This window comes from Polyodon spathula, chromosome 4 (genome assembly GCF_017654505.1).
Source record: "Polyodon spathula isolate WHYD16114869_AA chromosome 4, ASM1765450v1, whole genome shotgun sequence".
Taxonomy (NCBI): Eukaryota; Metazoa; Chordata; class Actinopteri; order Acipenseriformes; family Polyodontidae; genus Polyodon; species Polyodon spathula.
Window position 1 is genome coordinate 28,736,156 of NC_054537.1, and position 72,089 is coordinate 28,808,244.

The following is a 72,089-nucleotide window of genomic DNA, read 5'->3' on the forward strand; positions in this document are numbered from 1 at the left end:
ACTTATCCTCAGGCCTGCTAACAATGCTGTGTTATCTCCAGTGCCCAATGTGGAGTTCATCCCAGATCATCTGGGTTAGAGCCAGGGTCTGTGAGAGCCGCTGAGCTTCTCTGCTGAGCAAATTGAAAATAAGCCCAAATTTGTGACACTCTGCTTGCTAGTTTGGCGGGCAGATCTTCATTTGGCTTTCTGCAAGCCTGTCCCTAGTTGTCATTGACTTCTGCATTACCCAATAAGCAGGATAGACAGTGACGAAGGAAAATCAGTAACGTATAATGGAGTCCATTTTGTGACACTGACCTTACAAACACAATGTATTCATTTTATTTGAAAATAGTGACTGACATATTTTTCTACAGTAATTTCGCAATAACTTAATTGTGTCACCTAGAAATCTAATTGAACACCTGTCATATAAATCTAAATAAATAACCTATGGTTGTTTTTCTCTTGAAGATAATTGGTTATTTCGGACCCAAGTCTGCTCACCATTTAAATAATTACAAAGAAAATGACAAATAACACTCTAAATTTGACAAAAGAATGAAATTAATTTTAATGTATGCTCTTTTGTCTGAAAATCTGTTATTTTATTAATATTAGTTACACCCCAACAATGTACTAATAGAAAAAAAAATGTATATATCTTCCAGTTAAGAAAACCAAAGGGCAAACATAAACACAAAACTGGACATAACTGCTAGAAGATCTGGAATGGAAAATGTAAGAGAAACCAGATTCTGTTCCAGTGAAAAACGGAACAATAAATAGAATTCAGCAATACCATCATAGTGGTTATATGATTTCAAATTCAATTAGACTCCTAGAACACTGAGTTTTGCAGCTGTAAGGCATAGTTTTATTACAATGTAAGCATCTATTTTTAAGTTGCCTAGCAATAGCACACAATATCCAAAACAGAAAACTGGATACACTTGATGCTGTCAATTTTAGATATTACATATTAAGTGCTGGAATATCCCTAAAAACACTGTTAAGTCCTGTATCTTTATCAAGGCTAAAATGATTAACTTGTAGACCAGGCCATCTGTTGTAGAGAGCAGCTCATAATGAATCCTTGATTCTAAAGTAAGATATAACTGAGTGACAGCGGCTAAACTAAACAATCTGTGTCATCCCATCTGTATTTAACAGGTGGAAGCTTTTCTCAAATATAATCTTGCTGTTAGAATTAACTGGATGCTATTGTAAAAAAGCATTCTTGTCTATATAGTACATAATTTTAAAAAAAGATGCACAAAATAGATGATATAATCTGTACTAAACTGCTGTGATGTATAAAGACACAATGGATCAGTCACAGTTTCCCCAGAGAGTAGATAATCCTTTTGGCCTGCTGAGCCTGCCCGGGTGTAAACAGTTTGCTTGTTTTGCTTGTTTTTTTTTTTTTTATTTTGTAATTTGATTTCATTATTAGTTGCTATTTTCCAATTCAATTGACACAATATTAGAAAGTGCAGAGTTTTGTGGTCTATGATTTCCAGATTTCCAGAAGACCAGTGCTTGTTTCTTAGCTGGAAAGCTTGACTTATTCTCTTGGTAAACACTACCACTTCCCCTTAATGTGGAGGCGTCTCTGGATTCAGCTTCAAGCCTGGCGATACACTGAAGGTTACCAGGCAACAGAAAGCTATGACAATGAAAATGAACCAAACAACAGAGAAGAACTGCTGTTTTTCAAGGTATGAGCAAGAAGGCGGATGCATTCCCATCTATTCAGGTAAAATACAAGTGCTTTGATGAATGGTCACCCACTCCAGTGTTGTTATTACGATTACCTTGCTTTACCATTAGAAAGATCTAGAACATCTGGCTAAATCAACATTTCTTATACCTGAAACCACAAAACATAAATATGTCATGTATTTGTACCATCTGTTTTCTCCACATTGTTTATTGCCCTGTTATTTGTAGCTTTGGTTTGTTTACTTCTACTTGTGCAGATATTCACATCTCCATAACATCTATATTATAAATACATGGAATACCTTTTCACCATAGTTTGTATATGAGACTAATAAGGTAGTAAGATTTATAATTTCCTTACCTGTCATTGGCACAATAACATTCTCATGCTTTTGTTTTTAGTTATAGTCTCTTACCCATCACACTTACTGCAGTTTTTTTTTTTTGCACAGCATAAAATGAGAGTATGATGGTCATTTGATTGGGAGCTATTATCTTTTACACAGAAAGTGGATTATGGCAAAAACAAAAACACTTAAGTGAATTTAGGGAATTTATATGCTGAAAAACTATGGTAACAAGGTGTACTTCTACAGAGTGTTCAAGATACTCATGTCTAAAGTTAGGTCCACAATTTTTTTTTTTGTTTGTTTTAAATACAGTTTTTCTTGGTCAATAGAAAATGAAAAACAAACAAACAAACAAAACATTTTATAAATAATCTATGCATAAAGCCTACTGTCTCCTTTATTGTGCCAGTAATAGCGTTTAACATGACAGTGTTGTATCTGGTGATGCATAAACGCCATTTACCATCATAAAACATCTCATCACCACGTTAAATAGCCTGCCTTTGGACACCAGTTTAGCATATTAGGAGACTGTGTGGTCCAGTGGTTAAAGAAACAGGCTTGTAACCAAGAAATACACAGTTCAAATCCCAGCTCAGCTGTGCCGTGAGCCTGAGCCAGTCACTTAACCTCCTTGTGCTCTGTCTTTTGGGTGAGAGTCTTTTGTATGTGACTGCAGATGATGCATAGTTCACACACCCTAGTCTGGCATCTTGTAAAGCGCTTTGTGATGGTGGTCCACTAAAAAAGGTGCAATTTAAAAATAAAGATTATTATGATTCATAAATCTGTATTCTGCTGTTAACTGACACTTACCACCATCATAATTATTACGTGCCTCAGACCAGGCAGAGAATGAGATGTGTCTTAACAATATAATTTCCTAGCATAATTTCTGTGTTTAGGAATGTGTATGTAAACCAATAATAAAAATTAAAATAAACATTTATGTTTAATTATTCAACAATTAGGTAATTTAAGTATTTTGTTATTTGTAACACATACATGAAATTGCTTTGTTAACTCATCTGAACATGATAGGCTACCTACTGGTTGGAAAACAGACAGATCAGGTTTGTAGCCTGTTCATTGTCGAAGCGTGGAGAAAATGCAGGCTTGTATGGCTCTCCCCGGAAGAGTGAGAAGACCACGCAGATCTGAGCTGTGACTTCACCCTCTGATGATGTGATGCATCAATTTAACAGGAGCACAATTACTCACCTTTGGGGAGGTCATGAAATGAAGAGTTGAACGGTTAGAAACAAGTCCGTTCTTGTATAATGAAAGTTACAAACTCACTGCATGATTTGGAATCTGATGTTACATAGTTTCTGCAGGTAAAAGAAAAAAAAAAAACACTCGCAAAATTTCATACAAAAATATATGATAATCTTATCGTACAAAAACAGGTTTCTAGTGAACAGACAGCTGTAATGATGTCACAAGTTTAAAAAATGGTTATCGTATAAATGTTCTTGATCCGAACAAAAATAATGATGTATTTCCATAAAAAAAAATTTTCTATTCGCTCGCTAGACTAGTGTATAAACTCTAGCTAATAACGAAACTCTCTGAGCATTCTGGTTATATCACATGTAGCTGGACTGAAGCACAAGCAACGTATTTTCAAGAATTAACTGAAATAGGACAAATGTTATATATAGGGCTATAGCGGGAAATGATTGCCCCGAGGGAAGACTGTTGTTACTGACAGGGGGCTATAATGCCGAAGCCGCAGGCTTACACCCTGGAGGCAACACTAGTCTTCCCGGGGGCATTTAATTTTCCATTATGAACTGCTGTATGTGTCTGCAGTACATATTTAATATATGAATCAGTCAAGAAAATAGGTGAGGCAAGGTTGGTTAGTAAAGAGGACTTTATATATGTTGTTTAAATATAGCTGATACAGCATACGTAAATAAATAAATAATAATAAAAAAACATAGATAAATAACAAAATATGCATTCCGCAGGGTTCATAGTTATCAAAGTTTTTTTTTTTTTTTTTTGGCGTACAGCTCTCCGTTCCGCTTGCTGACTGCTGCATAATCCACTTTATATCCCGGCCGTCATATTGTTTACATCGTCAAATTCAATTGGTTTGAATTTCAGGATGTCATTAAACAGTGACGTTTTAATCACCATTTTAGTGTGGTGCATCTTTCTTTTGTAGTACTATGTTTTGTAATTCATTTTCTGTTAAATCACAGAATTGCTATTCAGCGTTTTCTTTTTTTTTTTTTCCCACATTCAGCCATTTTCTCCTGTGAGGAGGACATGAGGAGAAGGGGCGGGACTGACAGTGATGTGAACCAATCACATGACAGAGGCAGACTTGCATAAAGAAACGTCATCTGTAATTGACAAACCCAGGACTGGAAGACCCTAAAATCTGTCTAACAAGGATAAGCAATACTTGAAGGTAATATACTTAATGATGACAAAGAAGACAAGCATTGAATTGACAACAGAACTGGCAGAAAGCACAGGCGTCGTTGTCCATCAAATTAACCACATGAAGGTAACTCTTGAAATCAGGGCTTAAAGGATGTGTTGCAGTAGCAATATCTCTGTTAAGGAAGGGAAACAAGACTATAAGGCTAAAATATGCACAAGAACACAGACATTTGACTATGGGACAGTGGTCAAAGGTGCTTTGGACTGTTGATAGATGGACAATGACACCTGTGCCTGCTGTTCATTACTTTTTTTACAGCCACATGTTTTGCAGCCAGGAGACTAATATTTGTGACCCATACTTAAAATGTTTCACAGGCAACTGTCTTTTTAGCTTTTGAAGTTTGTAATGACATGGCCTATGTTTTAGAGCTTGGTCTTTTTCAATTTGCAGTATTGCCAAGGCAGAAACATGAGCGTCTGTCACTGTAGTCCTCAGATACATTTTCAGTTGTTGCAAGGAAGAAAAGCTTCTCTCGGCCGATGTTGTCATCACTGGAATAGTCAAATAAAGCACAAAGAGTTTGGACAGATTTGGGAGAGTATCATGCAGTGCCATTTCACGGAAGAAATGAAGTCTTCTTTCCAGCTGAGTGAGCTCGTCTTCGTCCCCACTCTTGCCAGCACTGCCACCTTTGAACATCCGAGAAAAAATCTGAATTTCACAATTCAGATCCTGTTGATCGATACTCTATGGTGGAAATTGCACCTACAATTTACTCTGATGCACAGTCCGAATAGAATACTTTTGCAAGTGATGTGAAAATTGTCAGGTAATTCTCGGAGAAGCGGTCTCCGATCTCGTTAATAAGGGTGTTCAAAGTGCTGTACACAATTTCACTTTTATAATAGTCTTCTGGTTTTTCAAACACAGACTTTTTCCTCCCAATTTTGTGGGAATAACCCCTTTACGAGGCACACGAGAGCCAGGATAATTGTTTTTCTGGCATAGTTCGTAGGCGACATAGTTTGTCATTGCATTGCATTTCCTTTAGCACAGACACTGGATTTTGCCATCATGTGGCTGTATAATATGTAAATTATTTTGACTGAAGAATTTTGTACAGATGATTTGTTTGCATTAGCACTCTCCCCATGAAAAACATGCAGTGCAGAAAGTTCAAGTTTGTTTTGCTTTACTTCCAACTTTCAAATCCCCATTTGTGATTTTGTTCAAAGTTTCAACCATGTCATAAAAAAATTCCAAAACAGCTCTGATAGACTCCATTCGACAATTCCAACGAGTATCAATAAGTGATTTAAGAGTGGTTGGCCCATCCAATTTTCTGATGTCATTATTTCAAAGACAGCATGTCTCTTTGAGCTTCCTTCAATTAATGTTTATAGTCTGGAGAATTCCAAAAACATTTCGGACAACTGGAATGCTATAAACCATATCCACTGCGCAAAGATTTAATATATGAGCATAGCAGTGCACAAAGTGAGCGAGAGGATTTTCACGACGTATCAGCGTGGCCACACCTTTATAAGGTCCTCTCATGCTGGCAGCTCCATCAAAGCACTCACAGTTGAAATATCAAGTCCTAAGGCTGATAATATAACCTTGATCAGTGTGGCAAGTGAATCACCATCCATCTTTAGCGTCCTGTAGAAGCCAACAAGCCGCTCTAATATTTCAAATGACTGGTGTACATACTGCACTATAAGACCAACTTTTTTGTGTCTTAACTGATCCATAGTTCCAGCCTCTTTGACTCCACTCACAACTGAATCTAGCACTTGTGAAGCTATAATCTCGATTATTTGAGCTGTCTAGATAAGTATTTTTCCTGCTAAATCATAAATTAGCGAATCAGTCCATTGTCATTACTACGCATTACTATCATTAATTCCTGCAAGTTGCCTTGGCTTGTAGAATCTAGTCCTTTGTTGTGTCCCCACAGGAGAGCGCAACATAAAATGCTCTCCACCACAGCTTTTAAGTTGTCTTTTTTAGTTATCCTTGACTGCTCTTTTTTATGACTTTCAAGTTAGGATGCAACAGATCCTGCTTTACATGACTGTAGCCACCCCTTCCATTTAGCAACAGCTTCTAGATTGGATTCACACTTTGAATATTTCGCAATATTTTTTTTAATTTGCCTTCTTCCGTGTTCTAAAAGCAGCTATTCGATCATTGGCCCATTGACAAATGCTCGGCAATAAAAGCAGAAAGCTTCATCACGAACACTATATTCAAGCCATTTATAGTCATTATACCATTCTTGCCTACACTGTATTCAAGCAATTTATAGTAATTATACCATTCCTGCCTACATTTTTTGTATTCTACATCTGGGCCAAAGCAAGGGTCTCTTATCGAAAGTTGCAGAACAAATGTTTATCATTCGTTGTTGTTGCTTAAATTACATCTGAAGTCTGGCAGAGAGCGTCTGTTTTTCTGTTTCTGATGTAGGCGGCTCTCTGGCTTTCTTCGTGTAAAATTAAAAAAAAAAAAAAAAAAATCCAAACTTCACTGTCTTTTTGCCATTGCATAAACTTTTAAGACATTAATTACATCCTCTAACACATGCACCTACCCCCACACGTCGCCCTTTGTGTGTGTGTGTGTGTGTGTGTGTGTGTGTGTGTGTGTGTGTGTGTGTGTGTGTATATATATATAATTATTTCTGATACAGCTGGTTGCAATATCCTGTAGGATAAAGACACTGATGGATATCAATAAAGATTGGTTTTAATGAGATGCCGAGTATTTCACTTTATTGAACTGTTCAAAATGTAAAGGCTCTAGAGGAGTGTGCTGCCAGACCGGTTTCTGTTTCTGGGGGTAAGTGGATACTACAAACACCTGTATCGGAGACAATTATATTTCATTATCTATTGCTTTGTGGTAAGCACCTCATCACGTCAAACTTTTTGTGCACAAATTACTTTCTAAAAATTACATATATACATAATAATAATAATAATAATAATAATATAATAATAATAATAATAATAAAGCAGACAAAATGGCCGTCCAGTATCAGTATCCCTCCGGAGATAGCTGCACCTCAACATAAAGTAAGTTATTTCGGTAATGCTAGCAGAGCATTATGAAGTATGTTTACTTTATTTATGATAGTGTCCGTTAGTGAGGTCACTATTTTGTAAGGTGTTCGTCATGTACCATGACTGTGCTGACCCCTGTATATTATGTGTTATTTAAAGCTGAATTACTGTAACTGCTCTCTCCAAGCAAAAAAACATAGGTAACAAAAACACAGGTGATTCAAGAGTCATTCTTTTTGATAATTATGGGGGGCAATTACAGCTATGGAAAAACATATTGAATTACGTACCGCTTTGTAGTTTTCCCTATAAAAAACTATAAAACATTGAAAAATGTGACATTTCAAAATCTACTGTACTGTTATTATGGCTTATGGTAGGCTTCTGCAATATAATTTTGTAGTTTCTTTGATTAATTGGTGTTAAATAAAAATCTAATATATTTTTTTTTTTTTTTTTTTTTTTTTTATAATTATGCGATTTTCAAATGAATTCTCCTATTTGCTATTCACAAGAAGGTGAATTTGTGTATTCAAGGATTCTCTGGTTTCCATGTTAAATTCCACTAGGAGAATGCTCCTGAACAGATATCTTGCAGATAGTAGATTCTCATCGTATTATTAATGAAGTAACTACTGAATTGGCAAAGAAGGCACGGGATTATATTGTGTTCCATCACAACCAAAGGGAGTTAGATAAAGTTAAAACGCATTTTTTCAATATAGCAGGATTGCCATCTGTCCTCAGGGCTGTAGATTGCGCACACGTTGCTTTGCGGAATCCTGCTGGAAACAGCCAGGTTTTTTTTCAATAGGAAAAATTTATCTTTGTTAAACATACAGGTGGTGTGCGATGCCAAGTGTATCATAACTCCTGCGTGTGCCCGCTATCCAGGATCTTGCCGTGATTCATACATACTCCAAAAATTGTTTGAGTTGCCATGGAGACCAGAAGGAATAGTAATTGGTAAATAATATATAGCCAGATGATTTGGTTTTTCAAAAATATTTGTGTTCCTTTTTTTTTCTAAACAAATTTATTTTACCACTTTTGGCTAACCCTTGAATACATTTGTAAAAAAAAAAAATGAATACAAATATTTTTGTAGTTCTCCCTTGTATTTGTGATATACACTTTTGCTTTGGTAACTTCAATGCATTCCTGCTTTGTTGATATCTTATCCTCGCGTAATTTGTTTTTCAGGGGATGCTGGCTATCATTTACTTCGGTGACTTATGACACCAGTATTGAATCCCTCCACACAAGCAGAGGAAAACTATAATATTGCACCAGGGCCACTAGAACTGCAATTGAAAGGACCTTTGGCCTTCTAAAAATGAGGTTTAGGTGTCTTGGTAGATCAAATGGTGCACTGCAATTTACCCCAGAGAAGACTGTCTGCATATTGTTGCATCCTTAAACAACATTGCTATTCACAGACATGTTGATATTTCACACAAAGGGCAGTCTATTGAAGATGAAATTAACCCCGATGTACCTGATGACGAAGAAAGTCATACAGCTGTGGCTCGTGAGGTTAGGATTGGAATTATAAGGACCTTTTCACATGTGAGTGTTATTTGCAATATGAATTGTTCTTTGATTTTAGAATATTTATTATTAATGCATTGTAATAGTATTCAATGCACAATGATTACATACACACACAAAAAAGGTAGGTGGGTGGGAGATTAGGAAACCTATGTATTTGTACTAGTCCAGTTTAGGCTTTTTTTCTGCCAGCTGACACTCTTGTGGAATTTCCTCTTACAGAATCTTGGGGTACATCTTTCGAGATGACACTGGAGCTGGCTGTAGTGTCTGTTGTAGTGGTACCTCTTCCAGCCATCCAGTGTGTTTTGCGCATGATACCTGCTGTGCTACTTTGGTGCTGTTTGGAAGTCTTCAATGGACTTTTCCATGCCCTTACCTCTCTGCTATTGTTAGCCATATAGAATTCAGTAAATTTACAAAAAACGCTGTTGAAGGTACTCTGCTCTTAACAGATGTCTTTGCGGAATTCAGCTTTACACATAGCAGATATCTCATCCTTCACTTACGTGTTACTGGGGGTGAAAACTGGCAGTATCTTTAAAACACTGAATTACTTGTTCAGGGACAACAGATTGAGTAGCAGAAACATTTGGGGACTACTTAACTGCAAGAGGAGGGGCAGCAGGAACAGACACAGCTTTGTAACTGGTGCCAGCTGTATGCATTCGTTTTGTACTGTCCGGTTGGGTTTCATCGCAAGCTGAAGAAACTTCTGCTTCCTCATTTGCAATGTTTTCCACTGTAGCATTATCATCTAGAAAAAAATAAACATGCACTGTAAACAGATAAGCATAACAGGGTAACTAAATTGATACGCTGTGTATTCAAATAAAGGAATAGAAAAATACCTGGTTCAGGCACCACTGATGTTCTTCTAGAGCTCATGGTCAAATGTTGATAGGATATGTTCTTCCTTTGTAATTCCATATCCCCGGAGAGCCAATTTGCCTAAAAATTAGAATGTTTGAGAATAAAGCCCCATATGACTAAAAAAGTATGTGCTAACTCATAAAATGTGTTCAGAAAGTATTTCCATTGCATTTGTGCGATCATTTATCGTACAGGATAGATTTTTACCCACCCCTATCGAACATACTTTTTTGTTCGCTCACATGAAATAACCAAATTTTGCCTGTTTCCATCAGTTATTGAATGAACTCATTTTTCATAAACTCGAATGAAACCTGATGAATAATGCTATGTTAACATTGAATTACATACAGCTTTGTAGTTTTTCCAGTGATACTTAACGAATTGAAAAACGTGACATTTTGAAATCAACCATAAAATACCGTACTATGGCTTCTGGTAGACTTTTGCTTTATCATTTTGTAGTTTATTTGATTACATGTTGTTAAATAAAAGATCGAAATTATGTTTATATAGATTTTTTTTTTTTTTAACTATTATGTCTCAATGCTAAAATTATAGGTGATGCAAAACTTTTGGCCACAGCTGTAATATCATATATATATATATAATCATATATACGATATATATATAATATCCCATACTGCTATATATATAGTTTATATACCCGGTCCTATATATTATATATATAGTATATATATTCAAAAATGCACATGTAACCACGGTTAAATGGGCCAGGCAAACAATTGGTGCCAGGGACTTGTCGGTCTCGATGGTAACCTGAACACCTGCTGCCATTGAACTTTTGACCCCTTACCACAAAATTTCTTGTCCCGCAATGTGGTACAGCAAGACAACTGGGTCGTACCAATATCTGAACAGGGGATAGACCTTTCGTTTTATATACGGGTGGTTTCTTTTCTGCCACCAGCGCAAAAGAAACAATAGAAAAGACGCTTTTACATTGTCGCATTGTATGCCATGTTTTCTGTGATATCTTGTTGATTCTTTTTTTTTTTTTTTATTTATTTAGTTGTCTCCAATTTTCTCCTCCCCAATTTAGTGTGCACAATTATTATCTGTATCCTCAGCTCAATGCTCATACGACCATTTCGGTTAAACACCTGTTTCTTAAAGGTCAGTTGTATTGTTACAGTGTCAAGGATGATGCTTGTGAAGTTTGGAGTTAGTCAAGTAAACCGTTTGTCAACTGAGGCAGTTTTAAATTTCAGATGTAAACGTACATCGGGCAGCCATCTTGTTTTATAAAACATAACCATTTTGACATATTAGTATTCCATTGTTACTGGGACAATATCTACCAAGTCTGGAGTTTGTTGGTCAAACAGTGTTCAAATAGCAGCAGTTAAGGGCGCATTTCGTTAAAGTTTGTGACGGCCATTTCGACATTAAAATTTATTGCAGAAACTTCTGCTTCACAAACTTGATGCGGGTTTGGAGGCTGATGATATATGCCAAGTGTTAGATCAATCGCTTCACGAGTTCGAAGACGAAGATTTCGAAAAGTTTCTAAAAAAAACGGCCATTTTTGTTTCGGGTCAACACCATTTTTTTAAAGTCAGTTGCATTGATACAGTATCAGGGAAGATGCTTGTGAAGTTTGGAGTTGGTCAACTTAATAATTTGTCAACTAACGCAGGTTTAAATTTCAAATGTAAATGTATAACTAACAATCAGTAAGGTATAGTATAACTAACCATCAGTGCTGTGTCAATTCAGTCTGTATTTCCCCAGCAATACATTTGTTGGAAGTTAGCATTAGTACATCTCCACTACCTGAGCTTCTTCAGTGATTCAGTATCCACAGTACTGCGGCACCTCGGTGCACACAGTGACCTTTGTGCACAAGGTAACCTAGGTGCTTGGGCACCCTAGGCTTACCCACTGTTCCCTGTACCCTTGGTGCTTCGGTACCTCGGGACATACAGTGACCTTAGTGCACATGGTGCTCCGTGCATGGATTCTGTGCAGTGCCTCAGAGCCTGGTGCACGCAGAGTAAAGCACTTGCATGGACAATGGTACTGTGGTACCTCTTTCCGTGCACCCCAGTGCTTAGTTCCTCAGTGCAGATAGGGAACCCGTGCTTTCGGTGCTCAGCTACCTTGGTGGTTTCTGTAGTAGTAATACCTCTCCAGCTTATTACTGCACGCAGCACCCTTGGATTTTACCTCGGTGCGTAGTGATGGCTTTCCACACATGTCCTGTGAGGCTAAGATGCCTTCTGAGGACACCCACCAATGGTGTGTAAGCTGTCTCGTGGTAGAGCATGTTACTCTAGCCCTTGAAGATGATACCTTCTGCTCAAGCTGTGTGTCTTTTCAGCCGTGCTGTTGGGATAAGAGGCTTAAGCAGGCTAAAGGGTTGTCCACCATTTCGCCCAGTGGGGCCAGGACGTCAGCAGCTCTGGGAACCCCTGAGTCCCCCCTCTTCCAGCTGTCACAGATATCCTCGGATGTTGGCTCCTCTCCAATTCGTCATCTGCGCTTGTGGAGAGAGCTTCAGCCTTCCTCAACATTCCCTGAAAGGCAGCAGCTGAGCCACGCCAGTTCGTCTTTAGTTCACAGGCTGTGGCTCCGCACCTTCAGCCTTTCCCCGCATTCCCTGACTTCCTTGAGGAAGTGCACACCTCTTGGGAACATCAAGCCTCGACGCCTAGTGTCCTGAAGCAAGCTGCTCAGCTGACTTCTTTGGAACGTACAGAAAAGCTGGGCATGGCAGGCTTTCCCCCTGTGGACTCAGCCATCGCAGCCTTAGTTAAGGCTCAACCGGTAGGTGGCTTACCTAGAGACCCTGCTTGTCCTAATCCGCAATGCAGGGTCACCGAGGTCCACTTGAAGAGGGCTTACGCTGCAGGTGCGCAAGCCACTCGTCTGGTGAACACAGCAAGCTTACTGATGGCATACCTCGATGGTATGATCCAGGCATCACCTCTCCCAGAGTCACTGGCGTCTGAGTTACGCAAGGTGACCAGCTGTCTACTCCAGCGGTCTCTAGGTTCCAAGGGCAAGCCCTGGGCTGGAGCCTGGCTGGTGCGATTGTGGCTCGCAGACAGCACTGGATGTCCCAGAAGGTCCCTGATGCTGACAAATCTGTCCTCCTAGATGTGCCGATTTCACCAGGGCATACTTTTGGTTCAGCGGTCGAGGAGAAACTGCAATGCTCCCACTGAGAATGTGAGGTGTCCAAGCAGATGGCTGCAATGCTCTCTTTCCATGCCCTGCCAACTGAGCCTCCCAGCAGGGACGTGGGAACACAGGATGTGGAGCCCCCACGCAGCAGCATTCCAAGCGGCAGTTCCAAGCTTGCCGTAGGCCACCGCAGCAGAGTGACCTGCCTCAGCCCATATGGCAATAGTGATGGAGCATCTGGCGAGGCTGCGACTCGCCCTCAACGATGCAAAGAGAAAAGTGATACTGGTGCAGTGTGTAACATTATTTGTTTTCTGGCTGGACTGTCTTGAAATATGCGCATACGTGTCACATAACACAGTAGCAGCTATAGAGGACTGTCTCTCCCTGTTTCATCAGGGATCGAGAGTTCCCCTGGTGTGTTTCTAGAGGCTGCTTGGTTTGATGGCCGCAGCTATATCAGCGATGGAGCTCGGCCTACTCCGTATGGGCCTGCTCCAAGTGTGGCTCAACATCTTCCGGCTACATCCGAAACACGTCAGATACCGTCAGCTGATGGTATCTCGTGCATGTTCAACAGCCCTGTGTTGGTGGAGACAGCCCTTCCACCTCCGCAAAGGTGTGCATCTAGGAGTAGTAGCGAATCGTCAAATGGTGACAACAGATGCCTTCAAAACAGGCTGGGGTGTCAGTCTAGGGCAGAGGAGTCCACGGGTCCTAGTCAGGCCCCTGAATGTCCCTGCACATAAATATGCTGGAACTACAGGCAGTTCACCTCGGTCTCCAGCACTTTCTAGGGGAGCTCCAAGGTAGACATGTGTTGGTCTGGACGGACAACACGGAGGTAGTGGTGTATGCCACCCACTAGGGTGGACTGAGGTCCCCGGGGTTGCATCGCACAGCCTAACGGCTATTGATTTGGGCCCAGTAGAATCTTCTTTCCCTCTAGGTAATTCTTCTCCCCAGGGAAGTGAATTTGGCAGGGACCTCCTCTCCAGGGAAGGTCCACGTTCGTCAGAGTGGCGACTCCATCCTCAAATGGTGGAGCCGAGACGCCACATTACCCCCTATGGTACTCACTCTACCACTCAGGCGGTCCACTCAGCGTAGATGCCCCAGCCCACGAATGGCCCAGAACGCTGCTTTATGCGTTCCCACCATTATCACAGCTCCCAGCCTTCCTAAAGAAGGTCTGGTTTGAGAAGGCAATGGTTCTCCCGGTGGCTCCTCAGTGGCCCAGGAGAATCTGGTTTGCAACCCTGTGCCAGCTCCTACAAGGCAAGCCCTAGGAGATCCCGCTCCGCCTGGATCTCCTCAGTCAAGTTAAAGACACTCTTTGGCACCCGGAACCAGGCAGGTTCCAGTTATGGGTCTGGCCCCTGAACGGGACTGCTGGACAGTCCTCGGGCTCTCTGACGAAGTTTTGGGCATCTTGCACAATGCCAAGGCAGCCTCCACTAGGTAGTTATACACCTATAAGTGGAGATACTTTCAAAACTGGTGTCTGACCCTCGGTCATGACCCCATATCTTGCCCAATGCCTGTTATCTTGCAGTTTCTGCAAGAGTTGCTAGATGTCAGTAAAATGCCTTCTACATTAAAGGTGTACCTGGCAGCTATATCCACATGCCATGCCCCAGTGGACTCTGATTCATCTGGTGCACATTTTTTGACAACCCGGTTTCTTAAAGGTGCCCAACGTTTATGCCCTCCCAGGAGGGGCATTCTCCAAGAGTAGAGTCTTGACATAGTACTGGAGGCTATCATGAAGGCCCCGTTTGAGCCTTCCTGTACCTGTCCATGAAGACAGCTTTCTTTTAACCATCGCCTCCGCAAAGCACATTAGTGAGCTGCAGGCACTGTCTGTGCATAGCCTATGCATGCGTAATTGGGACAATGGGGACAAGGTGTCTCTACTGATAAACGCTGCGTTCCTTCCTGAGGTGATATTGGTGTTCCACATGAACCAGTCTGTGGAATTGGAGTCGTTTCATCTACCTCCCTTTGCTATGGAGAAGGATAGGCATTTAAATTCCCTCTGCCTAGTGTGGGCAATGAGATGTTACGTTGAAAAGATAAGAGCTTTCTTGTCTTGACGGCATATGATAATGCCAGTTTAACCCCACCTGGGCGTGTAGCTGCGTACTCTACCAGAGGGGTGGCCACTTCGTGGGCCCTCTTTAGAGGAGCCTTACTGTCCAAGACTGGGGCTAGCTGGACTATGCTGCTAATGTGGTAAATCCCTTCGTGCCTTTATTTGGCACAAGGGTCCTTGATGTTGCACACTCCCATCACTGACCTTATTGGTTATGTGTGGTTGAGGTATCCCTCATTAGCTGTCAGTTCATCTCCCTCGTGAAGGCTTGGGTATATTTTCCCAAAAGTATCGTCGGTGGTCGTCTTCAAATTGAAAGGGAACATTAGGTTTCGGATGTAACCATGGTTCCCTGAAAGAGAAGACGACCACCGACCAGCGTGGTCGCTTTTGTTGCTACACGGCTTTGAGGCAAAAAGAGACCGAACATTCTGCGCAGTGACTATTTGATATCTCAGACGGCTGGACCTGGTACGTCCCTCCGCAGATGGGCTAATCGGCAGCTTTGAAATAAAATGCTCAGAAATACCTTCCAAAGGCAGGCAATATCCCAAAAGTATCATCGGTGGTCATCTTCTCGTTCAGGGAAACAGGGTTTTCACAGGTACACAATACATTAACGAAACTATAATAAGAAACTAAATCACCTGTGAACAGCTTTGCAGCAGACTAACTCTTATGAAAAGAAAGATAATGAATCCACTGTTTTATGGAAGATGAACTGCCAGTTCTTGCGGACAGTGTTTAAAATGTGAGAACCAGATGTAAAACTCTCTAGTTCTTGCCATAAGGTTGTGTGTATATGGTGCGGGTAAAAAACAGATGAGTCTGGCTGGACCCAAACAAGGCTTTTAAATGGTTGGTTAAAGAAACGCTCTTTAAATCCCAACAGACATGTACCCTCATTTAGGGGAATATTTTGATGCAGATTGGTCCACCCACCTCATTCAATTGCATTATACTGTAAATTAACATTTTTGTAATTTACTGTAAAATCGACTGGGACGTAATACACCAACCTTAGCCAAAATATTCCCCCAAATGAGGGTAAATGACTGATGGGGTGTAAATGCCATATAATATCCATGTAATTCCTCTTTATTCATAAGCATGGTGTTATTTTATAATTGTATCTTCAGAGGGATTTGACTGTCTGCAATTAATCTAGATATATAGAGCTAAAAAGTATTCAGTTGGCAATCTTAATAATATCAATAGTGTTGATTGATTCAATAGTTTGTATCATCTTATAGTCATGTGAAGTTTTTCAAGAACCGTCAAGCTATTTAAATTACAATGTCTATGAAACATTTTATCATGAGGTTTTTATTTTTATAAAAAGCTTTAATTTTTAAACTTGTTCTGTATATCAAATCAAAACAAAGTTTGTTGTTTATTTATATAGCACCCTTCATACAGATGTATCTCAAAAGCAGTTTACAGGACAAAAATAGTCACAATTATAAAAACAAAACAAACAAACAAAAAAAAAAAAAAAAATATAAATAAGTATATATATATATATATATATATATATATATATATATATATATATATATATATATATATATACATATACAGCTCTGGAAAAAATTAAGAGACCACTGCAAAATTACCAGTTTATCTGGTTTTACTATCTATAGGTATGTGTTTGGGTAAAATGAACATTTTTGTTTTATTCTATAAACTGCTGACATAATTTCTCCCAAATTCCAAATAAAAATATTGTCATTTAGAGCATTTATTTGCAGAAAATGACAACTGGTCAAAATAACAAAAAAGATGCAGTGTTGTCAGACCTCGAATAATGCAAAGAAAATAAGTTCATATTCATTTTTAAACATCACAATACTAATGTTTTAACTTAGGAAGAGTTCAGAAATCAATATTTGGTGGAATAACCCTGATTCTCAAGCACAGCTTTCATGCGTCTTGGCATGCTCTCCGCCAGTCTTTCACATTGATGTTGGGTGACTTTATGCCACTCCTGGCGCAAAAATTCAAGCAGCTCGGCTTTGTTTGATGGCTTATGACCATCCGTCTTCCTCTTCCTCTTAATGGCAGTAAGACAAGATACTATATTGGTCCCAAAAGAGGCATCACCAGGTTTTAGAGACAAATACAGATGGGTGTCATCTGCATAAAAATGGAAATTTGCTCCGTGTTTGCTTAAAATATCACCCAGAGGGAGCATGTAAATGGAAAATAGTAAAGGACCTAAAATGGAGCCCTGTGGAACTCCACAAACTAATTCAGACAATGCAGATTTTTCATACCCAATTAAAACAAATTGAGACCTATCAGAAAGGTAAGACCTGAGCCAGGATAATACAACCCACAGAATTTTGCAGACGATTGATTAAGATCGAGTGATCCATGGTATCAAAAGCAGCACTTAGATCTGATAAAATTAAAATGATAAATATCCAGAGTCCGTGCCAATTAATAGATCACTTAAAACTCTAAAAAGAGCTGTCTCAGTACTATGTGCATGTCGAAAACCAGACTGAAACTTTTCATAGATGCTGTTTGATTACAATTTAATTGCGCACTACAAATCACTTTGCCACAGGATGTTAAACAAAACAATCTTTTTTTAGGTTTATTTAGTCTATAAATTGTTGTCATTTACTAACTTAGTGCAGCATGTACAATGGCACCTTCCAAGTGCTTGCTGTGTTTAATTATGCACGATGCTGGAATAGATTTGGCTTTGAGCCCCCTTTAGTAGCTGAATGTAACACAAGGTGGTTTCTGTTTTTTCAAGCTTGGCCTCAATTCAGCATTAAGATAATGTACAAAAGGTCTTTGAACAATCTTGTGGAGAGAAAACTGGATGAACCAAGGAGAAAGTAAGATAGCCAAAGGGCAATTTGCTAAATAAAACTACCAATGAAGCATTCTCAATGTACTCAAGTCCCTTTGGAATATCAATTAACAAAGAGAGTGCCCCCATAAAGAATTTCACTGCAAAAGAAACACATTACCACAGTTCATTGTCAGCTTCAGATCAACTTGCTTCTCACTGTAAGTCTAAGGACTAACTTATTTTTAACTCAGTTTGCTGCTATTGTACTGTCAAAATATGTCACAATGTATGACCCAAGAAGATGAATTAGTGGTCCCTATTTTGCTGTCTATTTAATTGGAGCAAGTCGATGCTGTAATAGACATTGATAACTAGATAATGAGCCTGAACTTCCACTTCTGACTCCAAATTATAGCAAAGAAATTAGATATATTTTGATAAAGAATAGGATCAAATGACAGACATACCGTCAGTATTTCTGTATATAAAACTTAACTGCTTGTGGCGGAGTGTCACGCCCCTTTGTTTATTATTGTATTTGTATTATGATTTATTTGGTTGTTGTTCTGTTTGTGTGTGGACGGGCGAAAGCTGTTGGATATTATTTGTTGTATGAGACCGACAAAAAGCTGCTACATCAAATATCTTTGCTACAGGGAATTAGGTGGATTAACTACAGCTGGTTTTAGCTGTTACACAACCAGAAATAATGTCTTAATACTGGAAACAAATGTGTAATTGGGGGAACCAAAAATAACAACCCATAAACCAGCACAAACACATACACACATTTGAATGAGTTTTGTGTTAATATTAAGATTGAAAACAACTAACAGATTAAGTGTTTATCGGAAAATGTTGGCTGGTTCTAATGAAGATGTTCGAAAGTTTGTTTTTAATATTATACAAATCAGTTTAAGTTAGGTTATTTCATATATACAGTGCCTATAGAAAGTTTACACCCCCTTTCAAAATGTTCACCTTTTGTTTCCTTATAGCCTGGAATAAAAAACTGAACTAGCTTGGTTGGATAAGTGCCCACCCCCCCCTTGTAATAACAATCCTAAATTAGCTCAGGGGTAACCAATCACCTTCAAAATCACACACCAAGCCTCCACCTGTGTTAAATTGTAGTGATTCACATGATTTCAGGATAAATTCAGCAGTTCCTGTAGGTTCCCTCTGCTGGTTAGTGCATTTTAAAGCAAAGACTCAACCATGAGAACCAAGGCGCTTTCAAAAGAACAACGGGACAAAACTGTTGAAAATCACAGATCAGGGGATGGGTATAAAAAAAATCTAAGGCCTTGGAGCACGGTCAAGACAATTATTAAGAAGTGGAAGGTGTATGGCAACACCAAGACCCTGCCTAGATCAGGCCATTCCTCCAAACTGGATGATCAAGCAAGAAGGAGATTGATCAGAGAGGCTACCAAGAGGCCAATGGCAACTTTGCAAGAGCTACAGGCTTTTATGGCCAAGACTGGTCAAAGTGTGCATGTGACAACAATATCCTAAGCACTCCACAAATCTGGCCTGTATGGTAGTGTGGCAAGAAGGAAGCAATTACTCAAGAAAGCCCACCTTGAGTCCCGTTTGAAGTATGCAAAAAAACACTCGGGAGATTCTGTAGCCATGTGGCAAAAAAGTTTTGTGGTCTGATGAAACTGAAATGGAACTTTTTGGCCAACACAGCACATCACCCAAAGAACACCATCCCTAGTGGTGGCAGCAGCATCATGTTATGGGAATGTTTCTCATCGGCAGGGAGTTGGGCACTTGTCAGGATAGAAGGGAAAATGAATGGAGCAAAGTACAGAGAAGTCCTTGAGGAAAACCTGTTGCCCTCTGCAAGAAAGCTGAAACTGGGACAGAAGTTCACCTTTCAGCATGAAAACAACCCAAAGCACACAGTGAAAGCTACACTGGAGTGGCTAAGGAACAAAAAGGTAAATGTCCTTGAGTGGCCCAGTCAAAGCCCCGACTTAAATCAAATTGAAAATTTGTGGCATGACTTGAAGATTGCTGTCCATCAACAATCCCTAAGGAGCTTGACAGCTTGAATAGTTTTGTAAAGAAGAATGGTCCTATCCCAACAGACTCACAGCTGTAATTGCTGCCAAAGTTGCTTCCACCAAGTATTAACTTAGGGGGGAGACTTATCCAATTATGATCTGTTCAGTTTTGTATTTTTAATATATACATTTTTTTCTCAATAAAAACTTTTTCCCTTTAATGGTGTGGAGTATGGTGTGTAGATAAGTGGAAAAAAATCCTCATTTAAATGCATGAAACTCTGAGGCACTGACACAACAAAATGTGAAAAAAGCACTATATATATTTGGGCACACAGTGGTCATCTGCTCCACCCAGTATCCAGGGGTGATGTTGGCTGCCCGAATGAGCCAGGGCCAGAATCCTGGAAAACCTGGAACAGCCGCAGACCAATGCAGCAACACCAGCCACAGCCGGAGGAACCACAGCCCAGGTATTCTGCTGTGCTGAGGTCAGGGCATTCCAACATGGGCTGTCCCTTGTACCCCCCAGACAGCCCCATCTGTGGGGGTGGGCACTATGTGGCCCGCTGCCCTGTCCACCAGGGGAGGGAGGAGAAAGGGGGAAAGAAGCCCCGCTGCTCTCTGTAGTGTTCTAGGGGGCCTGGGGCCTTGGTGTCCAGCACCCAGGAGGGAGGAGCCCGAGTGTCCAAAGCCCAGAGAGCTGCACCTGTCCCCAGTAGCCCAAGGAGCCATGCCTACCTGCATTTTCATAAACCAAAAGGGAGACCTGCAGCTCCTACCTCCACCACCAGAGGGAGACTACCCGCTGCTCCCATCTTTGCCATCGCCTGGGGATGCCTGCGTAATACCGCCATGGGATGCCAGCCTGTCATTACCTGGGGTGGTGTTAAATTCAGTAGCAGCATTTGCGCTGCTAGAAATTCTGGAGCCAGAGCCCCAGAAAAGGGAGCTGCCGGCTAAAGAGCACGAGGGAGAAGTGAAGCTCCTGCTGCTGCCTTCTTGGCCAGGGACTCCCCTCCTGAGTTTGCCTACCGAGGGTCTGGAGCTGTCGCTATCGGAGGGGTCGCCAGCCTTGCCTCACCTCGGGTCAACAGCTCTGCTTCGTCTGGGGTTGCCAGCTGTGCTTCCTCTTCGTCTCTCCTGAGTCAGAGTATGGAGTTGCAACAGTGAGCCAGTCTTAAAAACTGGGCATATATATATAATATGAAATCGGTCAAAAACATTATTTTTTTTATTTTCCAACAAAACATATTCTAACATTATTTTAAGATGACTGTGAACAAGACAGTAATCAATCAAATAACAGTATATCCAAACATTTTAATAAATCAATTATGTAACAAGATTAATCAATTTGATTCATTACTCGATTTTGTAAATAAATAAATATTGAAACATATTAATAGCTTCAAATTAGTCACAGGCATCAATTGGATTTTCATATTACTGTTATCAAGCACAAAAGTTAGTATGAAAATGTTTCTATAAACAAAAACACATATCTCAAAATTTAGCCCACAGTAACAAGCTGGATTAAATAATAGTTTTAGATATTATATTTAATTACAGATTTTAACCACATGTTAACATGTGAAGGTAATAATTTACTATGATGTATTTACCACAATATAAACATTATACTATGGTGGGACGACCAGATAATCTACGATGTCGCCCTACTGATGGTCTGAGGCCTGTGCCCTCAACCAGATAATCCACGATGTCGCCTCACTGATGGTCTGAGGCCTGTGCCCTCAACCAGATAATCCACGATGTCGCCTCACTGGTGGTCTGAGGCCTGTGCTCTCGACCAGATAATCCACAATGTCGCCCCACTGATGGTCTGAGGCCTGTGCCCTCAACCAGATAATCCACAATGTCGCCCCACTGATGGTCTGAGGCCTGTGCTCTCGACCAGATAATCCACAATGTCGCCTCACTGATTGTCTTTGGCCTGTGCCCTCAACCAGATAATCCACGATGTCGCCTCACTGATGGTCTGAGGCCTGTGTTCTCGACCAGATAATCCATGATGTCGCCCCACTGATGATCTGGCCAACCCCCAGGATCACAACTCCACAGTTGCTGGCAGCTTGTACTGGCATTTTTCAAGACCAACCAAGCACAATTTGGCCTCATACCTCTTTTTAGCCGTAACATCATGGGTTTCCATATAATCATAGGCCATTTCTGTCTGTTTTGTAAAATAATTGTTTTTTTTCCAAGTATGGAAACATGTGATGGTATGCTGCCTTCTTTTGTTTTTCCTTTCCAAGAATTGTCGTCTGTGTGTTAAACAGTACGTCACCCTGTGATGTTGATTCCACATTCAGGATTGTGATGTTTTTTTTCAGACAGAAAGTTCCAAGCAGTGGTTATTTATGCAATGGAGCCCGTCGATGTGAGCGCTACCATGTGGTAGATGACCGTGACTGGAGTTATGCATCCCGAGCCATAGGCGAGGGCACTAATGAAAGTCAAGGTCATCTACCACACCGCAGAGCCTGCTATTGAGAGGACTCTATTGCTACTAGAAAATGATTTATTTATATAGTATTTATGTGCAGGTTGATTTTAAAATTTAATTCACAGTTAAGCACTTCAACGTTCCAGTTGGCATCTATGCAAAATACAAGCCAGGTAGATCTGAAAGCTGATTGGCTGTTTGCAATCAATCGTTTTTCTAAATCACGATATGTAATAAACTATAACATTAATATTATTGGTCCAATATACAAAAATATAATAATAAATCTCGCTATACAGACCATCATAAATCGAGGCTACGTTTATTGTCTTTTGCCAGTATCGCATGTAAAGTTGTGTAATTTACCTATATAATGCAATCATTTAGCAGTACAACTATGGCAAAAAGTTTTGCATCTGCCTATATAATTAAACAATTTTGCTTCATAGTTGAATGAAGCCTGCTGAGTAATGTTACGTTAACATATTGAATAACATACCGCTTTGTAGTTTTCCATACTTAACAAAAAAGGAAAACAATTAAAATATATGACATTTCGAAACCCAACATGAAATACTGTACTACTATTATGCTGCCTTCCGGTATACTTTGTTATATCGTTCTGTAGTTTCTTTGATTACATGTTAAATAAAACATAAATTATGTTAATCTATTTTTTTTTTTTTTATTTTATTGTGTCAATCCAACAAGAAGAAAATGTAGGTGTTGCAAAACTTTTGGCAATAGCTGTAGGTGCGGGACTTCACCATGTTTCACCGTGTGCAGACCGGGCTGTTCCACAGAACATCATGTTACCGCTGGAAGATGGAACGGTTTCACCAGATCTGGTTCACATCTGTTCGGTCTCATGAAATTACGCCTTTAGGGTGACATGTCCCAACTGAGCAGATTACATGACTTTAACACTGACTTATTGCCAAAGCGCTTGTGGCCTCCCGCCTCCTGATAAACAATCTGTCATCTGTGATTTGCGAATTTACTACCTTGCTATGGTTTCTTTTTCTAATCGAATTAGGTTAGATGGCACCTCTTTTTTTTTTTTTTTTTACATCTAGTCATTAAAGTGGGCTCAGACGAATAAAACAATAATTGAAATTGACTCGGGGCTAGGCCTCCGCAAAGGCTGGAGCCTGGGCCCGGGTGCACCCCCTTTGACGCCAGCCCTGACACACTACACTCATGCTGCAGCAACATTTTAAAAACATTGGATTGTAGAATTACACTGCCATCTTGTGGATCTTTTTTTTTTTTTTTTAAACATATGTAATGCGGAATGTCAAATGCCTGTGATGTCTGCCATAAATGAATAGGTACACACGTTTTATTATTATTATTATTATTATTATTATTATTATTATTATTATTATTATTATTATTATTATTTGAGATTAGCATGTATTTTTGTTCTGGTGTATTATGTGATGAATATTATTTTTCTTTGTAGGAAGTGTGCTATTTGTTCGTATATTTTGTTAAGATTCCACAAAGAGATATTCATCAAACAGCGTGCTTCTACGGGTACATTATACAACCAAAATGCTTATCCTATGTCATCATTTATACTAATCAAAATTAAACTAACCTTTGAATACTGAACCTTTTGTAGATTTTTTTTTTTTTTTTTTTAAAGAAGAGTGTTCTATACAACGCGCACATTTGTCTGTATATTAGTCCGTTATATGAAAATACTCTTCCACTGTTCTTTAGAGATGAAGACTCATCCTGGATGGTTTAGGGCTGTTGCACAATTGGAGTTGGTTATTCTCAATTTGTAATAATGTAAGACCCCAAGAGCATTAGAACAGCTACCGTGTTTTGTTCAATATCACACCTGTGGATGCTTTATCCTGCATATCGTACTCTCTATCTGGCCTGAACACCTCCAGCTCACACATAGAAACACACCATCGTGCCCGAGTTTGGTCTGCAGTGGGCGAAAAATACCACGGACAAAGGAAAAAAAAAAAAAAAATCTCATCAAAATATCACCTGCATTGGATAATAATATTTCCTTAAGTATATTATGTTGACATTTCCAAAAATCTAACTAAATTTATAATATAAAATGGCTATTTTATTTATGCTTTGCGTATTGCTGTGTCGTTTTCCCCAAATTAATCTTGCTGTAATGAAAACTGTAGCAATATTGATTCTGAAAGCGCACCCTGACTTTCGCACCCTTATATATACATATATATATATATATATATATATATATATATATATATATATATATATAATATATATATATATAATATATATAATATAATTTGTATTTATAGCATTTATGGTGTATTTATTGTATTTATGGTACTTTGAGAAACTGATATGGCCTATTTCTAGCTTGAGTTACACTCGGTGGTGTGTCTGCCTGTATGGTTTTCCTCCGGTTCTTATGCCTCGATCCAGACACTAGGTTTGCTGCTAAGCAACCCCGCGGTTACCAGCCCGCAAGAACAATACCAGTACTGCGATATATTTTGTATTTATGTTATTATCAGATTTAGTAGTGTTACTGATAGTAGAATGCATTGCCTTTCAGGGCAACAAGCCAACGTTACACATCTTCATACAAACAAAATACGATGTTAGCAACAGTGTAATCGCTTCCCAATTAAATCAGGCAAAGTGATTGAAGCCTGAAAAATCTACATATAACGGAAAACAGCAGTACTTGTAGAACAATAGTAGTCTAGGATGTGAGGGAATAAATTAAACCCAAACATCTGAAGGGGGTAATTATTATTATTATTATTATTATTATTATTATTATTATTATTATTATTATTATTTATTATTTTTGTTGTTGTTGTTGTTGTTGTTGTTGTTGTTATAGCCTCTTATGATGGACGTCCAATATTTGATTAATTGTAAAGCAGATTGATGGACGAGAGGATATAAAAAACACGAAGCTACAGCGTAATTATGACGATGTCAGAGAACGGTCGATTCTACACATTGGCCTTATATAAATCAATTCTGTTTCTGGATGTCTGAACTCGCGGTTTTAAGGATTTTCATTCAGTTCACAACGAAGAAGAACAGATTTTGAAACCCGTCATTTCTTTGGGTGCTATAAGTGCCATTGGCGTGAAGCAAATTAAATTGACTTTACAAATAGCATTTATGGTTTTAGGTGGAAGGTCATTAATACGATTGCTCAATTAGGCCTATGTAGTGCTGTCTTATAACTGTTAATGTGGTTGAGACATTAGTATTGATACAACATAGTGGATACTGGCTTTATATTACATTGTAATCTGCACTATTTGTGTTTGTTTGTTTGTTTTTTTTTTTTTAAAAGGGACATTGTAGCAAATAACTATTACAATAATAAGTATTGCAATAATCTTTTTTTTTTTTTTTTTCATTAGGTATATGTCATTGTCTGAATCCAGTCACATTTAACATCTTCTTGACCAAATATGTTGTAACTTTCTGCCCTATGTAGTTATAAAATTAATACAAACCATTATATGGTCAATTGGATCGTCAAAATCTGATAGTTGTACCAAAATTTCATCTGTAGCTATAGCTAAAATAATGTGATATAATTAACGTAACTTATATTCAAACTAATATCAGCAACAAGGCTAATAGCTTTATTATTATTATTATTATTATTATTATTATTATTATTATTATTATTATTATTATTATGCTACGTTTTTAAAACAATTTTACAAGTGTGTACTTGAGGTATATTATAGTTTCGACAACACTCTACGCTTCAATGTAAAAAAATGCAATCAGCCTGTAGGTCCGTTTTTGTTATACTACTTTTTAATTTTAAAAATGTAACTCCCTCTGTAGTACACTTTAACTTTTGTTAACAGCAGTTATCTGTATTCAGTATAAAACAAATTAATTACATGTTGAATAAAATGTAAGTTTACAAAACACATATTTAGTATCCAAAGACTGTTGTTTGTTTTTGATGGATGTCCTAAGTCTGCAAGGAAAACACAATCTGGCACGAGCAGTGCACAGGGAAAATAGTCCAGGCATGCCTAGTATGCAAAGCAGGAACATTTGACAGGTAGCATAAGTCAAAGTGACACCTGTAACTACATTTGCAGTGTAAACAGTTTGTCACAATATGTGTTATCTTTTGTGAAGAAACTGCATACAGGTCCTCTATGTTGTTGTAAAGTTTACTATTGTGTGAGTGTGTGTGGCTAGGTGGGGGTAGTGAGTATGGTGAATAAACAATACAGGAGTAGAGTTAGAAAGTGGTACATCGTCAGAATGCAGTATGATTGTGTACCAACACTTGACCCGTGCAAGTGATACGCTGTCAGATTTTAGAACAAGTGCAATCAGGGTGTTTTCCAGTTGTCAAAAAGAGGTAAATGTACCAATAATTATACATTATCATTTTTTTTTTTGAAAACTTAAACTGGAAACCAAGTTCTCTTCAGAAAAAAAAAGCAATTCACGACAAACAAGACAAAATGAAAAGTCACTGCAGGAAAGTTGCACAACTAAAAAAAAAAAAAAATGTACAAGACCCAATGTATTGCATATGATAAATATTCACATTTTCTTAATGGTGTAACAATGATACATTACATTAAAAATTATGAAAAAGAGTGGGTTATATTATCAATTCAATTTATAAAGATGGAAAACACCGAAAACAGCATGACGTGCCAGTTTCCCAGCTTTCTCAGTGGGAAAGTTGTTTATGCTTGCCAGAGCAAACGCAGTGCCCTGCCTACCACTTTTTAACTCGTACCCGAAAATAGCACTACACCTGTAACATAAGTTATATTCCAGCAGTTGGGTTTTGTTGAGTTTTGACAGGTATCTAAACTGTTCTATATTTGTTCCTGTCAGTTAAGTATACATGAATTTCCATGTTCGAATAAACTTATTTATTCATGATCATCTTCAATGTTGAAGCACCGATTTCAATAACAAGTACAGTCGATAGTGATTGGCAAATAAACCATGATTTGTATGGGGTTTAATTAATTAAGGAATTTGAATGTATACGGATAATTAGTAAATGTGCTATCTTATATGAATATTGCGGACAGTAGCTGTTTAATCGGTCTCTATGGTATTCACGGTTCACTTGTCATTCCACTCGAGCTGTGTGTGTTACTTACATGCAGTATACAATACCCACATCAGCCACCAACCCCCGTCCCCTATGTGTTAATGTTCCCGTGAAGAAAGCACAACTGGAATACTAAACTGTTGTAAAAAAAAACCAAAACAAAACAAACAAACAAAAAAACAACTCCGGAGAATGTGTATTACAAATATATAGACACAAATAAAAGAAAGGAGGGATAGATAGTATAGCATAATAAAAAGGCAGACGCATGCGCATGGATGACAATCTGTTGGCCCTCGGTGAAGAGACCAGAGCAAACGGATGTGAGCAAGGGAAAGAATTACCTCTATCTCCTAGCATACATGGTGAAATTGTGAGTACTGGTGACCAGTAATTCATTTCTCTAAAGATGTAATGGCACGATATTAATAATGTGAGATGTCATCTTGTGTGTGTGTGCGTGTGTGTGGTAACTCGCAGAACAAGCGCAAATGAAATGTATTTTCACGTATTTGTCCAGGACGGTGTAGCGCTAGCTCTTCTCCATGGTTGTACTTCAATGATCTGACAGTGATAGGTGATTTTATTGTATGCATTTTATCTACCTCAGATTAGCAATCGGTGGTTGTGTATGATTATCGTATAGTTTATTACATAACATTCAGCATGTCGTGTCAGGAAAATATTGCTTTTTTTTTGTCGTTTTTGTCGCGTATTATGCAATGATGCATGTTCCTTGAGGAAAAAAAAAAATACTATTGTTGTACTGTCAATAAATCTGTAGCACTGATTCGATTTGCAGTTGGAGTATTTAAACAGGTTCTGGTATTTCAGTAGTGCTGGCATACAAGTATATCATATCTGTTTGTAGATACATACTGTCATAGTATTGTAACACAGTGTGTATCGTGTATTATGTCTATTCAGAATTGTGTGAAAGTGTTACATGTGCATCAGTTGGAGTTAATGAGAAACGCCTGTGTATTTCCATGTCCCCTTGTATGTTTTTAAGAACACACACACACACACACACACACACACACACACACACACATATATATATCGTGTTTGTTTTTTTTTTTTTTTTTTTTTTTTTTTTTTTTTAAATTTTATGTCTTACTTTAAACAAAATTTTGACACCTTGGAGCTGCTGTAGAAACAGATTTTTGCCCATTGCTGCTGATGTACACCTGTCATGTCCAGGGTTTCTTGTCAAACATGATACAATAATGCAAAATACTATACATAGATATAAATAGATAGATATAATGCATAAGTCACTTTTATTTGAAACAGGTTATGAATGGAAAGTAAAAATTAATTTGAATATATTTAAGTAATTGTTATATGGGTGTAATAAATTAATTGATTTAAAATCAATAGATCAAAATCAATTCCCCATACCGCTTATTCTCCAAAGGGGATGGGTGTTATTTTTAATAAATATGTATTTTTTCAAAGAGTGTTTGCGGCGACTCACCAGCTCCTGAGATAGCTCCTGCCAAAAGTTTGAATAATGCACCAAAAATAAACAATGTAACATGGGAAAATGGATATTGAAAGTAATCACATTGAATAGATAAGACATCAAGGCAAAGTTTTTTTTTTAATTTTTTTTTTTTTTTTTTATGTAATATCTACGCTTTCTAAATAAACGCCCAAAGTTGGCAAGCCTATAACGCCCATTGTTTTACATATATAGGTGCGCTCTCATGATGATTACACATATCTTTGTAAATTTGCCATCTCTCTTCTTACAATCTTTCGAATTGCTTACAGGGTTTTCCACTTTAAAGCATTTTCTTACAAGTGTACATTCAGTTTTAATGGTACACCCCTGGCGTAAGGGACCACTGTCCACGGCTGGATATACTGTTTATTATAGCTGTGGAAATTGGTCTCCCCAAGAGATTGTGTCTTCCGGGGCTCTTAGAAATGTAAAATTCAATCTTTGCACTCCTCATGTTCAACACAGGCAGAGCTGCATGTTACAAGGCAACAACAAGGTAAAAACAGAGTCAATGAAACCAGGGAACAGAGATATTCATTTGTTGGGAGCTAGGCGAGTGAAGAGTGCTGCTGTTCGCTGACTATGTTTTGGGCTGTAAGCACTGAAGCAAGAATCAAGACTTGCTGACGGAAACATACAAATGCTGTCAGCCAATCAGCAGGGTAAAGAGAGGACTTTTATGATAGCACAAAAGAACAGCTTAAGCCAATCATGATATTGGCCCAATAAATGATTAAAATATTGGGGAAAATGGGCATCTGTGATGTTCTAGGGGACAACCAGTCCAAAAACGGTCAGAATTACATTTTTCACATCAAATAAAAAAACATCTTTGAGCTGATGTTTTGACTCAAAATACTCAGGTATTCACATTTAACATGGTAATGCTTTATATGTTCATATAGATTTGGAGGCTGTGGTTTTCCTAATGTAGCCAGGGGGTAGTAATCTGTCAGTGAGTTATCTGTAAAGTTGGTTCCATGTATGTTTAATTGGGTTCATATCTGTGCCCTGTAGAGAGCCTAGCCATTCTGTTTCTTCTGTTATATGCCCCTTCTGCTTATGTTAAAACACATTGAGGTGTAACAAAGGCATTATGTTGGTCTCTAGGCGGGGGTGTGTTCGGCTGCAGTTAGCTTTCCATTGATGAACACAAATATTTTGGTTTTTAACGTCAGGTAGGGCATTCGAATGCAACTCAATGTCTCGGCTAGTTTCCACCACACCCATGGTCCAGATGTGATCATTTTTAATGTCAGGGTAAACAGGGTTTGTGTCAGTCGTATTCCTGTGAGCCACAAGTGCTTTCTAGTCAAACTTGTGTTGGACCCATTAGATGTTTCTTTGACTTAGTCTTGCCAGGAAGGATCTGTTTGTGGTGTGTAAGTACATACCAAGCTATTGCGTGCTCTACAGGAGATCACTGTCCCTTAGAATTAGTGGTGATACACCTCATTAACTGCTCACACTCCCAATCAACATTTTAATGGTTTTATTGTCGCCTCAGATCCTTCCTTTGTCAGACTTCCAACATTAATATTTCGTGTTGAGTGGAGATATTTTTTCATGACCTCTTTAAAGGTCTGCAGTGTTGAAACATTTTATAAAAAAAAGCTGACCATAATGATTTTCCTTTTTTTTGTTGCTTTAAAAAAGCATTTTTTACCTTGTATGTTTCTATAACTTTTAAAAGGAAAAGGAACCAAAAGGATTACTGTCATCCTTCTAAATGCTGTCCTAGATTTCACAGATCTTTCGGCGATTGTCAGACCACTCCTGTTTGACAGCATATAAGATGATTTGGTGTGTTTGATAGCTTTCTCCTTGATAGAATCCTAAGAACTCTGTTGCTCACATGTTTCGAGATCAAAGACGTAATAAGTGCATTCGTACCGAGGAGAAAGTGCAGTTCTGTATACATTCATTTACTGCAGGGTTGCTAAGCATTTTTCTAAGTGCTGGGAATATTTTCCCAATTACAAAAATGTCCTCATGATGAAAAAAGATTAATATAAGATTTCAATATGTGAAACAGGATTTATCCCTCAGCAGTACAGCTGGTGCTGGTTTTCATGTTCCAAGTATTGTGGATTTCACAAAAATGAAAAACCTGTGCTGGTTTGCAGGCAGGTCTTGAATTCTGTACATGTCAACTTTTTTGGGGGGCAGGTGAAACACAGCAATGGGTGTGGTCAAACTGGGTTAGGTTTATTGTCCACACATATGTGGTTTTATGATTACTAAAAAAAACAAAATGCCATTCAAATTAGGGATGCAATGGCAATAATTTTCCCAAACCGAACTGAACCAAAACCGAATAGTTTTGTACAATGAAAAAGCGCCCGCAGTCACAGTACTACAATGACACCTTTTTCGGGAGCTCATCGCACATTTTGCGGCAGGTTCATATAAACATCCCGTAATAATTTTAATATGGTAACATAAATCGGAAGTTATGACTGATTGCTTTCAGGAGGGATGACTGCAGCTTCATACTTCATGGTTCTGACATGTCTAGGGCAGGTTTTTTTTTTTTTAATTTTATTATTTTTTGGTTTCTTGATGAAAGGTGATAGTGCTAGTTCTAACAGGCATATGCAAGCATTCAGCCTGTATAGCAAAAAATTCCATGTAGAACTAACAAACAATTAAATAATGACGCTAAACTGACTAAAACAGCCAAATGCTAAATGTTAGTTGAGGTCCCAAACCATTGAGAAACTGGAATAAGCAGTTATCAGGGTGAAACTGCAAAACAAGAGCAAGTATCTGGAAGCTGCTTTAAAGTAAGCATTTCTGTGATCTGGTCAGTTTCTTTTTATTAAGTAGCTTCATTTACTGTGCATGTATTGAAATTAGTTTATTTGTCTGAAAATGCTGTGGCAGCATTCTATCGGCATATGGATTACATTCAAGAGTAAGGGCCTTACCATAGAGCCATGTGTATTATAGTAACATAGAGCCCTATGTATTATAATAAACAAGCATACATATGTTTTTGAGGGGCTGGCTGTGGGATTGAGTTCTAGCTTTAGTCTAATATACATCCAGGTGGCATTTTAAATTAGAAGTTTTTCCTCATCAGAAACTATTTTAAAATGCTGGAAAAAAAAAAAAAAAAACAAAAACAGCTGAAAAAGTTGATAAAAAACCAAACTGATCATAACCGTCTTGCATTCCTAACTCAAATTTGTATAGGCTTCTTCTCTTTGTTAAAAATAAATCAGAATAAACCACACTACTAGTTGCTTCTCATGGGAAATATTTTCTTTTGCTGGTGGCCAAACATAGTGATGATTTTGGACTGTTTTCAAAAAAGTCCACTGGGCTTTTTAAAGAACAGCTTGAAGAGGTTGCATCTGAAGAAACTATTTGTTATAAAGGTTTTTAAGGGAGAAAAGACTACATTACATGCAAGCTCAAGAACAGTGTGTTAAAACAGCTGATTAGCAATTTATCTACTTATGGGCTCTAGATGTACATTATGTGATGTGGGATACTGGGTTAGAGCGTCTAATAGATGTGCCTTAAGTCTACTATTGCATTGTGTTATATACAGTAGTAGTATCGTGTTACTTATGTGTAAGAAATTGAATTTAAATGGAAATCATTCTTTTTGCAGTTTTAGAGTTTTCTTTGTATTTATTTTTCAATAAGTAACCTACTGTAAATACATGAAAATGGGAACTGTGGCTGTTTTGAATAATGTCACATCATATCCAGTAGACATAAAACTGACCTTTTAAAAAGTGCAAAGTTCCAAGCTGTAGCAAGCGTTGGTCACAATTGGTAAACTGTTATTTGCTGTGCTAAGTTTGCTCTTATTACAAAGGGTCGGTGGCTGGTTTGTGCAAAAGAAAAAAAAAAACACAACAGCAGTGACACACAGAGAAGCCAGAGACATGTTGCATTTGATTTTACTGGTGTACGTACACATGTGTGGGGGAAGGGGGGCGTCAAGTACAAGAGACAAGAGGAGGGGGGGGCACAGTCCAGAATTTGAGAACCACTGGTTTAGAGTACCAGTTTGTCCTCCTCCAGCACTTGGCCCCTACTCAATTCATGGAACCTCTATTCATTAGTTGGCAGCAGATCCTGAAACTGTGTGTTATTATCATTGGCTCTGTTCCCTGGAGCCTCTCCCAGTGCAAGAATGGAGGATGCAGAGGAAACCCCAAACGCATCAGCTGTGTGCATCTTTTCTTCATCATTGCATCTGTCTTTCTGAGCCTGGTGTGCAGAGTTATGTTTTTGTTTAATTCTTTTTTTTTTAGTTGGGTGCTGAGTGCTTGAACAATTGAATTGATTGGAAAGAGAGTGATTTCTGAATGACAGACATTTTGCTTGTATGAAATTTTCATACTCATTTTTAGGGATAGAATCAAGATAGTATACAGAACTTATTTGTTGCTAAGGCATTGTTTATTCTGCTTATGTCACGTTCAGTAATAATGTTTTTATTTATTTATTTTTATTTGGTGGCTAACTTGTTCTAATTAAACTCAGAGGGGAGCAGTGTGATGAAATATTAGTCCTAGTTCAGTAGTTCAGGTAATTATAGCTGATGGGCCCGGCCACATACAGAGAGTCATACACCATAAGGGTATAGTGAAATGTATTCTGGAACTTCTATAGGAGGCTAGGAGTATGAAATAAAATAAAAAGTTTGGTGTAGATTGGTGCAAGATTAAATGCAGAGTGTGACTATTAATCTGCGCAAGATGTAAAAAGGAATGTGTACGCCAGGTTCCATCTTTTAAAATATTTTTAATTGCTATTTTACCTCTGAAATTGCTATAAAATACTATTAGGTAAAAAAAAAAAAAAATTACATATTATATATATATATATATATATATATATATATATATATATATATATATATAGTACTGTGCAAAAGTTTTAGGCAGGTGTGAAAAAATGCTGTAAAGTAAGAATGCTTTCAAAAATAGACATGTTAATAGTTTATATTTATCAATTAACAAAATGCAAAGTGGGTGAACAGAAGAAAAATCTACATCAAATCAGTATTTGGTGTGACCACCCTTTGCCTTCAAAACGGCATCAATTCTTCTAGGTACACTTACACACAGTTTTTGAAAGAACTCGGCAGGTAGGTTGGCCCAAACATCTTGGAGAACTAACCACAGTTCTTCTGTGGATTTAGGCAGCCTCAGTTGCTTCTCTCTCTTCATGTAATCCCAGACAGACTCGATGATGTTGAGATCAGGGCTCTGTGGGGGCCATACCATCACTTCCAGGACTCCTTGTTCTTCTTTACGCTGAAGATAGTTCTTAATGACTTTCACTGTATGTTTGGGGTCGTTGTCATGCTGCAGAATAAATTTGGGGCCAATCAGATGCCTCCCTGATGGTATTGCATGATGGATAAGTATCTGCCAGCACTTCTCAGCATTGAGGAGACCATTAATTCTGACCAAATCCCCAACTCCATTTGCAGAAATGCAGCCCCAAACTTGCAAGGAACCTCCACCATGCTTCAAGTTGCCTGCAGACACTCATTCGTGTACCGCTTTCCAGCCCTTTGGCGAACAAACTGCCTTCTGCTACAGCCAAATATTTCAAATTTTGACTCATCAGACTCACTGTGTGTGTGTGTGTGTGTGTGTGTGTGTGTGTGTGTGTGTGTGTGTATATATATATATATATATATATATATATATATATATATATATATAGTGTTTTTTTTTTTTTAAAGAATAACACAAAAATCATACAAACTAAAAATAAAAGGTTTTTTTTTGTAAATAGCAACACATGCAATGAACAATAAAATAAACATTTTATTTGTAAACAGTATAAAACAGCAATACATACAAAACGAGGGATTCTTAAACCGGAACTGGAACCGGAACTGGAACAAAAAACAATCATGGAACAGAAATAAAAAACGAAATGAATGTATTACATTCTGGAACGAAAACGAAATGAAATGAAAGTATTACATTCTGGAACGAAAACGAAATGAAATGAATGTATTACATTCTGGAACGAAAACGAAATGAAATGAAAGTATTACATTCTGGAACGAAAACGAAATGAAATGAATGTATTACATTCTGGAACGAAAACGATATGAAATGAATGTATTACATTCAGGAATGAAAACTATATGAAATTAATGTATTACATTCTGGAACGAAAGCGATATTCAAGATCTTCTTTATTGGTTGTTAACCTTTTTTTGTTGTTCGCTTTCAGTCTATTCTCTGTCTCTTTCCATTGTTTTCAAACATACAATAATTTGAAACAAGCGCTCTTGCCATGGTCTTACACCTCATCAACGACAAAGTATTACATCACAGCCAACTAATGAAATTCAACATTACATTTAGCTTGCTTTTTTGGAGCAGCCAGCTAATCAAATACTAGCATTATATTTGCCTTCAGTTCAGGCTTCTACCTTGCAGTCAGCTACATGCTGGATCCACGTTACGTCTTGTATTCGCTCAACATAAACAGGTACTGTTATGAACTTATTATTAAATTATGTGCACAGAAAACAAGCTGTAAAAGTATGTGTGCCATTTGAAGCACTTTGTTAATAGTCTGAGATTTATATTCCTGGGTAGACATTTTACCGTCAACTTGAGAAAACAGCAATATTTATTCTATAATGAATTGGTGTAGTTGTATTCTCAATCATCATTTAATTGTTCAGTGTTTCATATTGATTGTTATGTCCAAATTAAGCATGTAGAAAAGTTGCACATGTATACGTGTTACATTTGTTGTATGTCTTACTGTGAAATGTGCATACAGATGATAACAATGTGCCCCTTAGTGCTTAATAATAGTGTCCCTATGTAATTGATTACTTGGAGAGGATTTAAAAAAAAAAAAAGTTTAAAATAGAGTAGACAATAAGAAATATTTAAGTTGTGATAAATATATAATGCTTTGAAGAGGTGCTTGTCACAAAAATGCAGATGTGTAGAGCCCTGTAAAAAAATATATATATAATTTTTTTATTAAGTAAAAACACCACAAAGTCGAAAGGTGGAACAGAACGGAGAAAAAAAAGCAAGTGGCAAATTTGATGGAGCCATGATCTCGATTAGCTGCAGTGTTTCAGACAAACATTGCATGAAGTTATTATGTTGAATGTAGGGGCGCTAACCCACCGAGATTCTTGGGAAATGTCGCAGTTTTAATTGTTTAAATAAAAGAAAAACTATTTGTAAAGTCGAACTGAGGCAAAAAAAAAAGTTGCAATGGAGAAAGGAAAAAAAGAAGCGGACTGCTGTAATTTTCTTTTAAGGCTGCAACATAGGCATTGTTGTTTCTATAGACAGGAAGTAAATGCATTTATTGATACAGACAGATAACTTGTCCATCTTTGAGGGCCGGGTTATCTGCAGTTTACTGTATTTCTTGCTTTTTTGTTTAATTCGAGAAAATGAATGATTTCCTCATCAGGTCGTCATCATCATCATCATCATCATCATCATCATCATCATCATAAAATAAAACCTTTCAAATGTATTGCTTTGAAAATCCCTCAATCACACATCAAACTCTTCTTCACTTTTGGGCCCCGATTTTCATGGCATCGCTAAGTGGTGGCGCTAGCGCAAAAGTCGTTTGGGCATGAGTTTTTGGAGCTCAAAGTCGGCACAAAGTTTTTTCAGCTGGAATGAGATTTTGGAAACAGGCTTTTTGTCGTATTTTAGGGCTGGCGCTAGCGCCAGTGGTCGACATAACGTTTGAGACATGGTGTCATTAACATTTAGTTGTGAAGAGATTTTGATGTGGCGCAAAGCCGATGCTGTGTTTGCATTTTGAAAGAGAATCTCAGGCAGGCTTTATTCGGAGTGCAGTCTTCCCGCTGGGGTAGAAGAAAGTGAAACATGGAGAGAAAATGTAAGTAAATTTAAGTATATCTACATGTCTGTTTTTATATTTTACAAATCAAATATTCATTTTGGGTTGGTTTGTTTATAGAGAGAATGGGATATGCATTGGCATTCCTGCAACAGAGTTTTCCAAACCTGTGCTTCTTTTCTACGTTTATCAGACAGTGAATGCATACATCGCCTCTGAATAACAAGCAAATTATAGCTGATATCTTCCAGTTACTACAGGCAGATCTGGAAAGAGATACAGGAAAATATAGTGCATTGCCTGTTGTATTACAGGTAACAGCTGCACTCACTTTTTTGGTCCCTGGTTCCTTTGAGAGGACTGTAGGTGCTGCTGCAGGTATTAGCCAGTCAGCTGTAAGCAGTGCAGTACATGAAGTTACTGCAGCTTTAATGAAGTGTGCAGGGCAATGCATTTGTGGCTTATGGCACCATTTTGCAAGTACTGCTGAAGCAAGGTATAATCGAGGCATCACTTCTGCACGATCTGTCATTGAGCATACATTTGGACTGTTAAAAAGGCATTTCAGGTGTTTGGATCGGTGAGGTAGTACACTACAATACAGTCCTCAAGGCAGCAATTTTTTCGTGACATGTTGTGTTTTTCACAATATTACCATATGAAATAGATGTCGTATGGACCTTCCAGAGGCCACAAGCTTTTAGGGAACATGAGGCTTTTAGGTAACACTTGGAGACGCACTGATGGACTTTGGGCATGAGAACTCTGTGCTGGCCTGACGTCTTTGTCCTGTTGTTGACCTGTTTCCTCATTCTCCCTTTGTTCTTCTCTTCTAGGGCTGTCGATGTGACAGAGGTGTTGGTCTGGCTCCTCTCCCTCTGTTGAATTGACCTACAGAACAAACATTGTGGCTGTGTATTTTTTTTGTTTTTGATTGTTTACTATGTAACTTAATTGCAGCATCAATAAAACATGTACATTGGGCTCTATTCATTATTAATTGTCTTATGTGGTTTTGCGATACCCCATCACACATCCTTCACACATGTTCAATAACTCTGATCTTTTACAAGTCCAACCTTTATTTTACAACAGAGTTGCCAAAGGTCAGGGTGGTAACCTTTTATCAAAACAAGACCTGTTTTGTAATGGGACAGCACATCTCTAGTATGTCCAATAGGAATGCATGGGCAGGGTCAAAAAAGTAATCGATTACCTACCAAGAAGAGATTTGAAATGAAGCAGACAATCAATCTGTGCAAAATATCATAGTGAAGGATATTAGAACCATTAATCATTTACATTGTTTCAAGTATGCTCATAACAGTAGCATTAGGCAATTCCTTTTCAGATGTACTTGTTATTATAACATTGCAATGTTAGAAGTGACAATCAAATGGTGCCTAACTACCTTCCCCAGGCTTTTTACATTGGGTAGTAGTCTGCTATGTGTATTGCCTGTATAATTAAGCGATAGTTGAGGAAGGCTCTACCATGTGGTAGTTGACCACAACTGGAGTCTGAGCCAGAGAGGGCACTAACAAAAGTCAAGGTCAACTAACGTGGTAGATCCTTCATCAAGACGGTACTATCGCTATTAGGTTTTTCTTCTTCTTTAAAAAAAATAAAAAAAAACACATTAAAACCTAGATTTACCTTGAACTTGTAATGATACATATGGTACCCTTCCGCCGAAAAAAAAATAGTAATAATGGATGACATACATAATGAGAAAAAAAAAAAAAACTATTAAACAAATATCGTTTTACTTGTCATAGTGACAGACAGACAAAGACAGACAGAGGATGGACATGGTCGGCGTAAAAGGATCCTCGTTTTTTTTTAAATGAGTAGCCTAAAAAGTATTACTGTAGGTAATAATTTGTTTCAGTTAAATCTCTTGCTTTTATGTGTTTCCTATTGTAACCTTTCAATTAACAAAACCATTATAACAAGAAACAAATAGAAGGTGTATATATTGCATAGAGTACTAAAAATAAACTTGGTTTGAATAAGGTGTTGTGCACACATTAAATTCTGATTGAAATGATTGGCTAATTTATAACTAATTTTCTTTTAAATAATTCTGTAATATTATGATAAGTGGTTAAAGTTATAGTGGCTGATATATACTACTGGTAGGGCTCTTTGCAAAATATGGCATATATTTGAGTTGAACTTATAGGGTGATACTGTAAAATAAAGCCAGCTTCACAATAGAAGCTGCTACTGATCATCTAAAACCTTTGTTATGACATGAATTAAATTTTATGCAAGGATAGTTCACAGTATTAAACTAACAGTTAATTATCACCTGGAAACATTTTCAAAATAAAACAGGTTTGAACATGTTTGTTCCAGACATTCCAATTGTATTAATTAATTTATTTTAATTTGCAGAATTAATTGCTTCAGGACTCTGTGATATATCTGTTCAAAATGCTGTATTTGCTCATTTTTGTAATGCTGCAGTGTATCTCATAGGTTTGCAGTGGTGTCATACACTACACATACCATTCTGTTGTGCGCCTCGCAAGCAGGGCCTGCCAGTTGTTCTGAATTGAAGTGTGCATGATTAGTTGATAGTACGTACAGTATATATTGTACTTACTGTATCTGTGTCTTCAGTGAACATGTACCATACAGCTAAGTCAAGCGTACAAATATTCCTTGTATTGCCACCCAATGGTTTAAATTCATTCAATTAGCCATTTCTGGGTAGCAAAGCATCAGAACTAATCTAAATATGTCCCTGCTTTCTAGAGTAAAAAACAATAGGCTTCAACACACTACCCACTGTGTGAAAGTGAATAATTCTAGGTAATTAATATTAGCTGGGTAGCCTCAGATCAAAGGATCAAAGGGTCTAGCTGATTACCAAAACAGATTTGTAAACTTTGTTGCTTTTCTGCAAAAGAGAATCCACCCTAACCAATATGTCATAAGCAAGCGCATAAAAGCTCTGTGTTATTCTTTCTTGTCACTTCTTTTTGCTTCGGCTGCTCAGTCAAGTGCTGGGAAGCCGAAACGGGAGTTGACTGCTTAGAACCTGAAGGAAGGGCTACCCTCAGCCACAGATTCGCTAAGGTTTCCTCCAAAAAAAAAAATGTGAGTAGGATTTTTTTTTTCCTTACCTGAGTGCTGAGCGGTTCGTATTTTGTTCTGTGGGGTACATAGTCGGGTTTGAGAGGCTGCGCTCTCTCCCCCAACGCAGTCATGCTTTGGGGGATGGGCCATGTCTCAGCTGCTGATTTTCATTAAATTCAGTATTTGGGGTATAGGTGGCAGGGTGCCTCAGAGGAGCGTGTTAATTATTTATTATTATTCATTCATGGTTTGGCAGCCTTGTCTTTTTGGGAGGAGGTGGCCACAACCACTTCCTATCTGCAGCACTGGGATGCATGTAATTGTTCATGTATTTTCAGCCGGCCTCACATAGGTAGCTGTCGGGCACCCGCGGACGAGTGTGACTGGGACCACAGAGCTGATTTTGCACAGCAGGCTAAAATGATTCATATTTGGGTAAAAACAAAGGTTTATACACTGTGTGTGCACTTGTGTGAGGAAGTTGTTAATCTCTACCTTCACAAAAAGCTAAATGAAAAGGACTGAATGGTGGTTAAAAGGATTGAAAGGGGCACTACTGTTCTAACTGCTTATACTTTTAATATTTAATTGCACATTAAACCATATGTAACATACTGTAACCAAAATGATCTAAAACAGCGTACTTACTGGCACGAGGGGGAGTTAGAGTTGTTGCCGGGAGACCTGTGAAAAGTAAAACAGTGCAAAATATTCTTTTCATGAAATGGTGCCAATTTTATTTTAGAAGAATATCGCAGGAGGGGTTGTGTTTAAAATACAAACTACAAAGTAAAAAAAAAAAAAAAAAACATACCTTTTTAATTTGGCCTTGATTTTTTTATTTAAGAAGGCTTGTTTGACATGGGCACGTGATATGGCGCGCGCTCGAAAAGCGCATGCATTTATGTCAGAGCCAGTGAGAGCGAACTCACTACTCCCAATGGAGGGGGGGTTAAGTTTAATACTAATGGAAGAGAACTAATCCTTTGTTGAAGCCAATTAAGACACTGTTATTGAACTAAATATTAGTCATTTTTTGGACATTGTTAATAGTTCTATTTTATTTTTCTTAGGTTTATCCTTTTGTTATTTTTGTTCTGTTGATAATAAGCGTTCAGTTTTTTCACCATCCATCTTGGACTTGCTTTCTGTCTGCCATTACCACAACTGTTCAGAAACTTCAAAACTTGTTTACTGGACAGTTTGCTTTTGTATTGAACAAATAATTTTTTGAACTATATTGTAAAGCAAACCTAATTTTTAGCATACTGTTGCCAACCCTTTTTATTCATTAGGCAGTCTCATTTTCAATTGTGGAAAGTGCTTTTATTAACTTCAACACTAAGATAGCTGACAGCCAGTGCAGTTGCAGACACCAGCCCTGAAACTTCCACAGAAAATGACATCTCCCAGGACACCATGTTATCAGTTTCTACGCCACCATACACGAGAAAAATCCACCCAACAAAACATCCAGTCTTGGGTAAATTATGCTATCTTTACAGCCAGTCAAAGTAAGAATTAAGAAAATGTCAACTGGCAGTAGTGACGGCCATTTGGTTGAAGCATGGGCTCACGAGTGAGAAAGGAACAAAACTGGACCCAGAGAATGTCATGTTAAACTACATGCCCCAAGTAATGTAATTATTTGCAGTCGGTGTCATACCTCAATTAAGAGCACTCAATTAATACACAAAGTGCTCTGTTTTCACTCATGAGGATGGGTGTACACAGCAGTGTCCTCTGTTTATAAACTGGTCACTGGTCAAGTGTGACACACTGGCGTGATATCACAATTCACTGAAGTGTCTGGCTATACTGGGTCTGGACTGGGTTCAAACTTTTGCTGAATTTGATTACACACTTTTTTTGTTTGCAACAAAATAAAAATAAAAATGTTGTTTAACATGCATCTGCTTTTACATTTCACACAGATTTCCAAACTTAAAATAATTACATTACAGTACAATCTCCTTTATAAACTTAATACAAAAATCCACCACAATACTAAACTAAGTACACTAGTGACCTCACATCCAGATTTTTTGATGTACAATTCAAGCACAAGTATTGATTTTAATAGCAGTAGTAGCAGTAGCAGAAGGAAGTGATTACAGCTTTAATAACGACAGGAGTTTCCAGCCTTATTGTTTACATTTGTCTCCCAACAGTCTTTTTGTAGCTGAATCATGTTTGTTTTTGGGATAGTGCGAATGCAGGTTTTCTTATGTGTATTATTGTGAAGTTTTGTGATGCAGTGTTAAAATAATGAGGTGGTGTGCTACATACTTGAGTAGAAATATGTGTTACTGTGCTGAAAATCAAAACAGAATATGTAGCTCCTGCAAAACATCAAAGTTAAATGAAAACACCAGGAATGGGAAAAAAATTAAACACCAGGTTATAATATACATATATCTACAGGGATTAAAAATGTAATCCCTTTTATCAACATAAAATGTCCAGAGGAAATAAAGAAGTATTTTAATGCAACTATAATGTGTCGTAATATATTGCTCATGTTATTAATGCTTTGCTATGTAGAGTGCTTCTGTTTAAAGCAGGACACAAATAGCACCCCTATATTCAGGCAGGAAGGCCTACCTGCAGATTTGTTTTTCTGCAGTTGATTAACTTTAGCTTTCCAGGTTGATTTTTATTAACCAGTCAGGATCCACTGGAAAGTCGCTGGCCAGCCCAAGAGTGCTGAAATGATACTTTGTTTAGCTGCAGCCTGGAATTAACCTGGCAGACTTTCAACTAGAGGCAGCATCTAGATTGATCTGCAGATAAACAGAAAGCTAAAAAGTTCAAAGGCTTTATTTCTAAAGCAGGTATTGCATTGAACATCAAGGTCAAATTATTGGCTAGGACATCTAGAGAGACACAGCAACATAATGATCACAAAAATACATTTGAAACAATGTTGTTATGTATGTCTTGCCATTTAGTGCTTGCTTTAGAGAAGGTTTGATAAGAATACAATTGTTCTAATATGACAGTTGTATTGAGCATTACATCTTCAGGTCTGAGAGTCATAACCACACCCTGTAAAAGTCTGTTTAGACAAGAGAGCCGTGAACCAACCTACATATTAGTGCTAACAAGTTACTTCAAAAGCAATCTATGCATATCTATATGTATAGGTTATAGACCAAAAAGTAGGATGGTGCACCTTCTTTATAAAATAGATAAAATACAAACAAAACACTCTGTATCCATGAAATTAATATGCACTTGAATGTGTTTATAGTTTATTTTCTAATGCCTTACACAGGAGATCTAATTTCAGATGAAAGCATTTATTTTAGGGGTTTTAATCTTGCCATTCTCTGTTGATCGATAAGTCATCCAGTCTATTAATCAATTAATCACACCTGTTTGCCAGTAATATCAAATTGTATTGAAAGATAATTACAATGTTTAAGAAACCAATCATGTTTATTCTTGTGTCTCCCGGATATACAAGAACTTGATTTATGCCTTTTTACAATTCTACAAACAGGAATATGAACTGATATTCTCCCAAGTTTTAAACTGTCAATGTAACACACTGACTACACTCTTGTACTTTCCATAACTCCTCCACTGTCCCTACAAGCACTCCGGCACAAAACATCACTCTCTCAAAACTTCAGAATCTCAAATTATTTTTGAAGATCAAAATTTGTCAGTTTGAAAATATTTGCTTACATGTAAATGGAAGTTAGACAAAATGAGTCAATTAAAATATGAACTTAGTTTTGAATTGCTGTTTGTGGTGTTTTATGGGTTGGGAGGGCTCACACCTGGCTTTTTAATTTGAATGTTACATTGGAAGGGGAGGGAGGAATAATTAAAAATGGAGGGTTTTCTTTTTCGTTTTAGTCAGTGTTATTGAGGATGGGTTCAGAAGTTTATAGTGTCTGGTTGTTTGGGATGTCAGGATGTATTTGTTTATTTGATTCACTATTCAATTTGGACTGGACTGTGTTAGCAATTTTGATTGCTTTTTTGAACTGTGTATAATTAAACAATATTCTTCAGCTTACATTTTAACGCTCCCAACAGCAAACACTAACTATATACATTGTAGTTAAATCACTAAACCAGGCAGACAAACATGTTTTTCAATATTAAGTTTCTGTTGTTGTTTGAAAGACATATGTTGAATAAAAAGAAAAAATCAGCTTACTTGCTATCTTTTTTCTTCACTCTGAGATATTGTGAAATATTAGATATACCTTGCAATAAGCATCCGCCAACATTGTTCAAGATTTTTGTCTCAAGCAGCCATTTTTTGATACTACACTCATGCAAAATTGATTGATTAATTATTTTGTAATCGATCAAAGCCCACAGATGTGATTAATTATTAAGTGACTAAAACCCCACATTTATTTAATTAATACCAACAGCAGACTAGAATAGTGATGTATCCCTTTCTATAATGGATGTTTGTATTAAGGTTTACTAACTTTGAACTTTCAGTGATGGGTTTGTACAACATTCATAGCATGTACCACCTGCTGTATTCTTTGTATTCTAATACAAATAAATCTATTCATAGACAAGCAAATAAAGTTTGTAAAACAATATTTTGATTGCTATCTGGGGATATAAAATTGGCATGGTAGAATAGATTACCAGAATAGCAAGTCATTGTTTAAGTAGATGGAAGGGAAATGTGTGAGTAGAGCTTTATATTATATTTGATATTCAAAACAAAAACATTGTTGTTTGTCACTTGTTTATCAATAGCATAATTTCAGGACTGCAAATGAGCTTAAAGCCTCAGGTGTGTACTGCACACCTTTACATTAACAGATGGGCTACTGTCAGGTTAATTGGTGTGCATTTGCCTTATGTGTTTCAAGGGAATATTGTGTCATGTTGTTCAACTAAATGTGCCTGCAATGTTTTCTAGGAGAGTGAAAAGGTTAGATAACATTTATAGTTTAGTATTTCCTAAAACATAATTCAGAACAGGAGAAAAGTGTTAAATAACTTTGAAAATAATTGTTTATAATATATATATATATATATATATATATATATATATAATATATATATATATATATATATATATATATATATATATATATATATATCTATATCTATATGGGAGATATTGAAATTGGAGAAGGAATCTATGAAAAAGACCTAGGAGTTTTTGTTGACTCAGAAATGTCTTCATCTAGACAATGTGGGGAAGCTATAAAAAAGGCTAACAAGATGCTCGGATACATTGTGAAAAGTGTTGAATTTAAATCAAGGGAAGTAATGTTAAAACTGTACAATGCACTAGTAAGACCTCATCTTGAATATTGTGTTCAGTTCTGGTCACCTCGCTATAAAAAAGATATTGCTGCTCTAGAAAGAGTGCAAAGAAGAGCGACCAGAATTATTCCGGGCTTAAAAGGCATGTCATATGCAGACAGGCTAAAAGAATTGAATCTGTTCAGTCTTGAACAAAGAAGACTACGTGGCGACCTAATTCAAGCATTCAAAATTCTAAAAGGTATTGACAGTGTCGACCCAAGGGACTTTTTCAGCCTGAAAAAAGAAACAAGGACCAGGGGTCACAAATGGAGTTTAGAAAAAGGGGCATTCAGAACAGAAAATAGGAGACACTTTTTTACACAGAGAATTGTGAGGGTCTGGAATCAACTCCCCAGTAATGTTGTTGAAGCTGACACCCTGGGATCCTTCAAGAAGCTGCTTGATGAGATTTTGGGATCAATAAGCTACTAACAACCAAACGAGCAAGATGGGCCGAATGGCCTCCTCTCGTTTGTAAACTTTCTTATGTTCTTATGTTCTTATATAGTTTTATTTTTCCTCCTATACCAGCAGTTTGAAAGGAGCAACCCCAAGGTTTACTGATTGTCTGATTTGCATCAAATACCAAGGTGCTTGTGAGGCAACACCTCTGGGGAATGTTGCCCTTCTTACCCCAGCAAATTGGCCATATCGATGCAATTATTATTTTTTTTTTTTTGGATTAATGAAAAAGCATATTGTATTTTGATTTATTACCTGTTTGAATATAAGTTACATGTAACCACAATAATTAAGTTGTGCAATAAATATATCTGGCCACGTGAAAATTGACCCATATTCAATCTTTGAGGTTAAGTGTGATAATGGGTTGGTGTAGGAGAGACACAACAGAGACATTGACACGCTGCTCAGGCATGCAGGATTAATTCAACAGAGAACAGAAAATACAGGGGTCACGTGGCTGTACCAGCAATGGTATCAGCTGCAGACAGTCATACACAAAAATACAAACATGCCAAAACAACAATACTGCAAAAGCAGCTAGAAAATAAAAGTTGCCATACAATGGCTTAGCGCTACTTACATATGCAGAGGATTTTTTAAGAAATCGGCTAAGTAATCACTAGTCTTTTTAAGGATGAACTACATCCACTGTTTCCTAACTCACTGTACCAGATTTTGCATTTCTTTTAGTTCGCAGTAGGGCTGTCAGTTAAGCCTCCAAATAGCAATCGATTAATTGGGCACACAAAATATAATCGTTATAATAATAGATACATTTTCACCGCACTCCATTTCGCTCATACTTAGGAAAAAAACCCTGAAAAAATACGTACTTAGAGACTATATATTTGTGTTTTGTTTGTACTTGTTTTGGACTACTGTCTGATTGTGGCTGTGATGGGTTTAGTTTGATGTATTTTTTGCTCTGTGATTGTTGTGGTCTTTCTAATGATTTATGCTGACGTAGAACTGTAAGACTAGTGCTTGTTTATATGTATATAAGATACCAGCCCTTCTCCCACTCCCCCTTCCTTCTGCTCACACATTGACATGCAGGCATGTTTTCCAAAATAGTTTGGGAACTGGAATCGGACTCAAAATACTCTGCTTGGGCCCGATTCCAAAAATCTCTTCAAAAGCACATCACTAGTTTTATCAGCTGTGGGTGGCATTGATTGTACTTACATCGACTAGATGTGGTCATCAATCAGGAAACGCAGACAGTGTGTGGAGCCCGGTTTGAAAAATACATTGAAAAAACATAAAAAATGGTATTATTACCAGGTTTAACAGTTCATTTTGAAACTTCAAAGAAGCGCAAACGATATACATTCAGTTTTCTTTAATATGCACAATGTATTTACAGGCTGTTTGCCAGGCTGTTATCCAAGGTGGAGTGCTTTTTGTTTACATCGAATACACAGAGCATTTTCAAAACTGATTTGCTGCTACGATGGGACCAGCAAATCAGATGCTAGTTAACACTAGCAGGAAAAGAAGAGCACACCCACTGCTTGTCTTTTGCAGAAATACTGTAAATGGCAAGGCAGTTTTGTTGATAAACTTAAATAGTGTTATTTTTGCTATGCTTACTATGCGTTACAAAAATGTAATTATTTAATTGATTATCTAGTATTTATATCGATGAATATAATGGAATGGAATCGACTAAAAAGTCAATTTTCGATTTAATCATAGCAGCCCTAGTTCGCAGTGAGTCCAGCCTCCCTCAAGGATTGCAGTATGGCCACATAAATAACTTGGCCAATCCACGCTGTGCATAGCCAAGTCATCTTTGTAAACAGCAACGTACTGCTGATGGGGCCAGAAGATGCAGCCCATCAACCACTGGAAAGCGGCTACTTGTCATGCAACCCAAAGGGAAGTGTTGTGAATTGGTACAACCTGAAAGTAGTCAAAACATGTCTTTTCACAGGACTTTTCAAGGGTATTTGCTCATCTACTCAGGATATCGGTATGAATTGAATTTCAATGTCTAATTGACCTTCCTGAAGTCAATGCAGAATCAAGTTGATCCATCTAGCTTACTAACACGACTGAACTGGATCAGTCACTCTGGGACTTCTGTTACCCCCACCTTCCTTTTTTGCTTCTGGAAGACGGTTTGGCCTTTGGCAAACTCACTCCCCTGGCTCTCTCAACATGGTGGTGGGCCCCATGGGAACATGAGAAGGCTGCAACGAGAACCTGGACCTGACGTCTCTTGGCTCCAATCTGAACGGTGCGCACCGTCACCAGGGCCATGAGAGCAGGACCCAGGTCTGTGATGCCACTTGCTGGTGCAATTAACAAACCCTCCCGTCCTCCAGGGTTTCAGGAAGTTCACATGAAACATGTGCTTTTCTCTCCTACGGTCCAGTTGGCAAACCTTGTAGTCCTACCCCCCTACCCCCCTACCCAGCTTGTAACCTCATAGGGTTCTTCTCACTTGGCCAGGAGTTTAGAACTGGAGAGTAGTAGAAGCACTCGATCTCCCAGCTGAAATGTGCACAGTCGGGCCCCTCGGTTCTAGGAGGTCTCCTGTCTGTACTCAGTCTGCCGCAAGTTGCCCCGGGCCCACCTTCCAATGGTCTCAAGTTGCCTTCACAAGTCCATAATTTATCAGGCCGTATTGGTCGAATTGTTTGGCTGATCCTCCCACATCTCTTTGAGGAGGTCAATACAGAAGCTTGAATGGGGAAAAACCTGTGGAAGCCTGGGGTATCTCCTGGACAGCAATGAGAAAGTGAGGGAACAGCTTGTCCCAAATTATCTCAAGGGTCTTATTAAAATGCGCCACTAACCCATCAGTCTATGGATGATAGACTGATGTCCTAATTGTCTTAATCCCCAAAGATTTGTACGTCTCACGTAATTAAGTTAAGTTGGTACCTTGGTCTGTTATCATTTCCAGGGTGATGCCTACCTGGGAGAAAACCTTGACCAGCTCCTCAGTAACACACAGTACTTGGTGCACACAGAGTAGAGCAGGATGTCCTCGGGATAACACATTGCATAGTCCATGATGACGAATAGATGCCTGTATACTACAGCGATCTTCCATGACTACCCCAATACACTCAAACAGAGTTTCAACCAATGGCAAGGGCACTGATGGAAATTCTTTGTCTATAGAAATGTTTCCACCTGCAGAATTTCCAATTCAGAATGAAAGATGAATACAATATGGCTCCTTCACATGTACTCACTAGTTTTTTCTTTCCACAGCCCATGGGATCAGAACGGATGGAGATGCGCAAGAGGCAGATGTCGGTGCAACAAGAGACACCGAGCACTGCACAAGCGCAGCAGGAGACAGGGAGCCGAGGATCCAATGCCTGCTGCTTCTGCTGGTGCTGCTGTTGCAGCTGCTCATGGTAAGCTTTTCAGATTACTCCACTCATTCCCTCTCAAGAGAGTCTGGATTGGATAGCTATTAGCATGGTGTCTGTCTAGATACGTATCACTTCAGGAGTCTGTTTTACTACTGAACCTCTAAAGCATAAACTAAAAGTAATTACACCAAACATTTAGTTCTAATCAAAGGCTGGTGAGGTTGGAATGGCTGGCAAACCTCATAGTCCCACCCCTTACCCAGTCTTTAAAAAAATAAAAAAATACATGAACATCATTATTTTTCAATTGCTGCCATTTTTTCGTTAAGCATATGGGAAACTGCAAGTAATTCAACATGTTAACGTAACAGTATGCAGGAGGTTTAATTCGACTTAATGAAGTAAAATGATTCTATAGGGTGATGCAAAATTTTTGTCCAGAACTGTACAGTAGGAACATGTAAACAGATATTAGTATGTTTCCAAAATGTAAAAAATTGTTGCAGCAGGAAATTATCAATCGAGGTAGTGATAAACATGCTCAAAATACATATGCAATAGTTTAAAGGCAGATACACCCCAATAGCATATATAATGACTGTCTAGTAATAAATGTGTAATTGCAAATCATTGAAATACTTTTTTATGCCACACAAGAGTATTACCAACATTTTCATTATCCCAATATTTGCTATGGTTTGTAGTGTACCCATGTTTTTTGCATTTTCTTTAAAATTATTATTATTATTTTGTAGCAATTTACTGGTCTTACCTATGCTTCATGCTTAATTATGTACTTTTCTATTTTACACTGCATAAGGAATCAGCTAAGGGGTCGATAGAAGTTCTTCCACAGATCACTCAATATTTTTCTAGTATTTTTTGGTATACATGACTCACTGAAGTTTGCAGCACTTTCTCTCAGTGGTGCATGCATGCCACACACTTGACAGTAACACTGTGTCTATGTAACTTAAGTGTTGAAATTCAGAAAGTTCATTATATTATGCTACATTTTTATTGCATGATCAACATTTTGCAAGGCTTTAAGATCTTTCTCACAACATTTAGACACCAGGAGTAGTCATACAGTGCATATGCGTCAAAGGCAAGGTTTTGTGGTCCCATGAAAGTGTTTTTTGTGATGAGTCTACCTGTTCACAAGGCTGAACAGAGACAAGGATTCATTTGATCCAGGGCTTTTCCAAATTCTCATCATGCATTTAAAAAACGATAGGTGTTTTGCATTTAAGAGCTCTGTGTCAATGGGTAAACATAGTGTAAATATGAAATTTGAAAAGCCATCAGATGGAAATGTCATGCATTGACATGAGCAGATAATAAACCTAGAGATACTGTAAATTGTGTCTGATCACCCTAAAAAATTGGGAACCTACTTACTGAAAAACCATTTGTCAAATAATCTTTACAAAAAAGGTCTGAACACACTACTAGAAAATACAAGTTACTCTAAGTTACAGTTCTATGTAGTATCAAATCATGCACACAATCAAATGATGCACATTAACAAGCCAAATAAAACTGATGGACAAAGAAACAATAAAAACAATAGGGCAATGTTATTACATTACTCATCTTTACAGAAAAGGAAGTCATTGCAATAGGCAATCCACTATGAACAAAGGCATTGGCCAGTTTCTCCTCATCAGACATGGGTAGACAAGGCCTTGGATGGGCATGAGCCTCAAAAATGACCTCAGTATCAAATATTAGGCCGATAATTACTTCCTGTGAGGATCGTTTCCATAAGTCAGACCTACACAGCTTGCTGATTTGCTGAATTTGTCATATACCTCTTTATAGACGTGCATACTGATAAATCATCTCCTGATCACTCATTTTATCAACAAACTCCTCAATAGTGTGATCCAAGTCATTATTTTATTACTATAACATCTTAAAAAGCTCTGCAAATGTCCATGATATTCTTTGCGCTCGGGATGCAGAAGCAGATATCTCCTTTGTTTATGTCTGTGTTCCCTCTATGGTGCATGGGATGATCAGATATGTCCCTTTTTTTGGCTTTTTCCGGAGAAAAAACTACCAGTGACCTGTGATGATGTCGGACCTGGTTCGACATAGGACCGCAAAGGGTTAAACAATTGAACACATTTACTGAAGCCACTCATGCAATTTACACTCACGTTACATGTTCGTACGGGTTGGGGTCCCTTTAGATCAGTGAACACCGTTCATGTCTATGGTAATGAAACAAATGTGTAAATTGTGGCAGATAAAGAAAATAAATACATCAGTTCATTACCCATAAAGCAATGGGTTAGTTGAGACATTCAACAAAATATTGAAACAAATGTTAAAGAAATTCATTCAGGATGACAGGAAAGATTGGGATAGTTTTTTGCTGTACATAGTGTTTGCCATCAGAGAGGTATTGACAGGTATTGACAGGTTTTTCATTATTTGAGTTGTTATGTGGTAGGCAACTGAGAGGTATTTTAGACATTATCTGGGAGGTATGGGAGGAGAAACCTGCGTCTGGTGAAAATCTGGTGGAGTACATTTTAAAAATGAAAACTAAATTGGCGAAACTTAAAAATCTGGTAGCAGAAACTTTGATGAAAGCACAAGAAACTATTAATAAATTAATAAACTATAAAAAATTATGATGATGGTGCTCGTACCAGAGAATTCACTGTAGGGGATAAAGTGATTGTGTTGTTACCTTCCCATGTGCACAATTTTTTGGTTTAATGGCAAGGACCCTTTCACATAATAGAACAAGTTAATAAGGTAACTTACAAGGTCTGCCAGCCAGGGAAACGAAATCCTTATCAAATTTATCATATTCATTTATTAAAATCGTGGAAAGAGAGGGGTAAATTGGTCAGGATGGTACGGTCAGAGAAAATGGAAATTGATTCAGGGGATGCATCTAACACAGAGGAAGGCACACTAAAAATTTGAGAGCATTTGTCACTAGAACAGACAATAGCAGTTAAAATGATGATTGACCGTAATGGGGATGTATTTTCTGAGTTTCTGGGTAGAACTGAGTTACTAGAACATAACATTGTAATGCCAGCTAGGGTCAGGGTGAATAAAAAACCTTACAAGGTTCCTGAATCAAAAAGAAGGTACCCAACCAATGAAGTACGAACATGGTCGGAATTAGGAGTTGTAGAGTTGAAAAGTGACTGGTGCAGTCCAGTGGTAATGGTTCTAAAGCCTGACAAGACGGTGAGATTTAATATTGATATTAATATAGGCCAAATTTATTACTACATTGGATCTAACCAAGGGTTATTGGAAGGTCCCTTTGCCACCTTCCATAGAAAATACAGCATTTTCAGGTTTGTTTTCAGTTTACAGTTTTACCATTCGGCTACATGGCACACCAGCCACCTTTCAAAGACTTGTGAACCACATACTCAGACCCGAAGAGCAATATTCAGCTGTCTATCTAAATAACATGGTCATTTTTAGTGTTTACTAGGAGTCAGTAGAGACTGCTCTGAAATCTTTAAGGAATGCAGGTTTATTGGCTAACATAAAAAATTGTGTTTGCCTCACGGAACACCAAATATTTGGGGTTCACACTGGGCTATGGATTAGTAAAGCCACAAAGCAGTAAGGTTGAGGCTATTGTACCTGCAGTCATTCAGTGAACAAAAAAATGGTCTGGTCATTTTTGGGATTACTGGGACATTACCACAAGTTAATTAAAGATTTTGCCACCAGAGCTGTGCCTCTGACAGAGTTAACATGAGGTACGACACCCAATATGGTTGTGTGATCAGCAGAAGCTGAAAAGGCTTTTATGGTCTTAAACATCCATATGTTCAGAACCTGTACTAGTAAGTCCAGAGTGAACCTTTTATTTAACAAACCGATGTATGAGAAGTAGGTTTTTGGGCATTGTTGTCTCAATTTTGGGAGGGGGAAGAGCACCCAATGTTATATTTAAGCAGGAAGCTGCTTCTCAGGGAAGGAAACAATGGCACAATAGAGAAAGAGTGTCTTGCTGTGAAATGGGCGATAGAAGCCCTACAATATTACTTATGGGGAAGAAAATGTACCCTTATAACAGATCATGTCCCCTTACAATGGCTGCACAGACAAAAAGACAGAATGCAAGAATTACAAGGTGGTTTCTGGTCTTGCAACCATACTGTTTTGAGGTGAAAGGCAAAACCACGTAAATGCTGACTTTATTTTGTGGTTCCCAGAAATAGTGGAGAGTTTATATGTCTGACCCCACAGGATTGCAAAGTGGGAGGGTGTGGGATGGAGTATATGTTCATAACTGGAGTTTACAAGGTTTAGAACCCTGGAATTGAGGAACATATATTTCATCCTAGTGAATGTGGTGATGTAACCAGTTTATACAATGGGTTAATGGTTTAACTGATAAGCTAATTGAGGTTTAATAGAATAACTGATCACTCTTTAAAAACTGTGTGTGTGGGGAGCGCCAGATAAGGAGTAAGAGCATCGGAAATAAAACAGGAGTGAAAAACTAGAAATCGATGTTTGGTACAGGGAAAAAAGGAGCAGCCTGTCCCCATTTAGAGAGTTATATTCGTATTATTTAATACCCGATAGGGGTTAGGTATTGTTTTTTTTTTATTTTGTTTTTAAAAAAAATAAATAAACATGCTACATCATTTGTATTTGCATTTCCAGGTGATTTGGATTTTAGTTTGGAATAATACAAAGTCTGTTAATGAAGGAGCAGCATAAAAACACCATCGAGTGTGTGTGTGTGTGTGTGTATATATATATATATATATATATATATATATATATATATATATATATATATATATATATATATATAATGAAAAACATTATTTTATTGTATTGCAAATGATATTTAATTTAGTTTAACCCCAGCACTTTTTCAACAACATTAGTTAGTACATTTAATATATGCACACGTCTTGAATTTTGCTTTTGGATGTTTGCTGTATAACTTGCACAGTTTTTAAAATGTTGTTCTGAATGTTGCACAAGGTACCACAAATAGACCAACAAAAACAATGAAAAGTTAAGAACATATATCCTTTCTTTTTCCATTATTATGTGAATTGGTTTATTTGAAGTGCAGACTTGTGTAATCTTTGTTTTAGGTGTTTGTCTCTTAAATTAATGACACATTTTAATTACCATTTAAGCTGGAGGAAAAGAGGAGGGAAATAATTGGAATAACTTGAAAAACAAAAACATGAATCAGAATTCTGTTGACTTCTTTAAACTATAGATTCAATAAACAAAGCAGATGTGAAACAGTATCTATGTAATTCTGATGAAGTGTTACCAATCCAAATAAACATTTGCCTACATGTGTTCATACTGTATATTTGAACTGATTCCTCAAACACCCCTTTCTCATATTTGTGATTTAGGTCAGTTGCAGTAGTATAAGGGTAAGTAGATATTCACTGTAATACAAGAACATCTCTTCCTGGCATGTTTTGTGCTAGATTCTTTCTTTCGGGTTGTTTAATTAAAAAAAGAGACTGGAGTTCTGTTGGCTCAGAGCACTCTAGAAAGAAAGCAGTTCACAGCATCTAAAATAAGCAGAATTAAGTTTTCACAGACTTTTGTTCTTTTGTTGCCTCAGCAAATGTCCAAACAAATATAACACTTGCAACTACAAAGCTTGGTTAACGTAGAATATCTAGTTTAAAAAAAAAAAAAAAAAAAAAAACCCAGTGTTTTTAAATTGAAAAGCTTGCTTTAGCTCGCCCTCTCAAGTTTCACATGAAACACACATGAATAAACTTGCAAACTCTTGAAAAACAAAGGAAAGCTTTTCAGGAATAAACATAATGCTGGTATTGAAGGTGCATATTTCAAAGCCACTGAAAAGCCCCCCCCCCATAAGTAATTACAAACTCACTAATCCACAGTACATGTTACCATGGCAGCCGAGCGTTGGGGGTAGATAATCCCTAAGTGATCTGTCCAGGTGCTGAAATCTGTTGGCCAAAATAAAGAAAACAGTGTTGTAGACAGTGCACAAATAAAATGGTTTTGAAGACTGTTGTAGATTCCATTTCTTTTTTACACAGCCATGTCCTCTATATTGCTTGACCAGTTGAACGTCCACTCTGATTGAACACTAAGGGCTCTCTTGTGAATAGTTTTTCAGCGTTTCAGTGAAACTAAAGGAACACAACATTCTAAGCAGTAGTGTATTTAGTTCTGTAAACATCTTGATGATGATTTAACCCTTACTGGATGATTAAAAGCCATGTAGTTACAACAGGGGTGTTATCTAAAATCAACACATAAACTAAATTAGCTGCCACTTACCAACATGTGTTCCTGTTTCATTTATGTTATCGTAAATTATTCTCACATTGCCTACGTTATATTGAATATTTGGTCGAGTTATGCTAGGAGAAGTGTGGAGCTCTAATTATTGTCTCTTTCTAATAGCAGAACTAAGTTTGGAACTACATTGTTTTGATCTTCAATTGATTTCAAACCTGTAACGATCAAACAGCTTGTGCAGTGAACTATTGGATACCGTATTATAGACTCTCGAATCAAAGAATGTGATTGAATTTGTATGTCTGCATTTGTAATTTTGTGTGGATACTTAACAAGTCACTGTAAATGAAGACATTTTGTCTTGTTGATTAACTATTCCTGTTAAATAAATAGATAAATAAATAAATAAAAATACAAAGTAAATACATAAGCTAACAGTGCTTGAGCGAAGTCAGATTCCCAACATGAATAACTGTAAATTAGATCCGCTTTCCCAGCTTTCACCTGGAGACATTGTTTAAATCTGTAGCCTCCAGGGGACTCAGTTAGGTGAGCATTTCATGTTTGAGCTCACCCACAAACACTACACACAGTTCTCTCGCCTGTTGTCTGTACCTGGGTAAAATGATTTGTTTACTACCTTGCAGTCTTACTGTTAGGAATGAAGATGGAGATGAGAGGTCTGCAAGAGCCTCCCATGACGTCAGGGCGGAAGGCACCCCAAGCTGTGAAGAAAGGTGTGTAACTATTCTGCTATACGGATTGTTGAAGAGTGGTTTGCGTTTATACCTTGTGTATCATTATGCATATGTATTGAGAGGTCATTTTTTTAGTCTATTTGACTTGAATAATTCATGTTATTTCATGTGTGTTAATGCTATAATCCATCAAGATTAATATTAGAAAACATATGTAAAACTGAAAGAAATGTCTCTAAGAAGTTTGATTTTGCCTTGCTTTGGGAAATAATATTGCTGGTCCTGTAAAAAAAATGTTTGGTTAACTAATGAAATCCAGCAGTATTCTTTTTGTGTGTGTCAAGTACAGTAGTCAAACAGCAACAGCCATCTAGTTATTCACATTTAATAAGCAACTAAGCCCTGGGCCTCTGGGAATTGTTTCTGCCTGGAGTAGACAACAAGCAATGTGTTTTTTTCTCCATGCCCCTTTTAAATGCCTGTTTTAGATTGTTTATCATTTTCTCTGTCTCTATCACTGTCCTCGGCAAGCTACACCCGAACCTCTTTGTCCTGCACTCTGATCTTTAGTGATCTTGATTAGCCTCCCTACCTGATGTCTGTGATACATTTATCTGAATCCTTTGCACCTACCTCATGGTTTCCAAAGTACTATTAAAAAGTTATCCGTTATAGTTGTTACTTTACATTTTACAGACAGTTTTTTTTTTTTTTTCCAGTTTAGTCAGCCTGCAGCTCGAAATATTGTTAAAGATCCAGCTATCGAACACACTCATCCATTTTCTAGCAAGATAATACGAAAAGTGCTCTCATGCCACATGTATTGTTTGACTAGTACTGATGATTTCCATGTTATGCATTAGAAGTAGTTCTCTTTTTTATGTAACAAAGTAACTATGTTATTTTTTCACATCAAATGTAAAGTGTTACCACATTTAGTTATCTGTCTGAAAAAGAAATCCATAACAGTTACACGTTACTGTTACATGCAGTGTGCTACTCCTCACCACTGATGGGTTCTAAAGCAGTGGCATTATCTTTAGATAATGACCACAATTAGGTAGTTTTCAAGCTTGCATAGAAGACAGCTACAATGCCCACTTATGAGAGTTTCTATATTGCACTGGCTATATCTTACTAAAGGAAATCATTCTTTTTCCCTTGTCTTTCTCAAAGCCCAAATCCGACACTGGAGGAGGTGGGCTCCTGGGGGCAGTCCTTCGACAAGCTAATGAAAGGCCCTGCCGGACGAAACGCTTTCCGCGATTTTTTACGAACAGAATTCAGTGAAGAGAACATGCTGTTTTGGCTAGCCTGTGAGGAACTTAAAAAGGAAACCAACAAAAGTGTCATAGAAGAAAAAGCACGGCTTATATATGAAGACTATATTTCAATCCTTTCGCCTAAAGAGGTGAGTGTGTTGTAGTGAGCTGGTCCACTTGTGATGATACAAATGTTATAAGTAAAGAAATAACATTAAAGTCAACTACAAAAACAACATATACAGCATATTTAATGCAAGTGCATTCAAAAGTGCTTAAGAAAAAAAATATGAACAGATTAATTCTTAGCCTATAGAGTTTTAGGAGAGAGATTAATGCAGTACAACAAGGTGTAAGGAATTGCACAGAGTAAGGGCCATATTGCCCTGTTTTCCACTGTACCATAATGATAAAGCATAGCATATTTAATTTAGTAAGGTCAAAAGGTGATGCTATATAACACTTTCTGTAATTACTGCTGTTTCATTATTTTCATTTTACTGTTTTCATGTTCCTTAAACTGGTATATTTAACTTAAGTGAAGGGATATTTTCGACACAAGCTAAGGAGGTAGACAATAGAGTCCAGTATTTTAGATAGAAACCAGTTACATTATTGTAATAAATCACTTTTATATAATTTTAAACTGCAATAATCTATTCATTGTTTCCAGGAATATTTACAATTTTATAGCGGATTCGATGTTCTTGGCAAGTAGCAGGGGATTTGTAAAACCAATAAAGCAGAAGGAAGCTCAGTTTTGTCATGTGGACATTTTGTTTTGTTTTCAGTTCACGCTTTGGAAGTATATATCATTCAGGTCAATTGTTCTGGCTATATTTCCAGGGCCACACTTGTTCCTTGACTACTCATCATGAGATAAGAACTTGGCAAAGATACTGTAAACCACCTTATTTTTAAAATCATATCATAATAAACAATAACTAACCAGACTTCATACTTTAGATTTAGAAGTGGAGTATCACATTTAAGGCTAATGGGTTTGAAAAGACTACAAGGGTAATCAACAGTCTTTGGTAGAACAGGGCCATAGCCAGCCATGAAAAATCACTAAGGCACGTGCCCATTATACGTACATATATAAAGTGATATATATATATAATATATATATATATATATATATATATATATATATATATAGTGAAAGATCCTTTCACTTTTCACGTTCGTTGCCCCTTTCAAAGTAGACCCAGGACACAGAAATGGAATTGATTTAAGCGCTGACGCGCACTTTTAATAAACACCAATCAAATAAATTAAACAAAACAGAAACAAACACCTAGCTCTCTCTTGGAGCTCTAACTAACATTAACGGGAACCTAACTAAACATTCAGGACGGCTAAGCCGTTTACCTGACACCAACACCAAATACAAACTCACACAGGCTTCACTCCGTACTTCACCTTCGATACGACTGGACACACACACACACTCAGTCGGGCTCTTCTCTCAGCAGCCTGCAACAGACTGGCTGCCTCTCTTAAATACCCTGCACCTGACTCTAATTTACAACTACCACCAGGTGCAGGGGATTACTCAACAATTAAACAATTACACAATTAAACCCCATAATACCCAAAAATGTGCATTCTCACAAGGTTTTTAGCAGGGAAGGATTTTAACCCCCTCCCTGGTACCTTACAATATATATATATATGAATATGAATATGAATATGAACTCCCTGGTCATCAGCATGACTCTGATCTCTGATCGGAAGTGTTAAGAGTTTTAAGTGAAGTGGAAACCAACCAGAAGTAATTTTCTTGGCTCTGGAATGAAGAGATCTGGACAGTTCAGCTAGATGTAACTCCAAGTTAAAACTAAAACATAGGCGTATGATAATGCAATTAATTGCACATTAATTAGATCAACTGAAAACAAAAACAATAGTGTAGTTTGTTGTGGCTGAATGAAAGTCAATGCATTATTGGATTGTTCTAATTATAGCTAATTTGTTTGGTTGTTAATATGAATGTACTCCATCTTGAAATGCTGAATCACATGGAGGCAATAATAGCCTTTATTGCAATTATTCATATTTTAAGGAATTATTCATATTTGTTTAAATGAGTTAATAACATTTGAATTGCCTTGTTTTTTTTTTCCTTCACTGGACGGCTGGGTAGCTGAAACTTTTTGTGTACTTTTTAATTTAGAACAGTACTCAGCCATTTGAATTGTTGATGCATATACCATTGGAATATGGTTTATTATTATTCACATTGTAGATGAATGTCAGTGGAAACCATTTTCAACTACATCTCACAGAAAGTGACCAGTGTCCTGTAGACATTCTGAGCAGCTTGTTGTCTTAATCCCCACATGGACTATCGATTTATGAAACTCTGAAGGGTCGCATTTTATTCTTAAACAGATCTTGCCTTTATTTTCTTACTGAGTTTCTTATATATTACCAGGTCAGCCTGGACTCCAGAGTTCGTGAAGTGATCAACAGGAATATGCTTGAGCCAACATCCCACACGTTTGACGATGCACAACTGCAGATATACACCTTAATGCACAGAGACTCATACCCTCGATTCATGAACTCTTCAGCCTACAAGAACCTGCTCCAGAGCTTATCGGAACCGTCCTCAGAATCTTAGGAACTGTCTTTCCTTTTTCTTAAATTATTTACAATAGATAATGTCAGTAGGCCAAGTGGCCACTCACAGTGACTTTAGACCTGTAGGATCTGACCCTGAAATGTAAACTCAGGCCTATTTTACTCTGGATTTTAATGTCTCAAATCTGCAGAGGGCTCCCCAACACCAGCCAAATGCAGCTTCAGACCAACTTAGCAAGACACTCCAAAGGATAACTGAAAATAAAAAGCCTGTTGTTATGTTTTTTAACTATATGTTGGCATGTGTGTGTGTATATATACACTGCCAACAACATTGGGGCACCCTTCATCTCTGTATTTGTTGTGAGTAATATATGTGTGTGTGTGTCTATATATATATATATATATATATATATATATATATATATATATATATATATATATATATATATATATATATATAAACTGCATGATTCAGATCTGAGAATGGCCAAATAACACCCAAGTGGCAAATGTTTTAATATTTAAAAAGAAATGTACTCAAAGACAAGAGCTACAATTGGGAAAGTGCCTTGACATTTACAGTAGTTTCTGACATTTATGACATGGGCTAACCTAGATTAAACCTCTTGCCACATTTATGAAGAACAATGATGTCATAGCCACCACTGGGGTAAATAGGGGTGGGACTTTCACTTGTCTTGGAGTATCCTTACTTGATGTACTGGTTTGTTAATATAGTGCTAATGGGAAAACAATATGGATCAACCTCAAGTTATCTAAGCCAATGGTTTGGAACAATACTGCCTATAAAATGTTTGTTTGTTTGATTGTTGTAAAAAAAACTATTATTTTAATATCAGTTTGCGTATGATGCAGTTTTTGTTAATAATCTGTGAATGTTTATAATATTTCGTTTTTAAAGAATTTATCTGTTTTTTTTTTTTGTTTTTTTTTTGCAGATGAAAACAATGGACAGAATATGGGCATTTTAATTATTTTAAAGTACAATAAAGCACAATAATTTTATCCAACCTGCCTTTTAGTCACATATTTGAATACTATCAAAAAGCAATATAGGGTCTTAATTAAGATAATTTGTGAAACGGCTGCAATATTCATACATCACTCCAGATAAGCTGTGTGCTGTCTGTTTTACACATTTAAAAAAATTAATTACTATGAATGGGATGGCTTTGCTGGTGACGTCAGTCCAGGGAATGAATGCAACACACAGGCAATTGCGGGGCGAAACTGAGACACAACAGCGCTCAGCTTTTATTAAATCAAAGAAAAGTTTACACATATATATATATATATATATATATATATATATATATATATATATATATATATAGTGCATATAGAAAGTCTACACCCCCTTTCAAAATTTTCCCCTTTTGTTGCCTTAGCCTGGAATTAAAATGCATTAATATATATATATATATATATATATATATATATATATATATATATATATATATATATATATATATATATATATTTTATTAATTAAATAATTGTGTAGGATGGGGGATTCCCCCATAACTTCCAAGTGAAAACATTTATTAAAAATAAAAACTGAATCATGTTATGGGGATGTTTCACATCGGTTAGAGCCTGGGGCACTTGTCAGGATAGAAGGGAAAATGAATGGAGCAAAGTACAGAGAAATCCTTGAGGAAAAGCTGCTGCCCTCTGCAAGAAAGCTGAAAGTGGGACAGAAGTTCACCTTTCAGCATGACAATGACCCAAAGCACACAGCCAAAGCTACACTGGAGTGGCTAAGGAACAAAAAGGTAAATGTCCCTGAGTGGACCAGTCATAGCCCCGACCTATATCCAATCGAAAATTTGTGGCATGACTTGAAGATTGCTGTCCATCAACGCTCCCCAAGGAACTTGACAGAGCTTGAACAGTTTTGTAAAGAAGAATGGTCAAATATTGCCAAATCTAGGTGTACAAAGTTGGTAGAGACCTATCCCAACAGACTCACAGCTGTAATTGCTGCCAAAGGTGCTTCCACCAAGTATTAACTCGGGGGTGGAGACTTATCCAAATATGATCTTTCAGTTTTGTATTTTTAATATATAATTTTTTTCTCAGTAAAAACTTTTTTCCCCTTAACAGTTTGGAGTATGGTGTGTTGATAAATGGAAAACAAATCCTCATTTAAATGCATGAAACTCTGAGGCACTGACACAACAAAATGTGAAAAAAGTTCAAGGGGGTGTAGACTTTCTATAGGCACTGTGTGTGTGTGTGTATGTATATATATATATATATATATATATATATATATATATATATATTGATAAAAGTGCTCTTCAAGGTTATTTCCATTTGATGCTAACATAAGTGCTCATGAGTATATTGTGTTGGCTAAATCATTTACACAAATAAAGGAAAACCTGAATACATCAGTGATGGCTTACAATATGATAAATGTAAGGCACTTAATGGTGTTTATAGGACTGTGCTTTACCAGGCTGCAAGAATAACCCTGGAAAACCTTCTAAGTGAGATACATCTGAATGTTCTGCACGTTTCCTTTTTGTAGGGTCCAATTGACATGCAGTGCAGCTGCAAGCACACAGGCATTTGCATGCCAGTTCCTACCCCCTCAGTTTTTATTGCTGCTCAAGTGACTTCATCTCGCTAATGGCTACTGTTCTGATGCACAAGAAATCCTTTTGGAATCAAGTACACTTACCACACACAGGGGTAGTTAGTAAACACAAAACAAAGTGTACACATGTGCTACATGGTGTAACAACATTCATAGAATTATATAACCTTTCCTGCCTGTGACTGCTGCTTTCTCACATGGTGCATATAATGGACTTGATTATAAAAGTAAGTCTCCAAGTACTTTCCTTCCTTTAATATATCAGAGTATCTTTGTTTCCAGAAATTAACATTCTCTTATTTGACACAAACAACTCCCATAGTGTGAGCGTGGCATGGAATGGTATTCAGACTAAGCAGAAAGCAGTGTGACAGGAGGGCCCTCTTGTGGTTGTGAATAATGCCACAGTGGAATAATGTACAGTAAAATCTACAGAAAAATAAGAAAATGAGCACCCTGTCATGTATAGAACATAGAAGATTCGCTGCATTTTGTTACACCCATGTATATGTGTGTATAGGGTTAGGAAAAGCTCAGGCTCAACAAAACATATTTTTCTGGCTAAAATAAAAATCTTCACATACCCATATTTTATTCACCCCAATATAAAAGGATTATTTACTACTTACTAATAAGGTCTTGTTCCTGCCACTTTCAAGTCATTTGTTACTTTGATATTTGTGTGTACTGTACTGGCTAATGAATAGGTTGTGTCTATGCACTGTTGAACACTAAGTGGATGCACCTGTGAAGATCACAAAGGGGAGAGATCACACTTGCATCTTAATTATTCTTGTTAAAACTGGGCAAGATTAATAATGCATAAGATTTAAATTGACTCATTTCCCATGGTGATCACATTAGAATTTACTATTTATAGTCAGTCAGTTAAACAACAGTCTGCAGTATTTTACGAGATTGAAAATGGGTTGATTGCTTAAGCCCCAAAGTGGATATTATGCCAAACATGGTATCCATTCAGTACCCCAGAACTCGAGAGTTAGCAAATACATGCTTGTGCTTTTGATAAATCATAAAGCTATACTTTTTGGAAAAAGTAAAAAAAAAAAATCATGTACCAGCAATTTGAGCATCAGGCTCCTGCTAATGATGTGAACTAGTCCAAGTAAACGGCTTTCCTTTTATGGTTGCTTATCTCTTTTAATAGGTAAAACCGTGAAAGACCTACAGACAGGTGACATTGATTACACTGTGTAACAATTTTTTTTTTTTTTTTTTTTTTTTTGTTCCTGGGTAGTAAGTGTTATTTCCTAATTGCTTATGCCTCAAAAGTATAGAACATGGCTATTATTCCCCACAAACTTTGCTTTTGTGACCAGGACAGTGATATTTCAAAATATCACTATTTCCAGTGGGAAAATGGGCAAATGTGTCTTTTCGTCCACATAGTCAGAAAAAAAACAACATATGAATCCAAATTAACATGTATTTATACTAAAGTAATACAAAGATGACTACAAAAGATTTAGAAGTGAGTAGTTTTTTGAGATTTTCTGTAAATACAGTACAATTGTAAATCTCGAAAAACTACTCACTTCTAAATCTTTTGTAGTCATCTTTGTATTACTTTAGTATAAATACATGTTAATTTGGATTCATGTTGTTTTTTTCTGACTTTATTATATTTAGAAAAACAAATAAAAAAAAAACACACACACACACTAAAATGACGTAGCAAGCTAATATTTTGGGATCCCTTCTAAAACATTCCCAAACTGTAGTCCATTTGGCATGAAATGACCCAATTATCCCATCAGTGAGGACAAGTAAAAAGTACATTTCACGAAAAAGTAGACCACCTGTACATAAACATTTTATAAAAATATAAGTGTGGTGAATCTATGAAAGCATGCTTCTCGATAGGGAGCATGACATTTAGAAGGCAAATCCTTATTCCGAGGTTAAGAAGTTTTTTTAGTGTTATGTGACCCATGGTGTGAATAAAAATATCACAACAAACACAATTAAGTTCAAATTAAATGGGTACAGCAAAGGCAATGCAATGTGTTTCTTATAACACTATAGGATGTTTGTTATTATTTTAACAGGCTGAAAAAAGCCAAATAAGAAAGTAATAAATAAGAAGTGTGACAATTGAACTTAAGCCAACATGTTTGTCAGTTTCTTATTATAGTTTTACCTCACATTTAATCATTGAGCACTTCAAGTCATTCACTTTCAAAGGAAAAAACAAAACATAAAGCACTAGTTATTGATACAATTTTAATGTCAAACTACATATAAAAAAAATGTTTTAACATCAACCATAGTTTGACATACAGCATTCTACCTAACTAATTAAAATACAATAAATGGTTCAGAAGAAGTGATAATTTAATCAAAAAGGTGGAGGTTCTCTTGTGGCCATCTGCATACACCAGGTTCCGCTGGATATAAAATGTCTGTGTCTGCTCTAGTTTACAGAGATGGGTGTCACACTTTATTTTAAGGGCCTTTTTTTAGTTTATTAACTGTTAACAAACATCGTTAATTTTTAGCTTAGAGTTAGGGTTAGGGTTAAAGTTAGTGTTAGGGTTAATAAAAACCTGATTTAATTTGCTAAACATTGCTACAGTAACAAATTGAACCGATTTGAAGCATATGATCGACTGGGTATTGATCATCTACAGGGCTCTGGTGTTTGATTGATCATTCAAAGGGTTCAGGTGTTTGCAGTTTTAGCTGGCCTAATATATTTTATTAACTAACAGTTAACAGAAAATAAATAATGTACATTAACATGTTTATTAGCTGTTTGTTAACAGTTATAAACAACAACAAAAAAACACCTTTAAAATATAGCGTGACCAACACAGGCATAAAATGAGTGTTCATGAAGTCCTGCTCCAGCTGTATTAGTCTGTCTCTTTGCCCATAGGGACAATGTTCCACTCTTCAACAGAACTAGGGAGAAGGGAAACAATGAAAACATTAAAAATCTAAACTAAAGTGGGCGGCACAAATAAAAAGTGCTGGATCGGCAGACAGGTTTGTAATTGAGTACTAATTACTGATGGAAAACTTGACACCATCAAACTCACATGACTAATACTGATCTAAACCAGGCTTCAGTGAGTGAAATTTAAGTTAATAAGCCCTCCGTGCCACAAACTGATTCAGTAACTCTTTAAAATATTTCTGCAATGTAATTAATTCTGCTACAGTATGTTTCTGTTTGCTTGTGAAAATCAAACAGTGAATGTGTGTGTGTGTGTATATATATATACAAACACACACACACTGCAGTGCAGAAGTCTTAGACAAACAGACTGATACACGATGGTGCGATTGACAGAGCATTGTGTTATGAGGAATCATACTGTCATAAAGAACTGTCGGTGTGTACCAGTGGCAAGCCTGTCGCATACCAGTAAAGGTACGCATATCACAGGTTGAAGACCACTGGTCTAGCCGGTCAAGTCGAGTGGCTCCACTACAACAGGTTGTGTGGAGACGTTCAATCCTGAAAATTGATTCCCGTAATATAGAGAACCAGGTAATCCAGATACCCGAGTACCCCATGTCGTCCCTAATATATATATATACATACATATATATACATATATATATATATATATATATATATATATATATATATATATATATATATATATATATATATATATATATATATATATACACACACACACACACACACATAACAGTTGCTCATGCAAATAAATCATATTACAAAAACGTATTGGGGTGATACAAAAGTGTTCCTTGCCATATTATATAAACCGCCCGTATCTACAACAGAAAATAAATTATTGACTGCCCTTTATAACAGCGAGTTATTTTTCTCTCCTTTGTAAAGTGCACAGACACACACACATAATCTGAACTGTCTTACCTTCCACCTATTTCCACATTCAATACAGAAAACAAATGTGGTCATAGGTTCATCAGAGCTACGGGTCTGAACCTGCAAAACACGCACCAGGGAATCAGTTAATTACATTAAAAACAACAGAGTGCTATAAACACCTTCATGTATCTAATTGGCACCCAATGTGACGTACATAACTTATACGCTAAACACTGTTAACATCAAGCTTCATCATAATTGCAAAAGCAGTCCTCCAGACATATGGAAACAAGATGGAAACTGACGGACAGGAGTACAATCTCTTCCACTCTATTGCAGTCACCAGGGATTTCATCCCGTGAGGGGAGAATGATGTTTTTTTCTTACTGCATCCTCTCATACTCTACTGAACAATCTTGAGATGTGAAAGACGTTACGTATTAGATATGACAGTGGTACGCCATTGTATCTGCACGATGCTTATATACACTTTTGTGAACAATTGGGAATTTCTACAAGAGATTTGTATAAATCAACCTCAACACCCCCCCCCCCCTCGCACTACTTACGGTCACTTGTTCTCATCTGTCTATAAAAAGCACATACCTGTGTATATGTACAATTCCTCTTCTTGCATTTCCCACAACAGAACATGTCAGACGGGGTGCCTCCTGTCTTTGCCAGCTGATGCTTTCGGATTGCTTCTTTGGTCAGGTTTTTTCTCATCTCCTTAAGTTCATCGCTGGCCATATCCTGCATGTAAGATTTGTTCAAATTAATTTTCTTCTTCATGAGGCATGTGCAAACTATCCCCCCCCCCCCCCCCCCCCCCCCCCCCCCCCCCCCCCCCAATGGGATGGTACTAAGACATCGATTCATCTAAGTATGCTAAACAGACACAAGCACCAAGGCCAACCCATATCGTAGATCTGTACTGAGGGCATATTGCAATTAGAAATGCAATATTCCAATAACTGTGGGCCAACTGCCAATTCACGTTTTAAACAACAGGGCCCAGGTTTAGCACCCTTGTTTGAAATAGTTACAGGATAGTAATGTGATTATATTACAAAATATTAACAAATATTTTAGCATTCTAAACTGAAGATAGACACTGCTTCTGCTTTAATGCGGAGGGAATAACTACACAAAACACACACCCTTAAACTTGCTTGGACACTGGTAGCAAAATACATAAACTGTGGTGAATATAAATATCACATTTAAAGCACAAAAATAGGACCCTCTCTGACATTTTACATATTTGTACAGACTGAAATGCATTAAAGACACTTACATGCTCTGGTCGATTTTCATAACCTTGCTTCTCAAATTACAATGATCTCAGTGCTGGCATTTAGATTTTCCACTATTTAGAGCAAATGAATAGACCCCACTGGCTGTATTTTAAGTGCTAACCCTTCAGACAACAAAAATGTAAGCTTGCTGTAGTTCAGACAGTGCAGGACAAACCCCCTACCTACTATAAATGGTTTAGTTTGAGAGTACTTACCTACCTGCTTTCTCTTGTCCAATGTCATTCATGCCTACCCTCTCCTGCCACAACCACTCCTAAGCATTATGTTGCTGTTTTGCTTGGAACTGGGTTCTTTTATGGGGGGGCTCAGGGAGGGGTGCTTTTATCCCTACAGTTATAAATCTGTTCAATAAACCTGCATACTTCAATTGTTGTCCTGCTGTTTGAACTTGTTTTTTCATGGAGAGCACCCCAGAAAACATGACCAAACCCAACTTTTGGATGGCAGACGTTTTCGCCTCACCTCTGCCGTCATCCTGGCCATTCTGTCTGGAGCAACATTTCCACAAAGGACATTCCTTCTAAGATTTGGGTTTTTAATATCCTTCAAATTTGCGATCCTACTCCGAACCCTGTTTTTGTACTTCATGTCAATATTTTTGAATTCCTGAAAGATACGTGCAAACTGGTCAAGGATCTTATTAGTTTACTTTGAATTAAATTCCTAGCCTTTTCTCAGATATCACCTTTCTCTGTTGTTACAAAAGAAAGCCTAGAAATGTCATATAAATAAAACAGTATACATCAAAAAATATGAATGACAAATTCAGTAGCTCAAGAAACATCCCAGCTTAATTTACTGGGCTGACAGAAAATTTAAAGTAGCTCACCAACTTAAAATAGTACTGAAAAAATATAGTTTTCTTGCTAGCAATATGGCAGTTTACAATGGTTACCAAATGTGAGAAACACCTTGGTGTTAACCATGATGATTTTACAGTGTAAAGAATAAGTTAAAGAAAGACGTATGTAATCAAAAAATGGGTTTGTTAGTGGTTGTTGCTAGCAAAATAATTCTTACCTGCCATGCATTTTTATTAATTATATAAGTTTCATACATTCAGTTCTAGCAAACACATATTTTCATTTTAGAACACTGCATCTAGTACAATAGTCTCCACGTACAGGAACACCTCCTAAGAGAACACTTCGTCTAAGAGAACACCCTTGTGGTGAAACAGATTTTTTCCAAATTGTAAATGCTCTGCATAAAGGAACAGAACTTTGCTTAAAATAACACCTTTTTGTCACAGATAACGATTCGTTCACAACAGATACAGTATGGTTTTGTAACCTGATAACTCATCATAAGTCAAACTTACATTCAAATGGTTTATTCAATCTTTCCAGAACTGCAGTCATTGCCTTGGTTTGTGTTCTGATTTCCACGAATGCACCTCATCACTACAAAATGGCATGCAAACAAACAGCAAAATTGCTACAAAAAGTTGGAAATTGTTTGAGCTCCTGAAAAAAACTTTGATCAGAAACAAGTCATTGAACAATTTGGCGTTTTCTGTTCTGGTGAGTTGCTTCAACATTCTGTTAAATAATTTTGTGCATATCTTGAATATTGCTCCAGTACAGTTATTCATAATTAATCTAGAGTGCATGTTTAAACGTGTGTAGGGGTGTTGTGTTAATTTAGTTTCACAATTAATTTATTATTGTTAGTTTGTATGTTACTTTATTGTTATAGTTTATTAACATACACTTGCCCAATGCTTTTCTCTTAATTACCCTGTTCATATGTTGAGGCACATATGTCATGACAGGTAAGACACATTTATTTATTCAATGATTCATATTGTGTAAGGTGGTCAACTCAGTCTTAAAGAACATTTTGGCGAAGACAACATTTTACTTGCTTCCCGAAGGGTGTTCTCTTAGTCGGAGACTACTGTACTTCACTAGGTTAAAGAAAAATCTGTTAATGCTTTACTGTCTAGCTCATTTTCACCCAAACTGTGTCTTTGTGGCCAAAGCTGACTGGGAAGGCGGCCCAGAAGTGCATGTCAATCTCAAAAGCATGTCTTGCAAACAGATTTATTTAACCTAGCATATTCTTACATCTCATGTTACAAAACAAAAAATACATGTTTGCTGAAACTTTAAGAAACTGTTTTAGGTATACGTAAAGGATGTGAGAAATGTTTACATAAATTTGGCAATCTCTGCTTTGAAGCCTTCAATCAAAGTGCTTCAGACAGAAAGGATATAGTCCTCAATTTGGGCTCCAAGTTCATCACAATCAGCACCAATAGCAATATAGTCATCTGGAAATAATCAAGATATGAATTAGAACACAAGGAACAAAACACAAGCAGAACAGTACCGTTGAATACACAGGAAGCACAACTTGTGTGTTCTACTTGTATTTAGGGATTGCAAGTTAAGCGGATTTTGACAAATAATATACACACACACACGCTTTTTTCTTTTCATTAACATCCTAACAACTTTTTACACTTATAAATTTAAAGTCTGGGTTTCAAAGCTCTTTTCAAAATGCCTGCTCTAGTGCACGGATAGTGTAAGAATTATTGCCACATTGTCAAACGGGTAACACAGTAATAACGATCCATGATGTGGTATGGAACAGAAAAGCCAGAGCTTTTTTTTTTCTTTTAAAATCATTCATCCTGCAGTGATTTAGAGGACAGATCTCAAACCCCAGTGCATTAGCGCTGACATTTTGAAAAGTGCTTTGAAAAAGACTTTAAAGTTATGAGTGTAAAAAGTTGTCAGGGTGCTAACAATGAAAATAAAGTACAGGTACGTTATTTAAACAGTTGTAGAAACACGTGGGGATGTGCATGCTATATTTTTCTGAACCCCGCTACTTACTCTTTAAACACCCAAGACCTCCATGTTCAAAAATGTATAATCAACAAATAAACGTACCCCCTGCTTGTAGAGCACTGGATAACATTTCCCTGCACTTAATCCTCACAGAGTCAGATGTGCTTGGGGCTCGAGGGAAAGTTGTAATCAGAGAATTTACAGGAACATCACCAGCTTCGTCTTTACTGCTAGAGTTACTGCTTGAGCTGCTGAGAAGATTAGAATACAACATGCTTTAACAATCACAAAGAAACAGGCACATAAATACTCACTGTGTTGCAAGCAATTCATGATCATATCTTTTATAATTTGACTACAGCCTCACATTTCTTCTGTCAGGTGTTTTTTTCTTTTCCATCCTCCAGGTGGGGAAACAGGATTTGCTAGAGGGATGTGTGTCCAAGAAATAATTTTATTAAAAAGTTGATTATCAAAATAGGGCTGAAATATTATGACTACTGTGGGCAGACACTAGAATGCATTCAACATAACTGCAAGCAATTTAAATAGTTTGAGAGATATGTAACATCAGTTAATGTTCTCTGGAATGTGCCAGACGGTTAATATATATATATATATATATATATATATATATATATATATATATATATATATATATATATATATAATAAAAAACACACACTAGGGGTGCACCAAATCCATGATTCGGTTTCGAATTCGGCCAAAATACCTACTTTTTGAGCAGGATTAGGATTCGGACGAATATTTAAGATACGAATCCTATATCTGCCCAAATGCACATCCATTTTAATCACCCCTCCAATCTGTGCAGTTCTTATTTAAATAAAAGAAACGAATCCAGTATTTAATGTAACTTTTATTTAATAACAAGAACACGTTTGATGAATTCTGTCACACCTCTCAACTCCCTAAATTACTGACGAAGCATGCACTAAACTTGTCACGTAGCTGCTGAATGCAAACCTTCCTCCAGTATGCAACAGCACATTCACATCACACTTTAGTTTTCATGAAGTAAAGTTATGCAGTAAACCTATAATATATAGTAACGGCAAACTGTTGTAGACTTTTGTGCTTTGTTGGTCAACGTGTTATATTTATATATTAAAAAAGAAAAATCTGCACAGAAATATATATTTTTTGTAACTTTACAACTGTCAGATGTGCAAGGCGTTGTTGAATAATATGCTTTATAAATAAAATTTAAAACTATTTCGTAGCCTATTTGATATGTGTTACACACATGTTGAATTTAAATCAACGTGGGTTTTATTTTGCAGGGAGATTCAGGTCACATCACGGTAATTTTTCCTCATAGCTCTCAGATCAGGTGACACAGGTTGAAACATCATTAAAGAAAATAGTGGGTTATTATGGCAAAGATGCAGCTCTCCTTTCTTATAAAGGTAAAACCCAATAAAATCAAACACACAAAGTCAAAGTTTTTTTTTTTTTTTAAATAAATAAAAACCTTCAACAAAAAAATAGAAAAATCAGGGCAGACAATGTAGAAGAGGGCGAGGAAGTGGAGGGTGTGGAGCACCATCGCGTACAGG

The 72,089-nt window shown here is 37.2% G+C and overlaps 2 protein-coding genes across 5 annotated transcripts in view; one reads left to right on the forward strand and one right to left on the reverse strand.

Moving 5' to 3' along the window:
* Nucleotides 1-27,813: 27,813 nt before the first annotated feature.
* Nucleotides 27,814-60,348, forward strand: LOC121313827 (regulator of G-protein signaling 20-like). Of its 2 annotated transcripts, none has more exons than XM_041246620.1 (5): nt 27,814-27,951; nt 49,015-49,163; nt 56,030-56,119; nt 57,257-57,491; nt 59,783-60,348. In XM_041246620.1, the coding sequence occupies exons 1-5, from the start codon at nt 27,847-27,849 to the stop codon at nt 59,969-59,971; spliced, it is 768 nt and encodes a 255-aa protein (XP_041102554.1). In that variant the 5' UTR covers nt 27,814-27,846; the 3' UTR covers nt 59,972-60,348. The 2 variants fall into 2 exon arrangements, with proteins under 2 accessions (XP_041102554.1, XP_041102555.1); XM_041246621.1 differs by having other exon boundaries at nt 56,042-56,119.
* Nucleotides 60,349-65,303: 4,955 nt separating this feature from the next.
* Nucleotides 65,304-72,089, reverse strand: part of tcea1 (transcription elongation factor A (SII), 1) — a 12,771-nt gene continuing 5,985 nt past the window's right edge. For 2 of the 3 annotated variants that reach the window (XM_041247565.1, XM_041247568.1), the window contains exons 5-10: nt 70,612-70,760; nt 69,927-69,983; nt 68,171-68,325; nt 66,996-67,142; nt 66,435-66,506; nt 65,304-65,485 (exon numbers count right to left, since the gene is read on the reverse strand). In XM_041247565.1, coding sequence (XP_041103499.1) covers nt 65,477-65,485; nt 66,435-66,506; nt 66,996-67,142; nt 68,171-68,325; nt 69,927-69,983; nt 70,612-70,760 — 589 coding nt within the window. In that variant the 3' untranslated portion in view covers nt 65,304-65,476. The remainder of the gene's footprint in view (nt 65,486-66,434; nt 66,507-66,995; nt 67,143-68,170; nt 68,326-69,926; nt 69,984-70,611; nt 70,761-72,089) is intronic. The other variant, XM_041247566.1, reaches the window with a different exon arrangement.

Coding starts and splice junctions, on each gene's coding strand:
- LOC121313827 (XM_041246620.1), top strand. CDS start 27,847: ATGCGCATGGATGACAATCTGTTGGCCCTCGGTGAAGAGACCAGAGCA. Junction 49,164..56,029: donor TGCTGTTGCAGCTGCTCATG/GTAAGCTTTTCA, acceptor ACTACCTTGCAG/TCTTACTGTTAGGAATGAAG. Junction 56,120..57,256: donor ACCCCAAGCTGTGAAGAAAG/GTGTGTAACTAT, acceptor TCTTTCTCAAAG/CCCAAATCCGACACTGGAGG.